This window comes from Trichoplax adhaerens, genomic scaffold (assembly GCF_000150275.1).
Source record: "Trichoplax adhaerens TRIADscaffold_1 genomic scaffold, whole genome shotgun sequence".
In the NCBI taxonomy this organism is placed as follows: domain Eukaryota; kingdom Metazoa; phylum Placozoa; class Uniplacotomia; order Trichoplacea; family Trichoplacidae; genus Trichoplax; species Trichoplax adhaerens.
This window is the reverse complement of record NW_002060943.1, coordinates 12,047,207-12,104,017: the sequence shown is the minus strand read 5'-3', so window position 1 is coordinate 12,104,017 and position 56,811 is coordinate 12,047,207. Positions and strand designations below refer to the sequence as shown.

At 31.5% G+C, this 56,811-nt stretch overlaps 5 protein-coding genes across 5 annotated transcripts in view; 4 read left to right on the top strand and 1 right to left on the bottom strand.

Moving 5' to 3' along the window:
- Positions 1-976, bottom strand: part of TRIADDRAFT_52750 (uncharacterized protein) — a gene marked incomplete at both ends in the record, with an annotated part of 1,481 nt that extends 505 nt beyond the window's left edge. The window contains 4 exons of the mRNA XM_002108321.1: positions 186-256; positions 316-388; positions 524-654; positions 909-976. Of these exons, the coding sequence (XP_002108357.1) occupies positions 186-256; positions 316-388; positions 524-654; positions 909-976 (343 nt within the window). The remainder of the gene's footprint in view (positions 1-185; positions 257-315; positions 389-523; positions 655-908) is intronic.
- A 2,228-nt stretch (positions 977-3,204) lies between these two features.
- TRIADDRAFT_19851 (expressed hypothetical protein) lies at positions 3,205-6,822 on the top strand (the record flags this gene model as incomplete). The annotated part of the gene is made up of 11 exons (XM_002109047.1): positions 3,205-3,283; positions 3,437-3,537; positions 3,819-4,025; positions 4,976-5,146; positions 5,366-5,440; positions 5,625-5,675; positions 5,753-5,845; positions 5,985-6,074; positions 6,213-6,350; positions 6,458-6,557; positions 6,749-6,822. The coding sequence occupies 11 exons, from the start codon at positions 3,205-3,207 to the stop codon at positions 6,820-6,822; spliced, it is 1,179 nt and encodes a 392-aa protein (XP_002109083.1).
- Positions 6,823-11,726: 4,904 nt separating this feature from the next.
- Positions 11,727-13,373, top strand: TRIADDRAFT_52748 (uncharacterized protein; the record flags this gene model as incomplete). Its single annotated transcript, XM_002109046.1, has 1 exon — positions 11,727-13,373. One exon carries the CDS (start codon positions 11,727-11,729, stop codon positions 13,371-13,373), a length of 1,647 nt encoding a protein of 548 aa, XP_002109082.1.
- A 5,324-nt stretch (positions 13,374-18,697) lies between these two features.
- TRIADDRAFT_52747 (uncharacterized protein) lies at positions 18,698-21,887 on the top strand (the record flags this gene model as incomplete). Its single annotated transcript, XM_002109045.1, has 5 exons — positions 18,698-19,737; positions 19,894-20,018; positions 20,098-20,148; positions 20,831-20,917; positions 21,829-21,887. 5 exons carry the CDS (start codon positions 18,698-18,700, stop codon positions 21,885-21,887), a joined length of 1,362 nt encoding a protein of 453 aa, XP_002109081.1.
- A 2,952-nt stretch (positions 21,888-24,839) lies between these two features.
- TRIADDRAFT_52746 (uncharacterized protein) lies at positions 24,840-30,839 on the top strand (the record flags this gene model as incomplete). The annotated part of the gene is made up of 6 exons (XM_002109044.1): positions 24,840-26,427; positions 26,560-26,616; positions 26,730-26,801; positions 26,910-29,036; positions 29,805-29,855; positions 30,520-30,839. 6 exons carry the CDS (start codon positions 24,840-24,842, stop codon positions 30,837-30,839), a joined length of 4,215 nt encoding a protein of 1,404 aa, XP_002109080.1.
- Between the last annotated feature and the right edge of the window lie 25,972 nt (positions 30,840-56,811).

The window sequence follows — 56,811 nt, the reverse complement described above, 5'->3', positions numbered from 1 at the left end:
CTAATAGTGAAATTGTTATCCTATCACAAATTAGTCTTTGGAGTTTTAGTTTCTATCGCTGTTTCTTTATTTCGATAGCCTACTGGCCGTATGGGCCCGTATCTTAATCTTGCCTGCGTTATCGACTTACTATTTCAATTGATGAATAAACAGACAGTGGGCTATGCTAGTTTTAGCTAACCTACCTTCCTCTAAAGTACTGCCAGTACTGTACTGCAGCATAGTGATTTTTTGAACAAAACATGGACTAATTTCCCTGATTTGGACATAAAGTAATCTGGTATTAAAACATTGGAATGCAATATTATCGCGTACCTCTTTTTACACTCCTCAACGTCAATATGATCATAACCCACAGAAATGGTGCAGATCACTTTGAGTTTGGGACCTGGAGAAGAATGTTGTAATCAAAACAAAGCTAGGCACTTCTAGGATGCTATTAGAAACATGACATAATCCGAAGGAACAGAAATCATTTGCTACGATTTTCATTCAAGCAACAAGCTTGGCTAGCATTGCATACCTGCAGCATTGAGTACATCGACATCGATCACATCCTTATAAGAACAAACTAAGCCAACGCATCCAACCACTTGTTGAAGTAGCTCTTCCTTTGGAGTAACGCCATCGCTATCTCGTATCTTGACCTCATCACTACAATAATACAATGAATTGACAGTGTCTTAACGAGAATCCCCGTTCGATTGGATCGTTAGGATTATTCAAATACATCGACTACATCGCCTTGATCGTCATTGAGGTTTAACAACATAAAATGGCCGCCATGACTGGTCAATAATATTGCAATGTATTGTTTTTCATGCACAATGCCACAGTATTTGTCATGGTATGTTTTTTTTTTCTGACCTCTATGTAGAACGGCACTGGAATGTATCAATAGAACTGACCTCAAATTGAGAAAATGTTGCTTAGGTCCTTCAGGTAATTTGGTAGTAATCAAAATTTTGGCATCCATGATGAAAGACAAGATGAGTTCTCCGATGAATGAGTCAATCCTACGCTGATGATGTTGTGTCGGACACTAGAACGAAACTACCAAAAGTTCCTCGATGGACCGAAATGACGTCATATCGATCTGGCAAAGATGGCTACCGTACTGTAGATTACAGTACAGTACCGTACAGTACAGTGTCATATACTGTACTGTACAGTACTCTGTTCTTCTACAGTACAGTACTGTACAGTACAGTGTACAGTACTGTACAGTGTACAGTATAGGAAGTGTTCCATACAGAATTGCATCGATACTTACAGTACTATTACTTATTGTACTGTACAGTACGGTACCGTAGAGGTTTTTCCAACACTGTACATCACCGCACCTAGGCCACCCACTCCGCCGAGCGCGCTTACTTTTATACTGTTTCTCTTCCACTTGGATTTATGGATGGAAACGATTTGAGTATTTGATATACAAGTACAGTCTATCTTAAAATACAGTATCTACTATATTAAGTTACATCTATATAACATTAATTCACGATAGTAATAACAATAGTTATTGCAATCTATATTAGGTATCCAAATATTTGATATACGAGTATACCTTACAATATATACTATATTAAGTTACATCTACCCGACTTCAGTCCACGATAGTAATAACAATAGTTATGGCGACGTATATTAGGTATTAGTTGTTGATATCAGATATTAACTGTCTTGGTACAGCTAATATCTACTGTATATTAGGTATTAATTGTCTTACTACAGCTCATTGACCTCTCTATCGTTCTCAAGATGAAATGTAATGTTGTTTTGTATGCGTATGAATTTTTGTATGTCAAATGAGTTAATCGAATCCGCTACACAATAGTTACTTAAAACTGATTATCAGTACCGTACTAATTACAACATTGTTATAGCTGATGACTTCCACCACTCTTGATAGATAGAGTTGGCAACAACTTTTGGATACGTTGATCGTCCACCATTTGCAATATATCCCATGACAAACAGGTTTCTACCTTCTGTGGATTATTGCAAATTTGAAGCTTCCACAAAGAGGCTGTTGTAGTCTAAACAGAATGGGTTCAAGCTGGAATGCCTTCAATACAGATTGCAATCAATTGAGTCAAATTACTGTACTCCTATCTCATTTCTTAGTTTCTTAGCACGCAACATGATGCGAGCTGAATGTGCTGACTTCCATCACTCTCGATAGATAGAGTTGGCAATAACTTTTGGATACGTTGGTCGTCCACCATTTGCAATATATCCCATGACAAACAGGTTTCTACCTTCTGTGGATTATTGCAAATTTGAAGCTTCCACAAAGAGGCTGTTGTAGTCTAAACAGAATGGGTTCAAGCTGGAATGCCTTCAATACAGATTGCAATCAAATGAGTCAAATTACTGTACACCTATCTCATTTCTTAGCACGCAACATGATGCAAACTGAATGTGCTCCAACATCGTAATAACATCTAGTCTATTGCACTATGCACCATGAGGTTACCTACAGTATACAACAACTGGCTAAAGAAATAATACCACTAATCGATTTGCTAATAATGAATTACTGTATATAGAATGCAATGCTCCATCGCAAATGCTTGGAAAAGAAAAGCACAGCAGCTCCTCCCATACCGTACTGTATAGTGTATACTATAACAGAACTACTCTATGTCAATAAATAAACAATCTGTTCTCGCAAACTCCAGCCTAACTTGACCTTCAGTAGTCGTGATAGCGCACTAGTCAAAAATTAAGAAGCAAAAGTTCAACTGTAGAACCGATTATTACAACGCTGACGAGTCTACTTAGATCTTTCTATTCCTTTCCTTTTGGCCTCCTTGGAAGTGCTACTTAAGCCAGAGCAATTTAGGTCAGTCAAACAAAAACTGAAACAAGTGGATCAGAATCCGATATTGTACAATAGGGTCGCTACGATCCAAATGGGTTAGGCCATGCCTGCCTTAAGATGGGATGGATGACCTTGTTCAATGCTTAATACTAAAGTTGTTGACTGTCTATCCCGTGTTCAGTCGTATGCCATTTTAGCATGGATTGTAACATATAACTTATTGATTGCTTTCATCTACTTACCTTTTCTACTGTAGTTTCATTTTAAACTGGACTGAAACATACCAGCATCGGACTATCATGACATCTCATTTAGTATCGAGACGATTAGCGAGTGGTTTATTCCGTCAAAGTAGACGGCTAAGCCATCCTGGCAAGATGGTACGTCAACAACGTCTTTTCTCAGCTGCACCTCTAACGCAGCTGTCGGAAGATGAGCAAATGCTTAAGGATGCCGGTAGGGATCGTATGACATATTCAAGTCATTTTCAGTCCTCGTATTAGTAAATACAGATACAATAAATTTCTTACTTGGAAAATGACTTCATCTTCACGTACGCAATATTAACACCGATCCGTTAATATCTCGCTTGTTATACAACACATGTAGTTGCCCGTTATAGCAAAGATAAAATCGCCCCGAGAACCAGAGAATTTGAACGTAACGAAATGGTTCCAATGGATCTCATCCAAGAATTATTCGACCAAGGGGTACATTTCAGATAAGCGAATTAATTCATATATGTTATCGACTCGTAGGTGATAGTATGTAATCGATATACGCTCGTAGTTCTCTAATGGCGTTACTAATTTGTACCCATGGTCGTATTAAAGCAAGAACGATCATCAACAAGGAAATGAGATGATGGATATCAGATAGAAAAACTTATACTTGTGCATACGATGTATTCAATGTCGATTGACCCATGGTTTAGTTGCATTTCTTTCGTGTAATATAAAACTAATCAACTCCAATGGTTATCTTATCTTAGTGGATGAGTGTACGATCACCTCTAGAGTATGGCGGTCCTGGAGGCAGTCTTTTTAATGCCACCCTAATTATTGAGGAATTAGGAAAACATGATCCTGGTATCAGTGGTATGCTTGACGTCCAAAATACTTTAGTCCTTGGCATTGCCTTGGATTATTTTAATGAAGAGCAAAAGAAGAAATATCTAACCAAATTATCGACGTCAACGGTATGTCGCTTCTTTGAAGAATAGAATTAGAATAAGCTTTGACATGAAAAATCAATATGTGACTTGATAAAAGAATAAAAGCGGTAGGCTAGACTTTAACATCGGCCAAAATATTGCACTCGTAAGAAAATCATTAGGGATTAAGTAGAAACTCTCATGTAGGAATCGTATTTTCCTATTCACTGAAGGAGCCTTTTTTTAATTAATGCAGTTTTCGACATTCAACTACAGTATGCCATGACCTTTATAAATCATCTGCTAAGAGCTATCTGCTAATCAATTCTTCCTAATATGTTCATTATCAATACTTATTACTATCATTGCTAGGATTGATTATCTGCTAAGGGCTATCTGCTAATCACTTCTTCCTAATATATTAGTTATCGATACGTATTACTATTATTGTTAGGAATGATCATCTACTAAGGGCTATCTGCTAATCAATTCTTCCTAATATATTAGTTATCGATACGTATTACTATTAATGTTAGGAATGATCATCTGCTAAGGGCTATCTGCTAATCTATTCTTCCTAATATATTAATTATCGATACGTATAACTATTAGTGTTAGGAATGATACCGATTCTAAAAAGTAATACATGTATTCTCTTTAGTGTTTTAACGAACAGAAAAGCGAAATAGAACAGCTAATGACTAGTTGGTTGGCAATTGACTACAGTTGCTGTCTTTCTAATGCATTAGAGGCATGATTATGCCATGCAGTAATAGTCCTTTATCATCGCTTTGCAAAACTAAGGCGTAAAAGAAGGAAGGATAATTTTCGATGCACTAATCGGTCCAACACCTTAGTTATTTAGTCCGATACTCAAATAAACTTTAATGCAAGGTTTAACCTTTCTAAGATATATCGGCATAACAATATTATATCAGTTCACTATTTAGAAACGATATTAATACTATACTGTATAACCTATGCTATACTATTAGGTGGGCTGTTTTTGTCTTTCTGAACAAGGTTCCGGTAGCGATGCATTTGCTATGCAAACGCGTGCTGTACGTGATGGAAATGATTATGTCATTAATGGCACCAAATTATGGATCACTAATGCGGACATTGCTGGTTTAATGTTTGTTATGGCCAATGCCGCACCTGATCAAGTAATGTCGAAATTCGATAATATACGTTATTATTTTGATTTAAAAATAACATGTAGTCATTGACGTAAGCAGTTTAGTTTGTAATGCAACCTAAAAGTTCAGGATTACAATTGTAGGTGCTTTTATTTGTTAATTAATTAATAGCACCATTGGTATGGAAAACTTCCATGACAAATTATGCCCTGTAAAATATATTTTAATGTTTAATTTCCGGCATAGGGCTATAAAGGAATTACTTGCTTTATTGTTGACGCTAGTACGCCTGGAGTAACCGTATCACAAAGAGAAAAGAAAGTAGGGATGTATAAATTTGTATACTACACCTTGAATAATGCCATTTTTCTTTTAATACGTCTTATTGCAGGCATAATGATATATTTTTATTCTTACGGCATTGACTAACATTTTGCACAATATTCTAAAAATGTTACCATCCTATGGAATAAACTAATACTAAAACTATTATCTTTTTACAAAGCTTGGCCAACATGCAGCTGCGAACTGTCCTGTAATCTTTGAAGACGTTAGGGTAAAGTATAACATTGTATTTTTATTGCGTATATCATTTTATTAGCCCATTCGTTAAATTTGTCATTATTGAAACAGGTTCCGGCTAGTAATGTCATTGGGGGAATTGGTCTTGGCTACAAGATTGCTGCTAGTATGCTGAATGAAGGGAGAATCGGAATAGGCGCTCAGGTAAATTAACCATATTCATGATGTCAGCAAAGCCATACGATTCATTTACAACGACATAGCTTTAACACGAACCTAGCACCTGGAGCTGTTGTTACTTGTTAATATGTTGCAACTTACAAGCACAAATTTTCTCCAATAGATGTTAGGGGCTTCTCAAGGCGTTATGGATTACGTTGTACCATATACTATGGAAAGAAAACAATTCGGGAAGCGATTGTTTGATTTTCAGGTAAAAAAATTTCGGCATAAGCTGAAATAGAATCATTTATACTGTAGATGCTTTTACATAAAACTAGATATTTACCTGATATACGTATAATATCAACTTATACCAGCCGATTATTGTTCTATAAAATGGAATGAATAGGCAATGCAACACCAAATAGCTGAAGCATGTACAAAGATAGAAGCGGCTCGTTTACTCGTATATAATGCAGCAAGACTTAAGGATAGCAACAAACCTTATGCTAAAGAAGCAGCAATAGCTAAATATTATTCTACCGAGGTATAGTTGTCGTTAAATTAAGCTAGAAGTACTTTTAACAAGTTAGATTTTTGCGCAAAAATACCTTTAAATTAATAGTTTCACTATTTTTCCAAAAAAATTATTAGCTGGCTGTACAGGTTGGTCTGAGCGGTATCAAATGGCTTGGAGCACTAGGCTACATGAAGGATGCTCCTGTAGAAAAGTTACTGAGGGACTCTATCCCAGGTATATGGAGTAGCTGTAGTTATGTATTAGATAATAATCAGTCCATTGTTGGAATGTAGCAGAAAATTGTCATAAGGAGACGTAAATCGTATCATGACATAACGAATTAGTTAGTCTTTGCTTGCGTAATTACTGAGACTTTAGATCAATCCTTACGACTCATGCAATAACTGATTGATTATTACTTTTAGGAGTTATCTATGAGGGTACAAGCAATATAATGCTGAACACTATCGCGAAATTTGTTCAAGATGAATATAAGTAAATTTTTTTGTTATGGTGAAATGATGGTACGTTTATTTAGCCTAAGGTATCCGTCGTAAGTTGCCCATGTAAGCCATTAATCAGTAAAATGGTAAAATTTCACCAATAGAGCTATATCGATTGTTAGTATTTCGTGGAAAACGCTACTAATAGGTATTAATCTATAATCTGTATTTTATACTTTATTGGCTTATACTACGCTTCATTTAGCTAACCTGGTCGGCTTGTCAGTAGGCCCTTAGAACCAAATCTTATTATCGATTTAGTCGTCATTTATTATTGGTTTCATAGATAATTGGATATTGTTCAATGTTCTTTAATTAATGCATCGGTAAATAAATAAAAATTAAATAGTACATTCAAGCTGAGTTTGATTTTCTATTCACATGAAAGCAACAGTTTTATCAAGGACTATTTACCTATGCAAAATAACCTACAAATGTAAAAGGAACAGAGATCCTTAACTTCACATTAAAAGTACGTTTTTGATGCACTAATATACTCGTACGTATACTTGAAGAAGGAAAAATTAACGTCTAAACCTATTCAACAATACTTATTTCTACAGCAGTAATTTAATGTTACTTCTAAATTGACTATAAACTAGCTTAGCACCTTTTCATTGAGGACAGGTATTGGTAGAAGTTAGGCGAACCTAACTTATGTAATAAAGTGTAGTTTACAAGAAATTGGGGTTCTTGATTTATTTATTTGAAGATCACTGTATCACAACAGGATAAATTTCGGACATAAACTAAGTAGTCATGATAACAATGAAAGTAACTGTATTTCTTTCACACTTGATTGGAGTTATAGTTGATTTAATAGTAAATTTTTATCTTATGATAATACTTAAATGCAATTAATTACACTCTGTTATTGCACTGTGTCAAATTTCATTATTATAATTAGCTAATTAAGTGTTATAATATTAGTTCGAAGCTCATTAGGATTACGTAAACCGTCTACCTTACTGAATCGTATTGACAGTTCGCATACAGATACATATGATTTTATATAATCATAATTTTTTTTATATGCACCGAAGCTAACCGTACGAGAGTAAGTAAAACCCGCTGCTAATTCTGGAATGCATCCTTTTTGATCTTGGTCGTCAAGACTAAGTAAAGATTTGAAGGAAGTTTAGCCGAAGACTTTTGTGATCGTTCTTTGGTCTGTTGTCGACTAGCCGATTATAATTTTCAGATATAAGTTCCCATGATAGTATTTATTTATGACAAATGATGCATCGCAGAATGGGCAGGAAATAAAAACTAAACCACAATGGCCGTTTATCGCATATAGAGAATAAGGAAAACATTTCCCTAATAGCTTACATTTACCTAAACTGACGAGATTATTTTTCTCTACAATTCAAAGAGTTGCATTAAATCATTACTGAGAACAAGTTATAGATAGCATCGAAAATTATAGTATTTTTTCTATATATCCACGTTTCCTTAAAATTTACGGTACATCGAACGACGACTGTATGATAGCAAGTCTTCAACAGCTAAAGGAAATAAGATCCTTTTCTTAATTAATCATGCCAAGAGTTATCTAGTATAGAAAGATTGATTTACATTGCATATTAAACATATTCATATTTGAAAAGAGAGAACTAAAGAATTTAATACCTTTTTAAATAATATTCACCCTTTTAAATTAGATATCAACAAAGAAATATTAGAAATTATCACAATTATAATTATAAATGCAGAACGAAATTTTCATATTTCGCCACAACTTATACCGATAGAGATCTAAAGCTATGATATTAAGCTATTAAAATTTAAGCAATGTATGAGACTTGATGAAGCTATGACACTACTTATAAGAAAATGTTCCTTTTAAATAGATTAACCGGAAGTAGAAAATTGAAATCTTTGCATTTCAGCACAACTTGTATTAATGGAATTTTAGACATTTTATGCCATTGAAATTTTAGCGATTAAAAAAAATAATTAAATTTTAGATCTGATTAGTTATATCATCAGGATTTGTTTAAGTATATCTCAGTTCATGAACAAGATCCTTTATTATGTGATGTACCTGATTTTACACCATCAGCTTCGGTATATCTGATTGTACATGCTATTTTTTCATTTATAATACCATCAGTTTCTCTATGTATGATCTATTATAAAAGTATCGTCTATCTAAAGTCCCATAAATCACCAGGACACCAACTAGAAACGCAATGGAGGGAGCAACTTGCTAAAAAGAAACGACTTATCAGAGTTTTAGTGAGTATTTCAATCTCATACACCCCACTGACTTGGCCATATTTTGCTAGTAACATAGGAATAGCTATAACTGACCAATCCTTGATGAAAATTAGGCAAAGGAATATTGTTTACTTTGTTTCGGTTGCTTATTCATTGACTACGATAACATCAATTGTTATCCTGAATCTATTAATATACTTGAAATTCGATAAAAATATCAGAACGAGGTCATTAATATTGCTAAAGCAACTTCAAATATGGAGATACATACGGCGTAATCGTATAGTGCAAATGCCATCTACTAGAAACATTAAAGATACTAATAATTAGATAAGATTTTCTTTCATTATATCTAAATCATTAACATATTAAAGACCTAATTTTAGCAGTATGATTCCGCTTTCGGCATAGATGATATTTTGTCATATTTTCTACGTAGATAATTGAAGTAAACCTAATGAGCTTCAATGCAGCTACTTCATTCTAAACTGTATTATCCCGCAATATTAAAAAAATTTTTGCTATCAAACGGATATAAAAGAGAAAGGAAGTATTGTACAATTAATATGCCCATGCTACGGATAAAGGGATATAAAAATCGATAGTGTTTATGTCGACTGTGGTATGAAGATAGAAGGAGAGATTAATTAGGCTAAGATCATCTAACCAAAACTAGTTTACCACTACATATTTTAATGCCTTCAGCATTCGTTTCGGCTCTTACAGCTTATTATCTATGTTCTGTTGTGAGAAATATGAACGATAAACTGTGCTAAATTTTTTTTAATATTGTGTATACTAGGATATACCAACAAGCTTAGCTGGGGAACTTTAGATTGGCAGATGTAATTGTAATGATATTGTGTTATTGTGTAGATTATAATACTGTTGACAACTTGTAGAGCTAGCAATAACAAGTACGGTCTTGTTGTTAGTACAAAGGATGTTTCAGTTTAAGTTTCGTATATAACTACAGTAATCATATAATTTCGTTCTTATACTTAGTCTAGAGGTTAATAGATGTTATTCAGTTATTCCTGTTTATGATCTTCGGATTGTAAACAGGCTAAGATATAAGTAATCAAGGTGACTCATTAGAGATTGTTTTTCGTACTTGAGATTATAGCTTGTAATAGAAGACTTTCGTTAACGAGAACCCCGTAATAAACTGTTGACTACAAATCGTTTTGGATTAGAAATATTGGAAATTAGAAAGAACAGATTTATTGCAATGACATAACAAAATCACTGTAATTAGTCGATTTTTAAGGGCCACAATAAATCAGTCTAACTGGATTTAAACCACGAATTAAGTTTTATTACAATAGAAACCAACCGTAACTGTATTTACAACCAACTATGAACAAGAAGAACTCTCGATCTATTCATTGCATAAGCTTATAAATCCTAGCGCATGACCTATCTAGTAACGGTATTAAGTAACATTATCACGCTTCCACACGTTAAGCACGGGCATTGAATTACCATATTTTACCGGGCAAGAGCGACTAATCGCATTAATCTACGCAAGTATCATAGCCTACGGTAGCGTATATTAGTAATTCTATACTTAATTAAGAATTTAACTTAAGTACTAAACTCACGTCACTACAATAAAATTTTTTGTTAGGTATGGGAAATAGAATGTGGGCTAATGATTTGTCAGTCTTTATATTCAATGAATAAAGTTTTTATTCTGGAAAATGGTTACATCATTTTACGTCCAGTATAAAGATCGCCAATAGTAATTGTATCATGAATATATTGAAATAGTCTTTCTCAAATTGAATAAAAGCAAACATTAAATGTATACTATTTACGCGTATTAACAAAAACACAAAATAGAAGAATTGTGCTGATAATCAATTGATATTAGTCATTACTTTTATCTAAGCAAAGCATTATTTACTGAAAGCCCTGAAGACTTTATTATTGGCTTATCTAGACTTAAAAGATGTTGCTCTAGGCTAAATTCAAAACGCTAATTTATGTTAATGTCATGATAATTCTTGACGAGTAATTATTATAATATGCGACAAAATATAAAATGGTGGACCTTATTATTCTTCAATAGTATGTAATCTTTTAGTTTATGATCGTCGTGTTTGAAAAGGCACGTAATAATGTAGATTGATGTCAAAGGTGATAAATCATCAACTACCGTATATCAACTATCAAAGAAAAATGTAGCCTTTACTAGGAAAAGAGAAATGATAATTTTTACAGACTTATGTCTATGACAAAAATATTGAATAGAATAAAAGTTGTTATTCACAAGTTACAATACTATTTAGTTCGGTATAAAGGATGGCACACAAGAAATACATCATCGATATAATGAATACGGTACTTGTGAAATAAGTTACAAATTTCAAAAGGTAGCAGAGAGTGTAATCTAATGAATTTCTCGATTTAAAAATTGAACTTTTTCTTGTACAGCAAAAAGACAAAAAGCTAATATCGCATTGAATAATGTAAATATCAAATTATAAAATCACGTAGTCATATCTAAATCGTTAATCAAAGCTGAAGCTGTAGAAATGATTTTGATAGAAGACGTCATAATTTCGCCGTCCCATTATTACAAGTAATTTTTCCGACATGAAATTTGAATTTGCTTTCTAAGAGCAAGTGGTCCAGCAAATCATCGACTGATAGCAGCTATTTTAGAAAAAAAATGGATATCAATAATTCCGTCAAGCCGATTATTCCTCAACAAATACAATCCCAGTATGAATCAGGACAACATCACGACAAGCTTTGCAATTTCAAGGAAGCACTACGCTATTATGTGCAGGCTCTCTATGAAGCCGAGTTAATCGCTTATTATTCAGCGGATATTAATCGTTTAAAATTTAATATTTACCTTCACATTTGTGATATTTATATAAAAACTGGGGAATGGGATAAGGCTTATGAATTTGGTAATAAGGCAGAAGAAATGGCTAATAGACTACAAGATTATGTCAAAACAGCACAAAGTATAGACAGAATAGGTGAGATATTATTATTAAAAGGTTCTCTAAGAGGTGCATTCCGTTGCTATAATGAATCGCTAGACATACGTTTGAATATCAAATCGGCAGAAAGTGAAAATTTAAAGTTCGATATTAGCCATTCATACAATCAAATTGGACTTGTTAATTTCAAACAAGGTAGATATGAAGATGCTGTCTCTAACTATAATAAATCTCTTCAAATTCGATTATCAATCCTTGATGATCAACATACGGATGTTGCACAATCTTATTACAACTTAGCCGTAGTCAAGAAGACACAAGGAAAAGACGATAAGGCTCTTGAATTGTTTGAAAAGTCGCTTGAAATCTATTTATTGCTACTCGATGATAATTATCCGGATATTAAACAATCTTTCATCTATATCAACATTGGTAAGATCTATTATAGATTAAAGAGATATGATGAAGCTCTAGCGATGTACGAAAAATCACTTAATGCCAAGTTATTATTTCTTGATAATGACCATCCTGATGTCGCCTATTTATATAGTAAAATGGGAAATGTATATGATGATCAAGGTAAGTATAACAAAGCTCTGTCTATGCATAAAATAGCGCTTAAAATTCGCTCACTGGCTCTTGACTGTTATAATCCTCACGTTGCTAATTCATATGACTGTCTTGGAATTGTCTACCGTAATTTGGGAAATTATGATATGGCTCTTTCTAGCCATGAGACAGCGAGCAGTATCAGGCATTGGTCAATTAATAGTTTGGAGAACCTTCACGATGCAAATACATTTTATCATATGGGAAATGTATATCTTACTCAAGGTCAAAATAATAAGGCCCTTTCTATGTTTCATGATGCTTTGAACATCCGATTGATGGTTCTTAATTTTTATCATCTTGATATCGCAAATCTATACGACAAGATTGGAATTATCCGATATAATTTAAGACAGTATGATCGAGCTGTTGATGTGTTTAAAAAGCTACTTCAAATTAAACGATCAGTCCTCGGCGATAACCATCTCGAAATTGCACAAGCGTACAATAACATCGGACTGGTTTACTATCATCAGTGTCTGTATAATGAGGCCATTTCTATGTTTGAGAATGCTCTGACAATTCAAGTATCACTTACTCATATTAGCAATGGCCTATCCGATGCAATATTTACGAAAAATTACATCAATGATGTACGTTTAGCTCAACAATCTTGGTATAGTCAGGCTAAAGCGACAACAAGAAGAGCGCTTAACAACCTAGTTTGGTTATTTAAAAGAAATGATACGGAAATAAATAAACCATCGGACAATAACAGCATTTGCCCTAGACTTGATAATGATATCTGTCAATAAAGTCATAAAGGTAAGCGTGGATCGTAATAGTGCTAGAATAATCACCATTAGATATCAGATAGCAATAAATTATAAAACTACTGTCGTACAGAGTATAGATTTAACGAAAATAGCGAAATGCAGCCGAAACTAACAAGTAGGGCATCAATTACTTAATCAGGCTATTTATCAGTTATTAAAAAAAATTTTTAAAGTTATGAACGATATGCTTTACATTCTTTCCCTAAAGCAAAACCTTACTTCTGAAGATTGGATGTTTCTGTCCGCGATATAATCAATTTATGCAAATTTGTGGAAGTGACCGGAAGTTAACTATAGAACCGAGTGAAATGGAAAGTACGGCAGCTAAACCTTCAAAATCCCGCATTATTACAAGAATGAAACCAACTAAGAAGACGTACAACATTTGTTCTTGATAAAATCATATCCCGTGATAGCTACACAAATTTATTAATCCTAGACTAATTTTAGACTTAGAATCAAGAACGACTTTACAAAAAAAGAAATGGACAATTGGGTCTCTTCATATTCAATTTATATAGCTTAGTATTGTTGTTCCTAAAGATTATCCTCAAACAACTAGACTCTATTAAGCACAAGATAATCATATCATCATTGCTACAGAAATACATAAACTGTAACTTTTTAATCTTAAGATGAGTTTAATTGGTAAAAGCATTAAGCAATTAACGGCTAAATATACTGACTCGTCAAATACTGTACAGTATAATTATGGATCGGAATACGAATATAATGATGATGAACAATTAACTTATTTATCTTCAGTCATTCAGCTTTGACTTTATGCCTTCCATATTCTCTTAAAAAAAACACTTGTTAGCTATTTAAAAGTACTTATCCCTTTTCATAAAGAATTAGAATTATGACATATTTCAATATTAGGATCGTACGGTAGCGATTAAGAAACTGTCTTCGAAATGCTATTTTGTTGTAACACGGTTTGAAGTAAAATTTTTCCAAGAACATTTGCCAAAGTCCCGAACTTTACTGAACAAATTTCACGTTCAATCTTACAATTGAAAAGAGCAAGGATCTCTCAGCATGAAAGTTTCTCAATTGATACCACGTACCCCGCAAGCCAAAGACCCAAATTTTTAAACTGTAACTGGGAAAAAAGGAATTTCGGCAAGTAGATGAACAACAAAAAATGAAGCATTTTCTTTCTTCTTATTTGCATTACCGATTGACCACTTATAGCCATATTGACAGTACAACGGTTATAGCCAAAACCCAATATCTGCCATTATGCATAATGCCCGGCTAAAGCCCAATAATCTAAGTAAAATTACCGTATTTCGGACTAAGTTGTTTCTTTTTAGTATGTTATTCAATCTAATGCTTTTTTGACTGTTGTCCTGATGAATGCTGTACAAATCATGTAAATCTTATATTGTCAAGTTACTATGTGCGCACCACAAATTTAATGGAAGGGTATAAAAGGACGAGCGAATGCTCAGTTCCCGATTTCTTTATTAGATCGTGTACGAGAAGGTACTCGGCTACTCTATTAATAAAAACTATACTAATCTTGTAGAACAGTCTTATCCCTATGTGACCGTAAATAGTATAGAACTACCATACAGTAGAACTCCAGGAGTAGTGGAGCAAGGCATAAGTAACCTATTAGTTTAGTGTAGTAGATCGCAACATAAGTTTGTGACAATCATATTGTGTCTATTTTCTAGCTAAAATAATTGCATTCTCATAGTTTTTATGTTAACTAGAACAACTTTTATACTGCTTACTACAAAGTACGTCGTCAATGGGATTGCATACAGTTTCACGTTATCTATTATTTCATGCCGTATCATCACGCTGCAGGAGCTTTAAAATGATCATTTAAGCCTGCAATTAATGTGCATGTAATATTACAATTTATAGCAAGAGCTTTTTTAAGGGAATTAATATGGAATTCAGGCTATTAGTAAGTGTCACGGCCATCAAAATAACCTAGATATGGATGTGTAGTTTATGATAACATTCTGTTTTGAACTTTTTAGAAGTATGAACCACTACTTTAGGAATTGTTATTGTTAGTAAAAAAAAGTGATTCAGGTTAAGGCTAAGTTGGGTGATAGTTTTATATCGTATATTGTATTGAGCGAGTTAGTACTTCGCGATGATTCCAGTTACTACACCGTAGGCTAGGAAAGTAGTCCTGCGAACTAAAGTAAAGTTATTATAAGTACTGTGTTGTTTTCTTGTGTCGCAAGGGTAGCTGTGGTAGTAAGATAAATCAGCTCTAACCTTAATACTATTTTATCACAACATGTATCAGTAGTGTGTGCAAAACGACGCGATCTTACATCATTGATTCTCACAACGATGCATAATCATTCTAGGAAACATTCTGAAACATCTGAAATTGATTAACGTTTTCTTACGATTATACACGTATAAGGGCAATAAACCCCTGGGAATTCGATTTGTTTATATACGTAAGCGGTTGCATTGGTGTTGCATAACTCATAAAAGAGAAGTTGTTCTATCCAATATTACAAAACTGATCAATCAATGGTAAAACATTAAACCAACTTCGGGTAAAGTTCTTGGTAGTACTAATCCATATCTAAGATTACCGCGGAGGAAAGTATATTCTTATTAGTGCCAAATTTAATCGGTAGGTAGCCGTAATAAAAAAAGATTAAAAATCAATAGGTTGTGCGTATTTTCTACCTGAATGAATGATTCTACATTAGCCGTCAGAGATAATTTGTTGCATGTCATCATCACGAAATAAACCGAGGGGTTGACTAGGTATTACAGCTCTACGTTGCCTAAATTATAGAGTTTAATAAGAATATGAATTTAGCCACTAATGCCATATTAAGACTTTATTACACATCTGCGGTAGGTTTTAGGAAAATCGCGATAATTTTAAATTTGCATCTCTATATACTAAATTGTAATTTTACCATTAGCCATTCCTTTCCTTAATGTGTGCCGGCAATGACTATTTTTTGTAATGCTGTATTTGCTGTATTTTGATCAAGGTCCTTTAGGTGAAGCATTTCATGAAAATATTTACATTAAAAGTAAATACGTAAATATCTGATATATTCTTGCTATCTGTGATTCTAGTTAAACAAAATAATTTAGTGAGCTAATACACTCGTACAATCTTTCACAGACTATTTGTGAAACTGTGTATAAAACAAATACTATTTTGATATTGCATAAAATTTTATTAACTAGGTACTCTATTTTAATTAGAATGATTGATTGCGCCACTTATATGCGGTGTTGTAATTCATTTCTTTCTAGTGCACTACAGTAGCACTTCTATTGGTTTGTGGAAATTAGTTGCGTGGACCTCCCTTCCTATATGCACCTTAAGGCAACTGATTATAGCAATTCAATTGATGACTGCAGTGAAAAACATTGCCAGTGCCGATTGAATCGAAAGAAAGGCAGCTAAAAAGCAATAATCAGCAAAAGGAAATAACTTACTTTTTTGGGAATGATTGAAATATAAAGAGGAAATTTGATATCTATTATTTACTATTTGCTAAGACTATATACTAGAACTTGTGTCACTGGAATTCTAATTAACATCATTTTTCTATACTGACATTATTATTCTTATAAGTACAACAGATAGGAATTAAGTATTTTCTAAACTTTTCATGGTAGTAATAAATCAAGAAGCAAATTTAAATTTAATATATTTGTGTAAATGGCACCAAATCGGAGAAAAAATTTTTATTTTCTCGTCAACGAACTTCGTCACAGTTTTACTATCTAAGAACTTTTATTATGGCATTTCATTTGCAATTATATCATGAATCTACTTATGATAACATTTATGCTGTTGATCAGATCGAATATTAATTAAAATCAATCACTATTTCCAAGTATTTTTGCATAGTTGGATAATGGTTTCTAATTCGTGATTTCTGAGTCGTGAAGCATATGAACTTTAAGACAGCTCTGAAAAATTAACTATAAATTATTAAATTCTAAATTCTATGCTAGTATTCTATTATAAGGAGCCAAATCTATTATAGGTTTTATCATTTACTCACCGCTTCTATTTTTGGGTGCTTTATTTTTTAGGCAAACCCTATTTTTACAATATTTCTTATCAAAGCTATATCGGATTTATTTAGATATATTGCATAATAAATATTAAATGATGCTCAATACTAAGTCATTTACTTGATTACACAGACATACTTGAACTTAACTATACTAGTGATATAATCCACTTTACCTTGCTATAAAATCTCATATAAATAGACGTAAAAATTGCTCGAATCAGGGGTATTGAAGGATTATATTGCTATTGGCTTAATACTTTTACACACAAAAGTTGAAAACTGCTAAATTAAAAACATAATCTTGTGACTTGTTTAACTTATGATGTTATGTAATACCGCAACATAACCACTATATCTTATTTGTTCTTAAATGTATTTCCTTAAATTACTTTAACTTACCCATGAATAATATTGATGATATCATGATCATAGATAATGCAAATTAGTGATTACTATTCGGAATATCCTAATAGCAATAAGATGGCAGTCAATTCGAATGAATACTTTTCTAAACCATCTTACACCTGCATTTACTGATTGAAGTATTTTAATATATCGTGTATTTATAACGTTTTTGCATCGACATTATTCGAACATCTACATAAATTGAGCATGCTGCTATTTAAATTCATTGATATATTGTATTGTGTCTCTCATTATTAAAAATTCATCATGTTCAAGAGACTACTGTCTTGCACATAGTAGGGGTGCTGGCGTCTAACTAACGCATTTGTTATTACTATATAGAAAATACAAACGATTAGCTCAAGGCAATGAATTTAAAATATTGCCGTAATAATAGATTGCTTTGTAATATTTTGAATGAGTAGGATGAATCTCTTTAGTCTAATGTTTAATTCATTTACTTTGAAAGTAAAGTAATGATAGACTGCGACAATGCCTTCTTTATAGAAAAAATTCATTTATACTATGTAAAAATTATCCACATTACCGATAGATCCGTTATTATTTATAAACCATTATTTTACGTAGATACCAAATAATTTCTCAACTCAATACTAGTACTATCTAATATGAGATCATCGGTTAATCTCTAATTTCTAATTGGTAAATTGAAGTAATCTCGTATACTATTAAACAATTTAATATCATTCTTAATTCTAATATCCATACCAGATAATAGATTAGATTAATCGTAAGTTGTTTAAACTACGTATCCTGCCTTTTAAATGAAAAATGTTTGCTTATCGTAATCAAACTTCAAGGCCTATTAATCAAAAACATGTAACCTCCTTATGCAAGATGGGCCAAAAACACAAGCAAGAATACAGACATCAAGAAGCCCTTTCTTGTTTTAAACAAGTACTCGATGAACTAAAATCCACGCCCAATAATGAAAATGATATAGATCGAATTCGATACGATGTTAATCTCAATATCTGTGATATTTATGTACGCCAGCGTGAATGGGTCAAAGCAAACGAATTCAGCCAGATGGGACTACAACTGGCTAATACATCACAGAAGAAAGTCAATAAAGCACGATGTCTTGATAGACAAGGTAACATCAAAAGATTGCAGGCCGATTTAAATGGTGCTTTAGATGACTATAAAAAATCGTTGGAAATAAAACTGAAATGGCTGGAGAGCAATAGTTTACATATTGCTCACTCATATAATCAAATCGGAATCGTTTACGAAAGCCAAGGCAAATTTGTTGCCGCTCTATCTGCTTACGAGAAATCACTTAAAATTTACTCTTCAAGCCTTGGTGATAATCATTCTGATACTGCTACATTATACAATAACATAGGAAGTATTTATAAAAAACAAGGCAAATACAACAAGGCCCTTTCTATGTATGATAAATCTCTGAAAATTCGAATATCTGCCGTAGGTGAAAACCATCCCCATGTCGCTACAACATACAATAACTTGGCAAGCGTTTATAAGAACCAAGGTAAACTTGATGAGGCACTTTTACTATATGATAAATCACTCAATATTCAGCTATCGATGCTTGGTGATCATCACCCGGATATAGCTACCATTTATAACAATATTGGAAGTGTATACTGCTGCCAAGGCAATTATGGAAAGGCTCTTTGCATGTACGATAACTCACTAAGAATTCGATCTATGGTCCTTGGCAATTGCCATTCTGATGTTGCTCAATCATATAACAACATAGGAGTCGTATACTGCAATCAAAACAAATTTGGTGAGGCTCTTTCTATGTTAGATCAAGCCCTTAAAATTCGATTATCGATCTTTGGTGATAATCATCCTGAAGTTGCTACATCATATAACAATGTAGGACTTATCTATCATAAACAAGGTCGGTACGATGAGGCCGTTTGTATGTTTGAAAGATCATTAAACATTAATTTGCCATTATTTGGCGATAATCATGCAAGCGTTTCTGGAACCTTTAGCAATATTGAATTAGCACGCCGTGATCTGCAATCTGCTTACGAAAACATCAAAAAATCGAATAGAAAGGGTACTAAAGTCTTTAAAAAGTTTTTCCGAAAAAATGAAGCAAATATTAATATATCCCCAAGGCCCAACGCAATCAGTGATGACGGTCTCGATGATACTAGCCAAGAAAATCAAGACATCGGTAATGCCATGATATAGTTGAGTTATGGTCGTAGAATCCCTAATATTAATTCAATATTTACTTTTCGTATCGTTTACAGATAGTATACGAACTAATCGAGAATCGGATCGCAATAGCACAGCTGTGTCGGGTAGGTAGCGCTTGGAAATTAAGTTATGAACTCTGCATCTTCGCTATTTTCGAGTTAGAATGATTAAATCTTTGCAGTTTAACTCATTACTAAAAATGAACTAAAAATTAAAAATGTTCTATATTTTTAGTTTAAATATAACTTTAAAAAGTTAGTCCTGTCATGTGATATCAACGCACCATCTAAATTCGGCCATTACAGTTATTAGTACTGAATTAATTCGATGATTTTATAGTTTGCGTAATAATTACATGCTCTATATTAACAAATATCTTGTGGAGAATGATAATTACTAAGAAAATTATGATAACTATTTAAAATACCGCTTACTAGTTATAAAAGAAATATTGATCAATAGTAAATTGTCTAGATTGGTAGTTCCGGCAGATATTCAGCAATTATAATGACTTGAAATCATTATTTTTTTAGAACCCTTAATAAAGTATTCTTGAATTGAAAAAATTAGAATGCTGTACGAATCTAGTCTGTTAATTGTATCATGTTAAAATTCTGCAATTCTATAGCTATTTTATTAATCATACTAGTCAGTGATAATTTGTTTTCAAATGACAGCGTGAATATAAAAGTAGTAATTGACCAAAATATCAAGAGGCTTTGATTGCATAGAGTGCTTGGGATTATTTAGTTTTGCTCAATTACAATCTCTATTATCCATTTGCAGATGTTATTGCTTACGATAATGACGATATGAACGGAAATGAAATAGAAAGTAGTCAATGTAAGAAAATGCCTTCCCTTCTGGTCTCAGGTACGTCTTGAAGCTAATTAAAAGCACTGTTTATTAAATAATATAAAATAAAATCCATAAATATACAAATGCTCTTTACGCTAATACTTACTTTATCACTTTGCACTATTGTACCTGAACAACATTCTCAAGTTGCGCAATTTTGAAGATCTCATGATAATCAGTCAATAAAGCTATGAAAATACATGGTCAGTATCTATTGGCCCCAATAAAATCTTACTCAAACTTATGTTAGATAAGTTAACAATTTACCATTCTGATCCATCGTTTACCTTTGGTTTGCAGTTTGCAAACGTAAATCAATTTTTTTAGCTATCTCCAGCTGATATCTTTATCTTCTATAGCATTCAATTAAAAATAAACATATGCGTATTCTCTATAGTATTTTTTTAATTAATAATTGTATGGCTACTTAATAGTGTTAATAATTTGCTATTTATCTATTGGATGCATATTCAAATCCAAACATTACTGATACGTAAGCAAAATATACCGCAATGAATTTTAATCAATCTTTGAATCGAACGTGTTATTTTTCCCATATGATACAAATATTAACTAAATAAGAAATGTAAAGTTACTTAGTATTGTAATTGTAAACTATTAGCCATGTTTAGTATGGCGTACGGTAGTGTCTTTTCTATATTTATCTTGTGATATATTTAGTAGCCTATAATTATAGACTCTATGCTAGGGTACAGATGACTATATGCAGTAAGATATTGAGCTACTAATAAAGTTAGAGGAAGAAATAGAATTGTAAATCATGTAATAGGATATGCTTAATTCATTGCACTTTGAACGGTAGTAATAATATCTACGAAAATACTGTAATCATTTCTATATTGATTAATGACGGTTCGCTGTAAAACATTATGACTAATAATAAGCTGAATATGTGTAAAAGATAGGAGAATGCTGCTGCGCCGATCGTAGCTGCGAAGGCTACGAAGAGTATAAAAGCAGGTGACATTAAATTATCTGATCATTTTTTTCTAGAAGCTTATCAGCAGTTGTATTCTGCTCGAGTAGCGCTGTGTGCAGCTAGTCTTTGTATTAGATCTAAATAATAAAGCTCTAGTTTTCTATAACTTTGATATTTTCGTGATCGGATCTTATAACAGGAAATCAAAGTTTACAAATTGAGTATTCTCTTTATAATATATTTGGAGCCATAATTTTCAGTAAATCATAATTACAGGTCGTAAGTATAATATAAAATTACTTTCTTCTCATATTATGTAAGCATCACTACAATTAATCAATTCATCACTGCATCTGCTTTTACCTTCTAACTGCACTAGTTTTACCGCTCTTTCCATGTTTGAAATTATTTCTGTTAAGAATTCATTTAATTTAATGACTAAGATGAATTTACAAGTCCTTTTTGCGACCAGACTAATATCTTCTTTAAGTTTGAAACTATTACAACTAAATATTGAGAATTGCTCGATAAATTAATTTAATTTTTGAAGTATGGCAATAACTGCTGCAGAATCAGCTCTAGTAATAAAAATTTTAATGGCTACCATAAATAACTTTCACCTTTCATCTCACAGCAAGAAAAAAGATCAATCACTAATAATCACTAATAATCACTAATTTTATCACTTCCTAAATTATTGATAAATCTTAATTGAAGTTAGATCAAAAATGTAACAATTCGTTATCCTGATCTATCGTTCACTTTTGGTTGGTAGTTAGTAAACAAAGATTAGATTTCATTTGTGTTTCTCCAGCTACCCCATCGGGCGTAATAGGAATCAATCAGTTAACCTACGGAAGTCTTTTAAATATGCTTGATAATACATATCTTTTGTTAAATTGAATATCAATGCAATTATCCAACATTCAAGGAATCGTTCGCAAAAAATAAAACAGAAGTAGTAGAATAGAACTATGCCGTCAGAGATAATAAAAAGATATTTTACTGTCATCCTTTACATTTCAAATATTTATTGATGAACTAAATACCGATAAATCTATGAATATTTTTCTTGCTGGAGCACACTGTTATTATTATATTTTTATATTGATTTAATAGAAAAATTTATCTGTATTTTATTGATACCCTTACATTCTGGAAAAAATATGCCAAAAGCCTAGTAGATAAACCCAATCATAATATCGCAGTTACCACTGATATCATAATTCTGAGGATTACCATAACTATTCGTAAACCACTACTCGGTACTAGTGGTATACTAGTATACTAGCATTCATGCTTACTAGTAGTATTTTTTTCTTGTATTTAATAATATAGTATTATTCCTTATTTCACCTTGTTTAAATAATACATTGCTATTTTTTCTTCTTCTTCTACGTATTTTACAAGATTTTATGAAATACTGTAGAAAAATAGAACGCAATCATACGTAGTTTAAAATAGAAAATTTTGTTATATTTTCCCAGTAATTTACTACTAGATTTTGAGAATGTGCTCTGTGATTTTAATAGTTATTTTGTTAAGCTGGAACTTAGATTACAAATCCCATGCATCTAAGATGTCAGCGATCGCCTAATCTAAAGATAGAGCGTTAGATAGCTTTTACGAAGTTAAATTTATTTAGAATTTAAGTAAAGCCCTGTCATTCATAATTACTTCAACCGGCATTTTTTCATATATGTCCATCGCTCTTTATTATTGAAGTAGGACGTAAAATGGATATAAGAGCATTTAGAATTGCAATAGATACACGTTGACATGTCAAAATTTAAAGGTTCTTATGTTTTAAACGGTACCAGAGATAATATTTGGTGTATTTCATGATTAGTAAGTTAGCTTTATAGCATTTTGTTTGGAAATCGTAAGGTAAACACGATAATGTCTAGACTTTGTACGATTTTTATTTTTAGAAATGATGTGAAGCACGTGTATAAACAAAAATTAATCCTAATAGTGATTGGTCGATAAGTGTTTTATTTTAAATACCACCAAAAGCTTCACGAAGCCTATAAGAGGTGGTACAACCAGAAAATAAGAAAAAAGAAAAAAAGAGATTGATTTTGGGAAGAACTTGTTTAAAATTAGAAAGCTAACTAGGCCCACAAGTTGCAAGTGAAAATGTTCATTTTCTGGCCAGAATGGTCCGTTATTGACAGCTTTAGTTCTGTCTCTCTTTATGTAATGAAAACTAATTTTTAGAATTCTCTTTCAAGTTTTTTTCAACTTCAGTAAGTATTATAATTTTAAAAAGACTCAATTTAGTTTAATAACCGTAGATTCTACAGTACATAGTGGTTTAGTACCGTCTATCGTAAACCCGACCACTTTATTTAGGTTAGAATTTAATAACTTAGTTTTTTTAAGAACTGCAACGTAAGATCGTAAATTTGACTATATATTTAGATAACTCAGTATTAAAGCTGCAATCTTGATTAAAAACTAGCAGCTAATTACGAATAAAAATTATAGTAGAAATAATATTGCTTTATGATAAACTACAGTGGAAACTATGGCGTTAACAGATATATTATCATCGATTTAGAAGGCTTTAGAAGCTTGACGGAGCGATTTTTTACGTTTTCCGTATTTTATTAAAATTTGGAACAAGAATTGTCGAGCAGTGAGGATTAAATTTAAATTACAAGATAACTTAATAGGGTTGCAAAGTCATTGAAACTGCAATCAAGCTGATGTAATAAAGCTCGCCATAATTCGTCCTTAAGATTCCATTAATTAAACAAATCATCAAGCATCATTGGTAAATAAATGAATTTGATTACATTGTAATTAACCTCAGTTGAAACCGTAATTTCTCATTTGAAAATAAAACTCAGGCTTTGAATCAAGGCTGTGAGGTGATTTCAGTTCCGATCAACTTAGGAAAATTGGCTCATACTTCAGTTCTAATCACAAATTTATTCTGTAAGAACAATTATTTCGACCATATGTATACCCATTCCAGTTTAACTGAAAAGCATGGCTACAGAACAACCTACGGAGTCTACTGTTCCCCAAAATATTCAGTCTCTATTTGAAATGGCTAAAGAGAGTAAAACAAAATTTGACTTTAAAAATGCGCTTCCTTCCTATATGGAATCTCTACATAAAATTGAAATAATACCCAATTCCTCTGCTGATGTTGAACGACTTAAGTGTAATATTTACATAGACATTAGTGATATTTACAGACGTGAACGCATTTGGACAAAAGCCTACGAATTTTGCAACCTAGCGCAACAGGTAGCAAATGAACTACAAGACCAGGTCTGCATCGCTAATTGCTGGGATAGACAAGGAAGTATCAAAAGATTACAAGGCGATTTAAATGGAGCATTACACGATTTTCATAAAGCTTTAGAAATAAAGTTAACTTCTCTAGGAGAGAAAAATCTAAATATCAGTGATTCGTATAATAACATCGGACTAGTTAAGTGGAAACAAGGAGAAAATTATGAAGCTCTCGCTATGTATGACAAATCACTCGAAATCAAGCTATCAATACTTGATGATAATCATCCTGACATTTCTCGGGTATACCATAATAAGGGGCTTATCTATGAGCAACAAGGCAAGTATAATGATGCTCTTTCCATGTATCAGAAGTCATTCGAAATTGAATCCCATCATTTAGGTGATAATCATGCCATAGTTGACGAGTCATATAACAATATTGGAAATATCTACTTACGTCAAGGCAAATATGATAAGGCTCTTGCTATATTTAAAAAATGTCTTGAAGCTCGACTATTAGTCTTTGGAGAAAATCGCTCGTCTGTTGCAGCATCTTATCTTAGCATGGGTGTAGCATACAAGAAGAAAGGAAGACTTAATGATTGCCTCTCCCAGTATCTTAAATCACTTAAAATTTACTTATCAATTCTGGCCAACGATCATCCTGACCTTTCGCCGATATATCATGATATTGGAAATGTTTACGATTCATTGGGTAAATATGATGATGCTTTAACAATGCATAACAAATCGCTCAAAATTCAATTATCGGTCTATAGTGAAAATCATCAATATGTTGCTAATAATTATGAAGACTTGGGAGTTGTCTATGAACATCAAGGACAATACGACAAATCTCTATCTATGCATGAAAAGTCCCTTAAAATACGATTAGCACAACTAGATGAAAATCATCCTAGTATCGCTGCATCCTATAAAAATATAGCAAATATTTATGATCATCAAAACAGGTGCGATGAAGCTCTTTCAATGTATCAAAAATCACTTAAAATTTTATTATTAGTCTTAGGCGATACTCATCCCGATATTTCACAGCTATATCAAGACATGGGGAATTCGTATTACAAACAATTAAAGTATAATCAGGCCCTTACTAAATATAATGAAGCACTAAATATTTTGCATAAAACTTTTGGAGAAAATCATTCTAGTATTGCTGATATATATGAAAAACTAGCAGGATGTAACAATCATTTACATCACTTTGACGATGCTATTGCCATGCAACAAAAATCAGAAACTATTCGCAATTGTTTACCTCAAGAAATGAATATCTCTGAGTCATTAACTAATCAATCAGGAAAAATACAAGGTTCTCTATCTTCTCCTAATTTCTTTACCTTAATGATTAAGACTAATTAGCTGAAAGTTAAGTAATAGATTTTTTCCGCTATTTGTAAACTAATAATTAATTATATATACTCGTAAACATATATATTAAAAGAAGAAGTAAATAAAAGGAAAAGCCGAGGACAAGATCACCATAAGCCACAATTTCTAAGTAAGTACAGTTTAAAAATCAAACATTACCTATTCTGTATTATGCAAGAGCATCATGAAATTGATATATATTTAAATTAATCTACATTAATGTAATATTCAACAATAATTAAGATAATCAATCACAATTGCGGTCAAGTGACAGCGAAAACCACAGCAACGAACAAGATTGGGCCAATAATCGAGGTAAAATTTAATAATTCATTCCTGGTTTGTATTGATCACAGATTCTTCTTCTAATCATTGATTAACTTTCAAAGCTGAATAAGCCTCTTGATAATTTTCTCCTTTCAGTTACTGATATTCAAGAAAAGCGATATTTTCGTGGATATATCAAAGCTTTAGACCGAGGGAGCTGCTTTAATAATTTAGTAAGAGCTATGTTTACTGGCCCACGAAATGTTGGTAAATCATCTATCATGAGGGCGTTTACTCGACAAGTACTTAAACCAAATCAACCTCCTACGGAGATTGTCCATCAATCTGAAACAGTAATCGAAATAGCATATAATTTACAAAATCTTCAGCTTGATGATTTACGCCAAATTTGGAGAGTTAATATAAATTCCATTATGCAAACATTCAACAATGATAGCACGACTCAAGTATCAGCTGGTTCAGTTTATCGCCAAACTATAGCTGACACTGGATCTATCGATTTCACATATGAAACTGATAAACAAGATCCCATTGCTTCAAAAGATTTAGAGACAATGAATTCTAAATCAAGCATGCAACAATTACGAGATGTCTTCCAATATTATTTTTCTCTGCCACCAATGAAAAAGAATTACTTGGACTACGATAGCCAATATGCTAAAATATGGGATTTCGGCGGTCATGAAATTTACCATATTACTCATCGTCTATTCATGTCCGAAAACAGTATATATATTCTTGTATTCAATATTGCCCTTGATATTTATGACAAAGTACGGACGCGAGATGGTCAATTACTGAACACAACTTATTTACACGCCATGCAAGAATGGTTGACGTCTATCATCGGTAGTCATAGAGATGGTGGTGAGATTACAGCGAATATTGACAATGATAATGTTAAGTATTCGTTGCCCATCGTTATCTTAGTCGCATCGCATGGCGATTTAATATTAAAAGAAGAAGAACGTATCCGTCGATTTAATCAATTTGAGCGTGAAATAAGATCGCATATGCCAATCTATAAAAACAATATCTATTCTTCAGGTATCGTTTTTAACTGTAATGCTGAAGACAATAGCCTACCAACCAAGATTAATCGGACGTATTGCAGTTTTCGTCTGCATCACATAATTAAAAAATTTGCGCAATCGTTACCATTCATGAAGAGTTCTATTCCTATACGTTGGATCATTATGGCAACAATATTACGTGTAGCCTCCTTCAGCCATGACAATCCATCAACTTCCTCAAAAATCAATCAAATTCGGACTGATAGCATTAGTAATATCATGACCATACAAGAAGTAATTAATTTGGCTCAGAAGTACTGCTTATATGAGAATGAAGAAGAGTTAATCGATATGCTGACTTATTTACATGATTTAGGAGAAATTATATTTTGCAAGAAAGCGGGTTATGGAGGAATCGTTGTAACAAATGTTGATTGGTTATTAAAAATATTTCGTAGCCTTATCCAGTGCCATGAATGTCCTTCTGGTAGCTCGTCTATAATATCTGAGTATGAAAAGGCTAGCCAAACAGGGAAGTTATCAAGATCTTACATTGATTATGTTCTTCAAAAATTAGATGAAGATGCAAAGAAGAATATACTGAAATTAATGGAGACTTATGATATAGTATGCCAGATTAAAAATGATAATGACGAAGATGAAAGTAAATATTTTGCCCCATACTTGCTACGCTCCGATGTTGATCCATTTAATTTAACAGGATATCTTTTATCAGATTGGTTCTATATCGGATATGAGAACAAGGACATTCCTTATATCCCAGATGGAATCTATTATTGTTTATTGTCAGCCTGCATGAAGGAATGGAATAATACTAAAGTAGAACTGTATCATCATTGCGCAAAGTATTATCTAGCAAACGATGGTCATTACGTTATTGTCAAAAAAGAAGGCTCTTACATCGGTTTACAATATTGCTATCAAAAAGTAAGAGAATCTGAAATTGAAGATAAAATCATGGACAAAGTTTTTAATTCTTTACATAGTAAACGTCTCCATGCCATCATTAGGGCTAAATTAGTATCGATAATAGAAGAAAGAATGCCAAAGTTTAAAAATAAAAATTGTCAATTCTATGTTCAATGCAGCTACTGTAATAAATTAACTAGTGTAAAATGTAAAATCAATGTACAAATCCAAAATTGGATTCAATGTCAGAACTGCCATAATTATTTCGAAAGCAACTCGATTAGCGATTGGATACCATACGATAAGAAATTGTGGAAAGGTATGCTAATGTTAGAATTAGGGATATAATGTCTATAGCAAGCCTGATGATAAAATTACGGCACTTATCCTTTTATATCAATGATATTTATTATCATATCACAGTTGTGTACACGCCTAAATACATTGATTTCCCTTAGTTTTTATTCTGTAAATACTAGCATCAAAACTACCCTTGCGATACAAGAAAACAGTACAGCACTTATAATAAACTTTGCTTTAATTCACAGAACTACTTCCCTAGCCTTCGGTATAGCAATTGAAATCCTTGCGAAGTACACACTAACTTGCTAAACACAATATACGGTATATAACTCTCACACATTTTAGCCTTAATCTAAGCCACTTTTAATTGATCACAGTCCTACCTATATGCTCTTTCAGTCGTTATAGAGATATTTAGTATACGATCAACATATTTCAACAACAAATATGTTATAGCGATTAAATTATCGAATACGGACATTCGAGGTAATAAAAAATTTCATACGTAAATCTACTTCGATTGTAAGCCCTGTCAAACCCCTATATTCTCAGTACTTACTTGTACCATATTACTGTAGCGTCATAATATCATAATAAACTTAGTTTATTACTAACAATTGCAACTCCTAAAGTAGTAGTTCATACTTCTAACAAGTTCAAAACAAAATTTTATCACAAACTACTCATCCATATCTAAGTTATTTTGATGACTGTGACAACTAGCTCTAAGGGAATCGATCTTGAACATGCTCATAATCATTTTTTGTAAACTTATATCGCTTAGATCGGTGGTACGGTAAGCTTCGAATGTCGGATACTCAAACAAGCAACAACAGTAAGATCTTATAAAGTTGTAAATTAAACCTTATATGCTTGCATTAAAAGTTGCTACAAATGACTATAGAAGATGCAATACTGCGACGCAGGACTAACTTTATTTTAAATTTACTTCGTACCATAATTTTTCTTGCGCCTTATACTTTAAAAAATCGAAAGTACACTATAACTTTCTCATTATTTGTACATGTAATGGTTTAAATTCTTTCATTTCCACTACGTTTTCAAAGATAGTAAATGAAAACTGTTGAGAATGAGACATTCAAATAGAACAGTAGAAGTACTCTACAAATATAACTTGCAAAAACTACGTTATGCAGACACAATGCTAAATTTTTAAATACTTTTATTAAATTTCATCGGAATAAACCGTATATATTTGAAGATATTTTACTACGCTTATACTGGCATGAACGACAATTATAGCGTAAATAACACAGTAAAATATACTGCTGAGGCTTGCTAAAATTTATATACTTTACCAAAATTTTTCATAGTACATGCCGTCCACTTGGAGTATAAATATAGAATTAATAAAATATATCAATAATGTGTATCTTCCAGGAATAGTAGATGCCATTTTCTGCAATTTAGAGTGTTTAAAATAAGCATTCACTTTATTAAATCTTTATTATTCTGAGAAAATCTCTTATTTCCTCTAGATAACGAAATTTCGCGTCCACAGCTGTGTCATGCCTTAAACTATTATAATGAAGATTTCATTCGCATTATACCTACTGATGAAATACTACTCAAATTAAAAGCAAAGCATATTTTAAGTGAAAGAGAAGTAACAGATATAAGAAGGCTTCCACATGAAGAGCAAAAAGCAGATCGACTTTTCAATATCTTACAAAATCGTGCTGATGGGAATGATTTCCTAGAATTTTGTGATGTATTAAATAATAATACTATTCAAAGAGTTCAAAAGCTAGGAAGGCAATTAGAAGTTAAAGCTAGAAATTTCACTAATGATTCGTAAGAAACGACAATAGAGCCTTACTATCATATTATTTTCCACGGAGATGAAGCATGACATTGAATAGAAATTAGGCGCCGAAATAATTTTGCCAAATTTATTAAAATTGAAGTATTTTCTACTTAGCCATTGCTATCAAACTGCGGTATGAGAATTTTCCTTCGATACGCTGATAATTTGATTTACTAAGTACTTAGAAAGTGTTATCGAAATTATTAATGGTAATAAAAATTTACTCAACTTGTAAATATCATCTGTTTCGAAACGTATTAGGAAAAATATCTAGTTTCGCCATTTATCTTTTGGGCCTTAAGACCGTAATATGGAAACATTAGTATAAAAACTATTTAATTAACTCAAGATAACTTGTTAGATTAAAGCCTGTCCGTCTTAATCGTCCCACTGCCGCCTCTAAATTAAAATTTACTCAATTGAACTTAAAATATAATTACTAGAAATCTAATGATTCTTTTCACTTAGTCTGTACATCACTATCGCTTTAATTACTCAATGAGCATTAACATAGTTGATATTGTCGATAAATCAATAAAGATGACTGCCTGATGATCAATGAAATCTGAATCTTGAAGTCGACAATTTGAAACAAGATCTATTCAGTAAGTTATGCGTTTGTATCACCTACTTTCAAGGATAACTCATTAATACTTTTGACCGTTATTATTTCGTTGGCCTATATTGCCTTCTGACAGATTGTGTATTAAAAAAAGTTTAAAAAGCCCAATACTGTATATACGAGTATATACTAGCAGTCAATCTACTATTTCTAATTACCTGATGATCAAGAAATCTAAATCTTGCAGTCGACAATACGACACAAGATCTATTCAGCAATTTATGTCATTGTGTTATCTACTTTTCAAAGTTTCATCATTAACTTATTATTATTGGCTATTACTATTTCGTGGGCCTATATTATTTCCCGACAGAGTATGTACCGAAATAAGTTAAAAAAGCCTAAAACTGGACATGAATTGGTAGTCAGCCTATTATATTAAATGAGACCCTTTGAAATGACTGAATAATCACTTTGGCAGTTTTCAAATTAGCTTCTACGGATTGTTGCTGCTGAGTACTACACCTCAAAGGTCTTAACCAGCGGCCCATAATACGAATATACTACATCATCTAAGAATTACGCAACAGCACCCTTCTGAAAAGTTTGAAACTAGTGCTTTATCTTAAACGGTTCTTTACTACAATTTTTTGCAAGCGATGCTGGAAATCTATTGCTATGAAAAATTATCAACAGAGGCATTTAAGAAACTATACGTGATGGCTATATTAAAATGCGTGGGAATATGAATGTGGCGTATAACTAGTAGTACTGCAATAATGCCCAAATAGTGAAGTGATAAAGTTCTTTTTTATTCTACTTCAACTTAAAGGTCAATACAGAGCGATTGCCAATTATTGTAGGCATGAAATTATATTTATACTACTGCAAATGAAAGGTCAGAAAGAACGATTATCTAGAACAGAAGCCTTACCGGCATTTACCATTCGTAAAATAAGTATATGAACAACCTAATCTGTTATTATCTATGCTGCATTTGGAATGATAGATGATAATGAAGTAAATGGTGCAATGGTATCAGTAGATACTCCTACAGTATTAATAATTTGTAATAAAAGCTATTGCTATCTGCTCACGTTTTCTTTGGATTTGAATTTTACTGCAGTCATTGGTAATATAGGATGAAATATCGAACGTCCATCTACAATTAAAGTCTATATAAAATCTTAGACATCAAGCCTGCAAATTACGTTTGCTTTACAAAACAGAAGAAACATTTCTTATCTCTTTAGACATTTTAATAGGAAGTTAAGGATTTTTTAATGTCAAAAATGCGAGTACGGAATTTGAATTCGTTAATTCCAGTGCAAGACAATTGGATTTTCATCCATAAAATTGAGATTCAGAATTTAAAAATTCGCTCATTACATCAACTGACAAACAAATTAATTTTGCTCCAGACACTAGATGCAAGTAGGGAAGCCAAATATAGTGATAGAATAAAAACGAGGGATAAATTGAAAACGTCCTCTACACCACAGTATATTGATCAATTTCCAGACATAACGTAAGCTATCAATGTTAAAGTGAATAATATCGTACACTAAAAATCCCACCTGGTGTTATAAACTCAATACCGGAGCTGCATGGGATTGCGTCAATAAAAGCGATTTGCATCCCGATAACTATACCTTATAGCAGGATTTTGGTTTATAAGTATTATTGTAATTTTAATAAAACAGGGAAAAAATACACTTATAATTGTAATGATTTTATAGTCATAATGAAAAGAGTTGCGATGGGTTCGACAAATGAAAATTTCTGCATGTATAAACATGGAAGTAGCGACTGACAGAGTTACATCTGGTATACTGTAGACCTAAGATCTTACTTAATATTGTCATAAAGTTAAGCAAAAGTAGGAGTTAAAAATGGAGAGCCATCAAACAAGCACTTATCATTAAAATCGTAGTGCCTGCTCGATCCGTGCGTTTAAAGTACATTTTATACATTAAGGACGAAGTGTCACTTTTACAGTATGACAGGATTAGAACAAATGATGAATGATTAACGTTCCTTCATTGATTACTATTAATCAAATTTCAGTCCAATAACTAAGTATTATTATTTAATTTACATCTAGAAACTCCATTTATTAGAAATGAAAGGCTTTAACTTCAATTATCAAGACAAAATAAGTCAATTGTGAATTTTTTGTAGGTGAAAAATCTTCTTGCCAAAAAGTTATGATGCCTCTTATCCGATAATGTGATATTGATAAAGTTTGTAGAGTCATCGCATCGGTAACAAATTAAGCAGAAAAGTGAGAAAGAAATACGGGTCTTTACCAAAGTCCTACTAAGGAAAACCCGTGCTAGCTTATGACATGAGAATGGGATATAGTCGGACATCCGTAATGAAGAGTAAAAGCTTAACATATAAGTAATACGCAAATCACCGAATACAGGATTACGTAATCGCACCTTATGAAGATGTAAGCACATCATGCGAGAGTCTGTCATAACTTAAAAGAAGTGACCAAATTAATTTACTTCTATTTCAAGGCCTATCATCAGTATAGCCAGACTGGAGCAAAAGAAAACTACGGAGCAATAAATGGTTAATTGAAAAATTCTACCAATAGAGCGTGCTACCATAATCGGTTAGTCTGTTTTTAATTTTATAGATACGACAGCTATCGATATTTTAAAGACCTTCAGTTTATGCAAATTTACTTAACTAATCCTGTATTTACTCTAGTCTTTCTCTAGAAACTGATCGTATGCGATTGAATAATTTATCATCCACTAGCAGAAGTAGATGGCTGCAATCGATTCAAATTTTAAACCAACCGGCACGCGATAGTAAGAATAAGAACGAGCTAATACATAAAATTTAAGCAGATGCCTACCACATTCCATTAACTTACAGTTATTATTTACCATTCTGACTTTGTGTGCGTTGAGAAATTCCTTTATAGCCGGGCAAAATAAATAAACATACATCCAAAAATAAATAATCAATGTCATTAAGGCAACAAATAGAGTATATATTGCCAATTAGATGTAAGAAAAGAAATAATATCTTGTTTCCGGCTGACTGTCGCTTCATTTTGGGGGCAAAGCAATTCCTAATCTCTTAGAGTCTCTTTAATAATGCAATTAATAAATGTTATGATGATTAGTTATATTTATCAAAACTAATTGCGTCATTAAGAGCCTCGTATTATGTCAGACTTGTTGATAAAGATATGACATAAATAGATTTGATTAGTTGACTTTATATATTAGCTTCGAAATCGATATGCAATCGCAAAGATAGCGTAAAATCCATATAAAAGGGAATAAATTCAAGTAATAGGGCTAATGTAAGGTGAAGATATCTTACAAGCAATCAAGGATATGAACCTTACCCTGAATAAAGTTATGAAATTGTGATAGTACATCTAATCGCTACTGTTTAATAAGCATGGCGCAATCATATTACAATATCGGACTTACCTACTAGGAACAAGGCAAGCATAATCAAGCCCTTTCTATGTACCAAGAGTTACTCGAAATTGAATTACCAATTTTAGGAGAAATGCATTCTACTATTACACTAACATTAAACGACATAAAAATTATATATTTCGATCAAGGCAATTATAAACATGCTCTTTCCTTACTTATAAAGTCTCGAGATATTCGAATATCGGTTTTTGAAGAATAACATCCCAATACTGCAACCCCATGTAACAACCTCCGAGTGATCTACAAACAGTAAGGTAAATAATGATGCTCTTGCAATATATAACAAATCGCTCAAATTAAATAATCAATTTACAGTATTAACCATCCTGAAGAAACTGGGCTATATCACAACATTAGAACAGTCTACATGAATCAAGGTAAGTATGGTGAGGCTATTTACATGCACAAGAAGACGCTGAGAATTAAATTATTTGTCAATGGGGAGAAAAGTCTCAATGCTGCAAGTTCATACTATAAATTAGGACTTATCTATTACAGACAACAAAAGTATAATCAAGAAGTTAAAATTAAACTACCTGCCTTATTCAAAATGCATCCCTTAATTGCACAATTATATAACGACATCGGAAATGTATATTATGATCAAGGTAATTATGATGACTCTCATTCATTTAGCAATATGTTTTGAAACATTCGAGTTTTAGTCTTTGGAAATAAACGTCTCGACATTGTAAAATCATACAACAGCACTGGAGTCATCTACAAAAAGCAGGGCAAATATGGCCATGTCCTTGCAATGAATGATAAATCGCTCAAAATTCAATTACTAATTCTCAGTAGTAATCATCCTGAAATTGCTACTCTATATAATAATTATGGAACAATGTATATGAAATAAGGCAAGTATAGTGAAGCAGAATCCATGCATTAGAATGCGCTTAAAATTAATTTATCAGTCAATAGCGAGAATTACATCGAAGCCCAAATACTTATCATCGAGTAGGACTTGTTTGCACAAAAGAAGGAAAGTATGTCTTGAAATCATTTGTTACTTTAAGCTAAAACTGCTCATCCTCTTTATTCTCATTGATACATCGTATAATATCTTGTATTTCAAGCAGGAAGATCAGATAACCTTTGATATTTTATTGATTTTTTCTCACTTAGTTTAGCTGACAGTGTAATATCTTTTTAGCATCGAAATTGTAATTAATTGCGAGAGCACATATACCTTCTACATACTAACATTATTCAGTACGGTATCAGCTATACTTCTATTTTGAAGGATTACTTTTTACACTAACATTAAGAGTTAAGCAATAACATTGACATAGACTCTATCATTAAATAGTTTATAATTCGAAAATTCGCACATGAATATTCCAGAAAAAAAATACTGAATTTGCCTGCAACAGAATTACAAAATGAACTTAAAGGCTCGTGCACTCCAGGTTCCAGATTTAGATTTTAATCATCGAATAGGAGTTATACTCGCACCTGTAATTACTGCAAGATGTTCTAATGACGGTGCTAATAATTATTTCCTGTCCATTAAGACCCAGAGTAGAGAATAAAGCAAAAATGCAAAACCGAACCGGAAAATCAAGGTTAACGCGTGGCTGAAACATACACATAGATTAAAGACTTTCAAAACTTATATAATAGTATTGATGTTTATTCTTTATTCCGTACAAATCTCTTGCTGTAATATCGCAAGATTATGAATAGACATCGAGATGGTGCCTTATTATTAGTTTTGTGCGTAGCAATACATTATCATTGTTCACAAATAATTATAGATAAGGATAAGATTTTGAAGTTCGGTAATAGCCGAAATGCCCATAACTTATATAGTAACTGCGGTTACGCTTATCTTTCTAAACACCAAATTACGTGGATTCCGAATACGATCGTGTAATAAATAAAGTTTCCAAGATTCCTTACCTGATATGTGCTATCGCGTATAAGTAATAGTGTATTTTTACTTATTGATGTATTCATTGTACATAAATTTTGAATATGATTTACAGTCAATATCATTTTAGTATCCTTAAAATTTATACGTAATGTAAGAGAGGGATAAAAATAAATACCGCTAAATTAATATTTTTTATCTTTGATCTATATTATTATTACTGAATTGAGCTACGATTATTTGTACTTCTTTCAAAGGCAGAAAGTATATCATTCGATACATTCAGTTGTGGTAAGTTATATCTGCATTCCGGCAATACTAAGATCCCATTAACAAAGTCATGCGCAATTACTATCTATTAATACTTGACTGATATCTATTAGCTAGAAATGAATTCTATATTTTCTTTTTAAATTTATAGGAAAACCAATAGAAATACCCACTTCTATACCAATAACCTGCAATCTTTCACAGACAGCATTTCACATTCACAGTATTGGACAGTATAATTTAATTCAATTGTAATTCATTTGCACATGCACATTAGCTGACAATCCTCCCCTTTGGTCAATTTAATAACAGCAACTGCTCACTTTCCATTGTTAGATCAACAGCAAAAATCACACAATACATGATAGCAATCAAGTAAACGATAAACTTCCAACCGTCTAATTGTGTCCGTTAAATATAGTTGTTAAATTCTACATAAAATATCTATTTTTATAGCATAATCATAGTCTTAACGCAATCTTAACTTTGCTACCAAACCACAGCTAATCAAATGCGGAGTACAGTACTGCTAATATTAAAACCAATAAAAATCATATAGTCTGCCTTATAATATTATGAAATAATAGAGCCAGCTACCGATTTTATTGCTATCAGTATCAAAATGATTCAATGAAGCTCAGCTGTAATGTACAATAGTCCAATTTATTATGTTCTGTTTCTCATAGTAAATGGTTTTATTATATAAATATCTAAAAGTACTAAATTTTACCTCCTTAAGACAATTACAATATTACCTAATTAACTTATACCGAAATCAGCTCTCATACAAATATTGTATCTACGGTACGGTTGTATAATTAGTCACTCCATGGTACTATAAATGCAATTATATGCTGGCTTATTTCATAGTCTGATCGAAAAGAAGCATTTAGAACAATACAGTAAATAGCTTTCTAAATTGATAACGATTACCTCCAATTCGCTTGTTACTCCAAATCAATCTATTCGTATCTTAGATCTCATAATTTCTTTCTATTGGATCGCAAATTCTATCGGCGAAGATTGGACAGAATTTGCTGCAGTCTTAAAGCTTTCAGAGGTAATTGACGTTATCCAACAAGAAAACCGGTAGCAAATATTTAATCAGACATTAAATTTTCTCATATTCTAGTACCGTTAGAATTATCCTAATGCTTGTATGAATGATTAAAGACAGCTTTTAGCGAAATACGAAAAAAACAACATTTTAGAGATCACTGCAATTAATGGTATCAAATATGCATAGGCATAAATAGGCCACTTTAAGCTTAAATATTGATTTATTACTGCTAAAATAAACTTTAAAATAGAGTTGATTATAAAAAATTCTGCTTATTTGAAGAACTAAATTTGTTTATATTGATTAAAGGAATAATAATGCTCGACAGCGATAGGATTATGTTGGAAAAGACTGCTACATTTCTTTACCGATTAAATTTGTCTTACATTCGCTAACATGCATCTATTTGCAAGATAAAATTAATCTTAACTTAATTAAAAAGATGTACAGGTAATAGCAAGATCAGCATACGTTATAAAGCCGAATTGCAATTTCATCCCACTAAAATATCGGTACGTCAGGAACTTGTGCACAAGTACACAGTGCCGTATACTATGATGTCACGGTGCAACTACACCGTGAATGATACGGTATAAATTAAGTATTTGTGTTTTGGTATATTTCCATACTTATTATTAATTCGATATCATTTATTCTTTCGTTTATGACTCAATTGGAGTCCTATAGTAGTATAAATGTATATTGTTTCGTGTGTTCTTTTCTTAGCCTTGCACTGTAAGCCGAATAACTGGCATTCCTATTATGTTACACTAATGAGTCATTTACTTATTTTCCGTGCCGGTTAGACCACTTAGTATGTTTAATCTTAATGAACTGTGTGGGGAGTCTGTTAACGGAATTCGAGACTCCTTATCTCTTTCTCTTATCTATTCTTGAACAAAGAAAGGTGTTTTTCTCTATAGTTTTATCTATGTAAATTAGGTCAACTAAGCTTTTATGATTTGACTTGTGACTACGAATATTGCTCGTTAGTAGATGATTTCTGTAGTCTTTTACGAGTGCATCGTATTGCTCGAATTAGTTGAAATAAAGTAAAAGTAGCTCCACGTTGTGAAGTTTATTTGCGAAACTACAGTCTAGAAGGGAAGTTCTAGGCCGAAACTAAAATAGTAGTTGACAGTAGCAACTTAGAGGAACAAAATACTATACTTTATCCCTTGTCAGGAGAGTAGTTCGTGACATACGAATTTATTAGTATTGTTTCTGTTTTCATCTATAGTATTATATAGCTTAATCTAACTCCAAGCATGTGCTGTATTGAAACCAGTATATCACTCTATCTCATAACTTTGCTCTAATGTTGACTTTAAGATAAACATACCTAATAGAATAAATTTAATGTGTGAAATTAGTACAAATAATTTTTATAGTATTATTGTTTTATGTCATTACGCTATAGTTTAGATGCCATATCACTTATATTCTTAAAATTACGAAAATATCATGTATATCGTAATAGGATATCAATGGCATCAAAGCCCTCTAAGATTAATATTATCGTAATTCAAGTATCATAATTACTGAAAGCTCTTAGTATTCTACTTTATAAACAATACACATTGCAAATTCAAAATTACTCGCTAATCAGTTTAATAAGCAAAGTATTCATAGATAAATAAAACCCTCAAACGAAATACAAATTAGAATCCTTTAACGTCGGAGTGGATATGATGATTATTTAATTTATGAAGAAACAGCACACGAAATTAAGTTTCTATACTACATTGACGTCGATGATGTATGATATAAATTCACTTTTTTCTGGATATTAATTTCCTTTACGAATTGCGATAGAGAGTAACCATAGGCAATAAATTAAGTCATGAGATTAATTACTGAGCAACGCTGATCCAAAATAGCGAAATCACTCCATAAGTTTTGATGTGATTAAAAGGCTGCGTAGGCAGCAATTTTAAAATAGTATTAAATATTTAAAGGAAATTGCAGAAAATAAAAATAAGTACCAGATTGATCTTCGAATTGTTTTATCCCTGCATTTGATATTGATCATTCAAACAGTACACAACCCAGTGATTGGCATAACATTTTGGATTAGGGGCACGATGTAATATTAATTTGTGTGACCTTTCCATTACCGTTATATCATATTTTGAAATAGAGAATTCTTTCATGTACGTTATCATTTCAAGAGCGGCATGATGTTGATCAAAATAATACGTAAATAGCGATATTAAATTTCTAGCTTGCTAGACCTACATTACGAACACAACAGTAAGTCCAACCATTTCAAGGTTGAAATTTTCTTTGCATTACTGTCTTTTGGATGATAGTAAACTTAATCAGTTGCCATATTAAATGTCTAAACCATTTCGCTTGATTTTCTAAACGATCAACTGAAAAATAAAATAGTTGCGGTAACATAGGCTATTACTTCCCATTCGGTAAATAATTACCGCTGAGTTTCATCTATTCTAATATTTGAAAAATATCGCATGGAATAAATCATTACATTTAATTGTAGGAGCATGTATTTTGAACCATTTAATGTTTCTACTTCGTGAACAAGAGATCAAAGTAATTTTTGCTTCATAGTAACTTCTTAAAGCTCACAGAATAATAGCTTGTGTTAATAATCTTAGTAGCTATGTTACAAGTTTAAGTAAAAGTAGATAAAAGTAAATTTCTTAGCCTTTTGTTTAAATAGTAATGCCATAGTCAATCATTTTCAGCGCCAAAAATTACAGACTCTTGCAGACTCTATGTTAGATAAACCAAAGCATTTCCCAATAACCATTTAATGGATGTAAACATTTAGGCGAACGTTCAAAGAAATACAATATTCCCGATAATACAGTTAAAGAAAAAACCTTATAAAGAAATTCAAGTCAGCATTCACTGTCGAATAATTAACGCTGAAACAAACTCACTAATATTATATGAGGACCAATAAAATTATCAAATTAAACTAATAGAAATTAATAAAATTGTAATTTAATTGACTCTATATGCATTTCTAAATGACTCGGTTGGGTTAATGCGACTGCGTCCTCTACATCGCCTTGGTTTCATTTTATTAAGTAAGAACAGTGATCTTTTCCGTATATTGTTATCGAATTTTAAGTAAATGAGCGGATTTAAAATTGTAATTGATAAAGTTATAATTACAGAGAAATAAGCCAATAATAAAAGGGCAGAGCTTTCTTGACGTAAATCCATTAGTGATTTACTAGTTATAGCCATTCCTACGGTGGAAGCAAAAAATGGCCAACTCAAAGCGATATAGCAGACCGAAATACTAATTAATACTTTTATTATTCGTTTCATTCTCGACTGCTTCTCTATCTGTCGGCCATCGATAGCGTTTCCTGGTCTTCGGTAAGACTTTTGATATATAACAATTTTACCGTATACAACACCTAAAATAATCGAAGGTATTACAAATGAAATTACAGCGTGCGTTATTAAATAAGACGATATTGAGGGTGTTATAACTAGAAAATCGCATAATAAGGGATCTTGTGGATAAACTGATACGTACTTGTACAACGGTAAATGAATTACTATAGCTAGTAGCCAAAAAAAAAATTCCGCTATTCCTATGATGTAAGGTTTACGGAGCTTATATTTCGTTGAGAAGGGTTTAACAATTGAATAATAGCGATCTATTCCTATTAGGCACAGATTCATCATTGATACGAAGAACGATGCGAAAATGATTATTAATGTTAAGCGACAAAACAATTGTCCTCGAATAAAATCTAGCTTACTATCACTAATAAAGCAAACACCAACTAACATAGAGCACACTGATATAGTATCTGATACGACTGATATACCTATCAATGTATAGGTGGTCGTCTTAAAATGCCGATCGACCAGGAAAATATACAACATAAACAGATTAAGCAATAATCCAATGATAAATATTGGAATAGCAATAGCAGATGCAAATTGATAAATTGCAAATATAGTTATTACGGGTGTATCATTATTTGCAGAGTTATTCATATCATATTTTCGATCTCGTCTAGATAAATTTAACATCTAATGTAATTTTAACAGTTTCTGAAACAAAGAATTGATACAAACTTATTCCTTGACTGTGATGTTTTAAGTAATTATTAAGATATTATCAAAATTTGATACGAATAGCTGCGTATAACATTGATAAGTTCATAAGGTCGTATCCATTAGCAGCATAACAGTAACGAAATTTCAGCACTTGAATCAAGTTTAAAAATAATTCCGTAACCAACAAGCTTTTAATCAGTCGATATTAACTATTCAAATCAGTATATTATTTGCATAAGAAATTAATTGCAGCAACATTTTCTATAGCCGAAACAAGATACATGTAAAGGCAAATTTCAGGTTTCTGTAGCTTAGTCCAATTTTGATATAAAGATAAATTTCAAGCCCTATTAGCCTTGTACAATTTAAATTTGAAGATTAATTTTAAAAGGCGATGGGATTATTACCAACTGCCGAAGCAATAATAAGCTAGCTATAATCGTTTTTCCTTCAAAAAGATTTTAAAGTCGAAAACGACCAATCTTACACAGTTTCGATATTCTTTATAATCGAGATACTGTACGTTATTTATCCAAAGATGGAAGCCATATAATAACCATTTAACCTATGCTGAAGTTTTCCATTAAGCTTGTTACATGTTTTTAATTTAACCCTCGATATGATAACAGGAGTAAATTAAAATTCAGATGGTTTGCACTCTAGATTAAATGCATTAGTGGAATCAATTATTCTATCGAAGTACAATGGGAAGGTAATGGAGTAAAAAATTTAGCTCAGTTAAAATCAGTACCTTATAGAATGAATGAATAAGAAATTATAACAATGAATCGTAGAATGCCATTGTAAAAAATTTGACAAATTGTTAGCATAAATTAAAGGAAAGACAAAATGATTCCACAAGGCTATTTAAATACCAACTGCTTCCTTCTTCTGATTGATATTGTCCTATTTTGATTTTGATTTATTTTCATTGAAGCATCACTAATAGCAACAGCTAGAAATTCATTTCATAGTAGCTAAATGCTAAATATTAATCTTGTTGAATTTGAAATTTTATAAAAATAACAACCATATAGATCAAGTAATGAAATCTCTACAAATTTTATCGCTTATGCTATGCCTACATATTATTAATATATGAGGATGCTTTTCACCTTGTCATAAAAAGAACTTAGCTATGAATTTCATTTAACACAATTTGAAATTTCGCCATAGAACGATTAATATAGTGAATAAAGTCTAAAACAATTTAACTTAGATAACTATTATTAATTTTTTAATTATAAAATATTCATATAACAACAAACATAATAATTTATCCGATTTTGTTTGAAAGAAAAATGGATTACAATATTTCTTAATCTGTGAAAATATCAGGATATTAGATGAACATATTACTGCGAATCAAGTAGTACTATATATTTAAAGTGAGTCGTAAATTCTTTTTCGATAAAATAATCGTTAACTTCGATCACAAGAAATTTTTAGATGCAAACCTTAATTTTGCATTTTCTTTCAGAATCAGAGGATTAGCCTAAGATCGAAACCATGCACGATTAAATACATATTCATATAGCATAACCCTTAAAACAAAATCTTTCAGAAAATAAAGTTTAAAACATCACCTTCTTGATCAGTAATGAAAAACAAACTTATTACAAACTTATGGTTACCAAATAGCTGAGGCAATTCATTACTTATTCCGTTGTGAACCACAATATTAGTTTTATTCTAAGCTGTTCACAATTTCAATTTAATTTTCAGCCTACTGATAGAGCAGTTATGATAAATTCATTGATATCGAAGACAAAATTAAAGGTGCAATGCAAATAGGTCTGTAACTGAATTGACTACCTGCTTTTCTTTTTTTTAAGGCATCGGATGATTGCCGTCATTACTGTACTGGATGTATAATATAAAGCTCTTTGTGCTTTAATCAAATTCATATCGAAAATAGAACAGTTTGCAAGATCAGTAAAGGTGTGGATTTTTTTATTAATAATTTTTGGATTAGAATTTTGACGTCTCCTTCTTCTAGCCAACACAATAAGCAATAAAAGTGCGGAAAGAGAAGCGTAGTGTACGCGTAACAATTAATACTAAAATTACTAAAAACAAAAAGAACCGTCAACACTTCTTTGACCTACCTACGAAATTGTTAAAGAAATTAGAATTACTCAGCAAACACTGAGCAGCCGAGTATTCAACATCAGTACAATTTCTATATAATTTCTTTGTCTTTTGACTTCTTTGCGGTGTATTACAAATATTTATAAGGTGCTTCATGTATCTTTTACGGAATACCTATCACTGCGTAATCTATGCCTGATTATTACGCGAACTATATTTCAAATAAAAAAATTCGACCGCTACGCCTATAGATAATGTATTTTCAGCCGATAATTTCGATCATCTTGTAGCATAGAATTAAATTTAAAAGGAACAGCTTTCTTCAATAACATAGCAGCTATCAGTTACTGTACACTATCTTAGTATTTTAATCACAACATCGAAACGATCTACGTGCACACAGTATAAAAATATCATATGTAGCTACTGTTTGCTTTCATAGACTTACACCTATTCTATAAATTTTTGACACCTTCCACCTATAATAACATCTACAAATTCTATGGTATTTAATCGGCACATTAAGGCTTATAATTGAATTTCATCGTTTTTATAATGTTTACTGGTCGACAACGTCATTATATAATTCATCTTTTGTACTCTTGCAGTAAGCTAATGTATATTTTAATTCGTATAGTTGTTAGGTCTTAAAAATCGCAATGAATAAAATGCGATTTATAAGACTTCCGCTTATGATCTTAAAATCGTGAACACATAAAATACATAATATACGTGAGTAACATCACCATGTCGGTAAATTAGATAGACAATCTTCAAAAATATATGTGATGTTGTAGAAAGTTTTATCAGCCTGTTTATGTTACCTCGTATTATTTACCACTAAACAATAAATACTTCGTATTACTGTACGTTCAATTAGATTTCTTGTATATTTATATGGTTCAGACTGCACTCAACTAGTTTTTACTATCATGTAAGAATATCAGTAAGAAATTAACTTGCGATTTTTTGCATCATGATTATAATCACGATGATTCTTACTATAAGTACCGTAGTTAATCTTAAGTAGTAAATAATCTATTAAACTGATTAAATTATTAATCTGTCCTTCACAGTATTTTATATCACTTTAACGGTAGCATGCTGTACTTAGAGTGTAAACTGCAACAATCGCCAAAATATGTCAAGGTAAATTACCACAACCAGTATATTATAGATTACTTTTACATTATGTTGAAATGACTGCATCGAGCTAATAGCAAACTGCAATTATGTTATAGCTGCAGATTTAATGGTAGCTGTAACTTAGATGAATAAATAACTCCTAATATAGAAATTGGTAATTCAAGGTTGTCATTACAGACCAGTTTGACAGAAATTCAATCTTCGCCTTATTGATATGAGAAACTGAAAGAATTAATTCTAAATTAGATAGAATTTTTTATGATGATAAAGTTACGAATATACTGGCATTTTATTAAAGATTTCCTAACATTTTAGCTACTTTAATGCTAAGATAATAAATTTAAAGGATTAGCCATACTTTTAGCGAACTAATGGAATAATTTTGATGCCATGTATCATGTAATTGGTTAGTGAAAAAAAAGTGAAATAAATTCTTCAACTAAACTGGCTACATTTTCAAAGCCTATTCATGGTTTAACCTTGCTCGTGATAGATTTGCCTGAAATTTTTAGTAAGATTACGTACTCTACCATGTTTCTCCCTAGTTTAATCTAACATTAGAGTATGAGCTGTTTGATATTCTAACTTATCAATAATTGGCCATTAAAAAACATATGTTCATTATAAGCTCTAGATTACAAATATTTTTAAGATACGTAGGACAGGCAAGCTTACTGTAGCACATTTTTTCCATCAGCAGTTGCAAGCTACAGATACAGTGAAACTTAAATTAGTTTGCTAATTCATAAAATATCATCACAAGCGATTGTGATTGATCTTAATGTAACCACAGTTACTACGATTATTTTCTACGAATGCACGTTGCACAAGTTAATATTCACAATCTAGTGATATGTGTTCCATATTTAACTCTCACCATTGAATAATATCTTATATAGTGTTTACTCGCAAAGCTATGTCCTTAATAGTGTGGTAGCCATCATAGCTGTAGTCATGATATGTAGTTACCTTGAAATAGTAGTAGTTCGAGTAAAACTAGGATATATTTCTTCCCTTAAATCTTATTTACTTACCAGCGAGATGTGTAAATGATGGAAGTAAACCCTATATGGTAAGTATTTTAAAAGTTAAAGAGAATACAAAAATTCAATTAGCTTGATAAGCTAATGAATTATCAACATATTGATAGGTGTCCGAAGGGGCAATAATGAATCTCAAGTAAAGAAGAGAATAACGACGAACTATTACTATCAGGATGTATTTATTATTTTCATTATTTATATATCATCTTCAATGCAGCAACATAATGAATGCATACATAATAAGTGAAAGTTACTCTATAAATTTTAAAGACTTCACAGGACATGGTATAAGCAGAGTACTGGTATTGCAGTACGTGAAAAGATCGTCTCATTGGAATAATGAAGTAACATGATGTACTTTAATTCTAGTAATTATGAATAAGATGAACTAATGCTATAGTAAAAGTCTATCAGTTGATGCAATGGGCCCTGGCCGTGGACCAATATAAATTTAGTATTAAGCATCGACCTGGAGCAAAGAACACAACAGCCGATGCTTTACCAAGGCTAGTTTAATTAGAAAAAAATATACCCTACCCCTAGGTTATCTTTAAGTGTGGGGATTGTTACGGAGTTTGATGCTCCTTGCATATTACTAGTAGTAATTTGCGATAGTAGAATAACTGTAATGATATACTGTCGTGTGATTAAAAATAGTATTAGAGATTGCCGTGTTGTAGACAACAATCCTCATTTGTTAATTGAATATTATTATTGTTTATGACTTTGAATTGAGCCATAATATGCTTATTCAATGCGTATTCAATAGTGTGACAGCCATTGCGGCCGTGGTCATAGTACGGTAGTTATCTTAAAACATTAGTAGTCTGAGTAGCACTAAGATATTTCTTACCTTCCAGAACTTAAGAGCGAACGAGATATTTAAGTGATAGTAATAAGCAAGTATTGTAAGTAAAGAAGTTTTATTCGAAAGAAAACAAAATATCAATTTAGCTTGATAAGTTAATGAATGAATAGTAAACTAATAATTAGTGGTATGGGCAATAATGAACCTCAAGTAAAGAATAGAATAACGACGAATTACTACCATCAGAGGGTATTTATTGTTTCTGTTATTAATATCATTTTGACAAATATACGCATAATAAGTAAAAATGATTCTGTAAATACCAGGCATTTCACAAGACATGGTACAAACAGAGTACTATACTCTGTCTTACACGGAAAAATTATCTCATCTAATAAAGTAACGTCATGAACCCACGTTCAATAAATTAAAAATAGCATAAGTTGACTCTATGGTAGAAGTTAATGTATGGAAACGTAAATTTTTTGCTAATGATAAATGTTTCTCAGATTTATCAAGACTTGAGAGAATATTAAACATCAGCATGTAAAACATGGGTTGAATCGAGCAAATTAATATGTAAACAAGGTTGCTCAAGATTATGAATATTCAAATATTCTTATTCGAAGCACATTAAGAGTATATTATACAGCTATAAAATACCATATAGCAAATTCAGAATAAAAATCGTTACAATACAAACGAAGTGGACATTAAAGGCAAATTTCTACGCTAAACTGCTTATTATATTAATATTAGTGCATATAATCATAAGAATCCGCTTTGATTAAAATCATTATCAAAACTATATTCCAATTTTCTACGGAACACATACAAAGCAACCGTACGCTAAAGATTTCGCTAGAAATGGAAGAAATGATACTCTAAAAAAGATGTGTTTGTGTCCTCAACGGACATTATTTCGATAGCATGACCGCGTTTGCATTGTAGTAAATGCATTCGCTGTAGTAATATTAATGCCCCATTTTTTATATTTTGATCAAACTTCAAATATATTAGCGAATTAAGTATATTGATGGAGACCATTGCCATCATAGAAAATACGATCAATGCGAAAAGGAAGGAACTTTCTCGACGTAGTTGTATTATTGTCTTACCACTTAAAGCTACTCCAGTAGTAACAGCAAAAGTGGCCAACTCGTAATGATATACGAAAAGGATATTCTAGCAAGTACTTTTATCAGCCATTTCTTTTAAACCTGTCCTTCTATCCACAGATTTTCTATATTCGTTCCAGATAGTCGATACGACATTTGATAAGTAATAATTTTATAGTATATTATGATAAGAGCAACCGTTGGAATGACAAATAAAATTATATGTGTAATCATGAAAGCTTTAGCTGAAGGCGTTATATTGGGTATATCGCAGAGCATAGGATCTTCTTTACAACCGCTCATATGATCGAATAGAAGCAATTGAACAAATATTGTTAATAACCATATAGCAATTTCACTTATTCTTAAGATGTAGGCTTTATATTTTGTGCAAATGGCTAAAAATGGCTTAACAATTACAAAATAACGATCTACTCCTATCAGGCACAAGTTAAACATAGATACAAGGTAAGATGTAAAACGATTAGCCTGAATACATTGCAAAATAACTTTCCTTGGGAGACATTTAATTTACTATTCACGATTAAGCAATGACTAATTATTGAAGTCAATGTAGATATAGTGTCTGATACGGTCGACATATCCATTAATTTATAAAGTGCTGTCTTCAAATGGTGATCAATGAAGAAAAGGTAAAGGGCAAATGCATTGAAAATGAATCCAAAGATATATACTACAATACTAGCGATAGCTGAATACCTGTAAACTATAGAGAAAATGTCCAATACCGTACCATTACTTGTCATATTATTCAGAGAATCCATGCTTGATTCCAAGTTAAATAAATGGTTAAACTGACTTGACCAAATAATATAAACTCACGACTGCAAGAAATGCGATACTGCTATATTGAAGCTTCAAGTGTAAAGATTAGCAATGATGACATCGCATTAGTTTACATGATTGAATATCTTCTCACCCAAATTTCATTTATCCCGGAATTAGCAAAAGAGATTTTATCAGTCGAAATTGCAAACTGTGCATTGACCTAATATCTTGCTATTTTTCTTACGTCACAAAAATTATTATCGACACGATGTACAATGTATAATAATAAATGCATCAATATTTCTTTTATGATATGTAATTAATACTTTAAATGACAATTAAAAATAACAATCTTCATGTCATTATACGAGTACTTGATCAATATTTTAATTTAGATCTTTGATGACTCTTGCTAATAACTACCATACATCACAAAACTACGCATTTTGAAAACTATCAAACTAAGAAGGTCTGCCGAAAGTAACGTATACGTGTACTGAAACTTTAGAGGATGACCAAAAGTAATTGGCATTTAAGTAAGATAATTATTATATACTTTACTTTGTTTAAAATTCTACTACTACACTTTGAACTACCCTACTTTATTCCTAATTTAATCGAAATAAATTTGATGAAAGTGCAATTTAAATATCTTCATCTGCATTTCTGGAGGATATTCGTACAACCCGATTTACACGCAATTCCATTCGCTTAAGTATTATTAGCGCTCTTTTTCGTATATTTTGGTCAAACTTTAAGTATATAAGTGGATTTAAGACTACTACCGATACTGTTACCGCCATAGAGAAAAACGCCAACAGAAACAAAAAAATACTTTGTTGACGCAATTGCATAAGAGATTGACCACTTATTGCCATTTGTACACTACCCGCGAAAAACGGCCAACTTAAGGCGATATATGTTGCAGAAATACTAATCAGAACTTTGATGATTCGTTTCTTTCTTGCTTGCTGCTCTATCCAATTCCTTTGTAAATGTCGTCCTGGTTGTTGATAAGACTTTTGATGGGCAATAATTTTACCATATATAGTAGCTAGCGAAATTGCTGGTATTATAAATAAAATGAAAGCATGGCATATTAGGTAGACCGAGACTGATGCCGTTATATCTGGAAAATCGCATAATAACGGGTCCTCTTCATGAACTGATACGTACTGGAATAGTGGTATATGAATGCAAACTGCCAAGACCCAGATCGTAATTTCGCTGATAATTATGAAATTATTCTTGTATCTTCGATAGAAGACTGAAAACGGCTTAACAACCATAAAATAGCGATCTATTCCTATTAGACATAGATTCATTACAGATACAAGATATGATGCAAAAATGAATAGCACGGTAACACGACAGAATAATTCTCCCTGAGCAAAATTTAATTTATAATCGGATACAATGGAATAGCATACTATCGTGGCCACCGTAGCTAGAGTGTCCGAAGTAACACACATACTCATTAATCGGTAAGTAGTCGTTTTGAGTTGTCGATCGATAAAGAATAGGTAAAGCATAAACATATTAAGAATTAATCCAACAACGAATAGCGGAATAGAAACAATAGCTGCATATTTAGAAAGATAGGATAAAATATCCGAACTTGTCATGTTATTTGCGGAATTATTCATTCTGCGCTTTATAGATACTAGTGCAAACTCCGGTCGCTTTGCTGACGGTTTACGATAATGTGCTCATTTAACAGATAGTATTACCATTTGATAGACCTGTCAGAAAACGTAGAGCAAAGCTAATATGATTAGACTACCGACAGTACCAATTCTATGTCTGCCTGGTACTAGAATCTTCTAGCAATCAATGCTATATTGGTAGGACACTTCCAAAAGCTTGCATAAAAACTAGCTCTAGACGTACGTAAATACTGAAATTACGGTTAACGTAACGTAAGATGCACAATAATAAGCAATAAGCTAAACAGTTTTAATGCCAAAGTATCAATTATAACATGAACTGGGACAAAATTTCATTTAATTTCAATCGTCGCCTAATGATTAATTAATTAATTCATCGGTGTTTAAAATCAAAGAAATTAACATAAAGACAGTACCGATACTACAATATTTAAATATTCATCTCTACCAAGATGTCGTTGTCCAAGCAAACGATGCAAGTACCGTATCTAGTCAAGACAAGACAGTACCAGTAACATCAATCCTAAATCTTAAAATAGCAAAACGAACAAATCTTACTATTGCGGTATTCAGAATTTTATGTACCAATGTATAAGCTCGTACGAGCCATTTTGTATCATTTTAATTCAATAACATCTGCTGAGAAAAATTTTAATCAAAGCTAATTAAAATAACATCAAACTAGCAAACAAGGAAACGATCGTTATAAGACTGTTATCTATGATACAATAATAAGTAAAATAAGTTTATTACTATGCATGCACAGATTCTGATTGACACTGAGAAATTGTGATTTCGGTAATCAATAGTTTTGAGTCTTTGGGCTGACCTACTAATATCAAAATTTAACTGCTATATTATAATATCGCTTATTTCATTGGTATTAATTTTTAATTTGAATTTAACCGGAGTTTACAATTTAACGCTACATTATTGTCACAGTCATCAAAATAACTTAGATACGGACGTGTAATTTATGATAACATTTTGTTTCGAACTTTTTAGAAGTATGAACTACTACTTTAGGAATTATTATTGTTAGTTATATTCTAAGCTATTATGATATTATGATGATATAGAAATATGTTACAAGATACTTATATCGAAAACATAGGAGCTTGACAGGGCTTGCAGTCGAAGTAGATTTACGTATGAAGTTGTTTATTAGCTCGAATGTCCGTATTTGATAATTCAATCGTAATAACATGTTTGTTATTGAAATATGTTGGTAGCATAGTAAACATGTTTATAACTACTGAAAGAGTATATAAGAAGGACTGTGATCAATAAATAGTGATTTTCATGTTAAGGCTAAGTTTTGCGTTAGTTTTATATCGCATAGTGTGTTCAGCGAGTTAGTAGTTCGCAAGGATTCCAGTTACTATACCGTAGGCTAGGGAAGTAGTTCTGCGGATTAACTTAAAGTTTATTATAATTACTGCGTTGTTTCCTTGTGTCGCAAGGGTAGTTGTGGCAATTATTTACAAATAACGAAATCTTTGACGTCATCAAAAATTTCATTTTCGTCTATACATATTTCAAGATGGAATAACGCGTAATTATTATAAAATTTCCGCAGAAAGTTCAGATATAAATTGTACAGAACTATAAGCATTGTTTAAAATTTGTATATTACAGGCTTTGCAGCCAATGCATGTATAATACAACAGGTCATTATCTAAAACTGAATAGAATAGACATCCTTAGATGAGTTAGCAATAGCTTATAATAAAAAATTTATCTCCTGAAATAAGACGTTTCATTTTTGAGGGCCATGTATCAACAGAAGAAACATTCACTTTCAGATAATTACCTATAGAATTAGCTGGGGTGTGGGGTACAAGATATGACTCATTACTTTTCTATCTATTAATAACGAGGAAAAACTGCTATTGTAGTAATAAAAATGTATGATGAATTTAATTTTTTTTGTCCGTAAAGTAAAATTAGTACTTTCCGATAGATAATGTATTGGTATTTATTTACCCTAGAAGAAACAGCTGAATTAGATACAGATGCTACCAAAATGTCGAGAAATAACATCAATTATTTACTTTTTTATTGAATACCCCAACTATATTGAGTCCATATGAATCGATCAAGTCGATTATATTTATTTATTTAATAGTCAAATTTGCAATTATTAAATAAACTTATTTGAACTTTACTTCAGGAAAATTATTCTTAGTTTCAATCTTGAGTATGGATAGTATATGTCTCAAATACGACATCTAAAGAAATTACTGAACTATAAATATCTTTAAGAAATAATTGGAACGATAGATAGTTTCGATATCACTCATTAAAAATTTTGTGAGAGCAATACGATATTGTATGCTTATCTTGACAGAATTATTTAAATAAAAGATTCATAAATAAATTGGTTATGTTACAATCTATGGTGTAACATTTTGACTAATAATAAATAGCAAGAGTTAACTATCCTGTAAATACTCTTACAGTATTTATTGATATTTTGATCAAACGTTAATAAAATTATTAAAATAAGGATAACTATGGTATTGTTATGACAAAATTAGCAAGAAAATAATGTTATAGAATAACAAAGTTATTTTAAGCAAATTTGTAGACAATAATTTCTTGCGCATACTCATACTTGTATAAACTAAAGTAAAATTACTGGCTACGTTTAAAAATTGCACAAGAAATGTTAAATCAAAATTTTAGTCTTATTTTTCGCCAATTTTGATCAATAAAGCCTTTATCGAGTAATACTAGAGATTATTAATGCAAAATTAGAGTAGAAGTATTTGATACTTAGTTCATAAATCAGATGTTAATAAGATAACTGTAATAAAAAAATTTGATCAGATAGATTGGAGATACGATTTTAATTATTAAAAGGATAGCTAGTCATTCTCTTCAGATATAAATAGTATAGTAGTTTCATTTAGATTGTAGGTTATGTATAGCTAGTTTATATTGATGGTAATATGAGTCTAACCACCTAATGTTGGTTAGAAATCTTTTTTGTTAGAAATGGTAGTTTTGTTAAGGTAGAAGTTCGTACTGTAGATGATAACACAATGGATAACAGCACTTAATTTGATACCGCAATTGATCTACTTTTCATTTTCTGCAATACACTTATCCTGGAAATCGATTATTTACAGTAAAATCATTTATTTATTTATTGTTTGTTTAGATTAAATCGCAGATTATAATTTCCTTACAGATTTTGGCTGTAGTTGTAATACCTCAATTGAGGCTAGTTTCATATATATAGAGTAATGCTTTGACAGCTGTGATATCAATACTATTAGCAAATTCCACTTAACATAAAATAGTTTGAAAAGGTTTAGAAAGTGAAAGAGGGAAGATTACGCCTGAAGTTAATTGTAAGCAATTTCTGAAAGTCTATTACATGATCAGTTGTCTAAATGGACGAGTAACCGCTGCTCTATATATATTAGTATTTTTAGAGTTAATATTATGATACTGTTTCGTTCTTGTAATATATTGATTTTATACGCGTAATTTCATAGTCTCATTTTAGAACTAAATAAATGCTCGATTTTAATACTTTAGAATAAGCTGTTCCAAATTACTACTGCTGTAATTATGGCGATGCTTTATGAATTTTATAACGTAGTTATGATAGAAAATGTATGATAAATAATTACTTTAATCATCTATCGAGATTAATAGATATAAATCTGCAAATTTCAAGCATCATTCATTAAATTTCGCGTACAGTTAATGCATGCCATTTAAAATTTTGTTAATTTACTGAAAATGGATCAATAATAAGTACATAGCGATCCTTCCTTTGGAAGTAAATGTTTCACGAAGGTATAATAGAATATAAGTGATTGTTAATGATAGGTGGCGAGTTCACTGCTTCGTAATTATTTGGTAGATTAGAAATTATATGACAAAGAAAACAGGCAAATAAAGATGGCGGTTATAGTTTTTCTAATAATACACATACCTATTAATCTACTCATTTTTGTCTTCATACTGTAGTAGATAATAAGAAATGCATATACGTTTGTGTTAATCATTCGTGTAGTAGAATAATTTTCTATTTATGCTACGTTTAAGTTAATAAAGGATTAGATTAAAAAATATGACTTAATTACTCTACAGAATACAAAATTTAAACTGGTTTTTAGTCACTGAAAGATAACAATCAGAGAAAATAGATTAAAGAATGTTATTTAATTATGTTACGGTACCTTTAATTGTCCTAAAATCCCCAAATTTTTGCTTAAATTCTTGTTCACTGCGATATTCCGCAAGATGCCGAAAAGAGAAGCACAGAAATATACAGTTTAACCAATAATAATTATTAAAGCAAACGCGCAAAAATCACCTAAGATCTTAAATTAATGTCGGCCTTGCGTCTCAAATAAATCACCAATATGATTTAGTACATATTACATATAGTCTTTTAGTAATAACCAGCCATCAAGCTATGATGATATCGATTAAAAGCCTTCATAAAAAGATGCTACGTGTATGCGTATATATACATAAAACGCAAATTCACAACCACGCGTAAAATGGAATGAAAAAGTAGTGATTTATCATGAATAATTGATTGATAATCAAGCTTTTAATTTTATTATTTACATCTAATTTAATAAATAGTACGGTAACTATCAATGTCTAACGGCTGGAATTATTTCATTAAATCGATTGAAATTTCTCGACAGTACGGTACAATAGCCATAGACTAATTCTAATTAATGAACTATTCAATAGTATATACTATGGAAAAACTGTCTGCCTGCTTATCCGCTACGTTTATCAGTAATTCGTTGATACTGTAATAATATATTAGGTTTATTGGCATATGCTATAACTGTTGATTAAATAAGTTAATTAAGCTACTTGGTAACTTACGTAACGTTCCACAGTCATTGAAAAATCTTCAAAAGAGACGGTTCAATAAAGTCTGTTAGTTTTCTTAAGTACCTACTATTAATACCTCCCAAACTATATCTTGATCCTACATGTAAGGAAACTCTTAATTGCTTTCGTCTGGAACAATTATGGAATATCATAAGCACATCTGACTGCATTACTAGCGGCTAAAGACTAACCTTCAAGTAACAGTAAGGAAACACTCAAACTTTTCCTGCTTGTAATAAATAATTTCTGAGAAATGGTGCTTGAGCATATGTACATGTACAGTTCTAGGAAAGACTATGAGGACGATTGTGCTAAAATCTATCTATATCATATTTTGAAGAGATTATACAGCAATTTATATTAGGAGTTCTTTTATTTTCGGTAATCAATGAAATGTCAATCTTATCACCTTTGTAATAAATCAGTCAAACTGGATGCTGTTAGCTTAACGACACAGGTTAAGGCTCATTAAAACGTCTTATAACGTTATTCAGTAGATTTATTTCTACTTCACTAATGTACTGTAGGTATCCCTACACGTTTATTCTGCAGCATAGACACTTCTTACTAAATATGTAAGATGATTAAAGTGATTAATATGGAAAGAATTTAATTGTATTAGCACGTAATAGGTATTCTGATTTACCGGAACTATGAAAAGACGTTGACATGGTGGTATTCATAAAATAATCACGTTCATTTTCTCTATCTAAAGTCAAAAGAGAGTAACAATAAGAAATGATCTTTTTTCTGCGATCAAAATTGTCGGCTATTCGGGCTTACCTTGTGACCTTGTCACTATCGTAATTTTGAAATGACGTATTTAAACATTTACAAGTAATTGTTTGTCCGAAAATTAATAAATTTAAAAACTCTAATCACTTATATATATTACGAATTAAAATTTATTTGTTTCATTTGCAGACCTATTGGAAGATTCCTTAATTTCAATCGGTAAATGAAGTACGATATTCTATATTATCTAAAAGTCTTCATTAACTATCCTACACCACCAATAATCTTGGTGATGGCTGTGTGAGCTAACTATTAACTCGAAGTTAACCTTTATTCTATATACATCTAGCTACAAGCGATATAAGTATATCTAGTATAATTTATGCTACGTGAC